At 41.5% G+C, this 71,870-nt stretch overlaps 2 protein-coding genes and 2 long non-coding RNA genes across 5 annotated transcripts in view; 2 read left to right on the top strand and 2 right to left on the bottom strand.

Moving 5' to 3' along the window:
• Positions 1-12,635: 12,635 nt before the first annotated feature.
• On the bottom strand, positions 12,636-40,894 carry TFAP2B (transcription factor AP-2 beta). Of its 2 annotated transcripts, XM_030489839.1 has the most exons (8): positions 40,528-40,894; positions 38,817-39,275; positions 33,485-33,545; positions 25,846-25,920; positions 25,367-25,586; positions 22,626-22,744; positions 19,999-20,140; positions 12,636-17,916 (listed from the first exon to the last, which is right to left on the bottom strand). In XM_030489839.1, exons 1-8 carry the CDS (start codon positions 40,552-40,554, stop codon positions 17,616-17,618), a joined length of 1,404 nt encoding a protein of 467 aa, XP_030345699.1. In that variant the 5' UTR covers positions 40,555-40,894; the 3' UTR covers positions 12,636-17,615. The 2 variants fall into 2 exon arrangements, with proteins under 2 accessions (XP_030345699.1, XP_030345698.1); XM_030489838.1 differs by lacking the exon at positions 25,846-25,920 and having other exon boundaries at positions 40,528-40,893.
• Positions 20,005-22,205, top strand: LOC115609506. The gene is made up of 3 exons (XR_003991880.1): positions 20,005-21,115; positions 21,194-21,434; positions 21,519-22,205. It is a non-coding gene; the product is annotated as an uncharacterized LOC115609506 (long non-coding RNA).
• On the top strand, positions 35,119-39,858 carry LOC115609507. The gene is made up of 3 exons (XR_003991881.1): positions 35,119-35,171; positions 38,749-38,891; positions 39,758-39,858. It is a non-coding gene; the product is annotated as an uncharacterized LOC115609507 (long non-coding RNA).
• A 20,818-nt stretch (positions 40,895-61,712) lies between the features above and the next one.
• TFAP2D (transcription factor AP-2 delta) overlaps positions 61,713-71,870 on the bottom strand; it is a 73,593-nt gene continuing 63,435 nt past the window's right edge. Inside the window, exon 8 of the mRNA XM_032920017.1 lies at positions 61,713-67,305. Within this exon, the coding sequence (XP_032775908.1) occupies positions 67,086-67,305 (220 nt within the window). The 3' untranslated portion in view covers positions 61,713-67,085. The remainder of the gene's footprint in view (positions 67,306-71,870) is intronic.

Below are 71,870 nucleotides of genomic sequence, written 5' to 3'. Positions count from 1 at the left end.
ATGGACACAGTAATCTCATTAAAGCTTCACCATGGCTTCCAGAAGTTTTAATAAACCAGCTGGTTAATCACAATAATATCCCTCCCCCTTCACTTTATGGAAAGATCCTGCGGTCAGGAAATATAAAACTCTCAACGCGTTGACCACAGCGAGGATTACAGCCTTCTGCAGTGACACTTTTCCAACTGTAGATCTTGTGTGCTGCACAAACCTCAAACAACCTCATAAACAAGTTTGAAGCAGACCTAACGCCATACTTGCCAAGGAGAACATCAAGAGTGATTCTGTTAATGAGGTCTGGCTGGAGCTGAAACACCTCTCCTAAGTGTGTTATTTTTAATCAAGTCATTTCCAGCAGGAAACTTCATAGAATTGTGCAGTGATTCATTCCTTAAAATTTACACGTGAAGGCCTAGTCTTGCGCCTCTGATGTCATTGAAAGCTTTAGCAGTGACGGATGGGTGTTGAATCAGACACCACTTTGTGACTGATTGATTGATCAGACTAGAACCCATGTCCTCATACTTCAGAGGGAAGGCTGGGAGCACGATCCAAGAGCTCACCCCTACAACAGATAAGGAAGTTAACAAGAAATCAGAGAAAGATTCTTGCATTGCATCACCACTCTCTTGAGATGAGCTAACATGCCACCTGCCTGAGGCTCACAAATGGGGTGCTCCTGAGCACCCCGAGGGGTCCTGGTCCAGCAAGCATGCTCTGATCAGACCAGGCTGGGTGAATAACAAGTAGCATCTCTTCCAGTTTATGACCATTTTTATTCAAAGTGTAGCTGAAAGAAAAGCTGCTTTTGCCCAGTAAGAAGGAGATTTAAGGTTAGTATCCTGCTCCTCTTGAAAGATTTCAGGCCCCTGTCACGCCAAAAAATCCCCTGAACCACCAGGCTATTTTAGAAAAAAAAGTCTTTCTCTCTTATGCTGCAATTAAGCCACTGTGAAACAAGAAGTGACAAAACAGAAGGGAGGATGATTTCTCTTTGGATAGCTACTTTGCATCCTAGACCTGCCTCTGTATTAAAATGGTGGCAAGTGTTAAATGTGAATACTGTATTCAAAGATCCTCTGCTGTTAGTCCACATTACGTGTTCCTCCTATCAAAGCTTACAAATGAAAGCAGAACAAAACCTGAGATGATGTCAGAGCAAAGTGGGCTCTAAAAATACTGTGAAAGTATTTTTACTTTCACACTTTACCTATTAGGCCACATAATCTGAATACTCCTAGGTCAAACATGCTACCAAGCTAAACCCACTTACGCAAAGAAGCACAGAACAAGGAAGGAGGAAAGTCTACGGTGCTAATGAGAGTGCTGGGGAAGTGCAGTTCTTTATATCTGAAGACCTCAAACTGCTTCTCAGTAAAAAATAAGTAGCAATGGTCACCTTTTTACCACTTACTTCTGCCTAATTTAGCAACTTTATCAGATGTGGCCTCTTAGTTCAGTAAGTGTATCGCTAAGCATAAAAGGAAACTCATAACATCCCCTTTGAGTCCTCTTGGTCTCTGCCAAGTCCATTGAGAAATGAAGACATATAGAACATGTCCATCCAGCCAATCTAGATACTCATGTCAAGATGGTACAAGCTGGAAGAAGCTCTCTCCATCCATATAGAGGGAACCTTTGCAACTTAAACAGGTGTCTATGTTATAGACAAGTAAAATCTAGTGAGATTAACTTCAATCCCTTAGCAAACAACCAGAATATGGCTTTCTGTCCCCATTTACGTACATAAAACATAAGGGATAAAGCAGCTGTTCTAGCAGAGCTGAGAAAATACTGCATTTTTTCCTCACTCCCATGCCATGTCTCTACTCACTAAGCCACATTGTTTCTCTGAAGGTTTTCTACTCGTGGAAATTTACTATTTCTAGATAATGGTTCCCAAGTAGCTGTTTAATTAAAGCCCCCATGTAACCAATTTTATTCTAGAATTCTGGAATAGCTATTCTGGTAAATTCTGAAGTGTCAAGAAGCCCTAAGGCATATGAAGAGAAGTGTGTGCCTGTCTCAATGAGAAGCTGTTAAAAGGAAGGTGAAAATAATAGGAAACTTTCGTATATTGGTAAATGGCAATGAGAGTGTTGCTGGTAGCATCATTTTAAATCATTCTGGCACACAAACAACTAGAGCTGCCCAACTAGTTTGGAGGGGAAAAGAAGGATTGAATTAATTCAGCTTCTTTTTAGATCCGCACATGGGTTTCAAGGTTACAATTTAGTCAGTATTTGAATTCACATTATAAATAATATCTTTGAGGCATCTTGGTCTCAAGTCTATGAGCTGTTCATTGTACATGTTTGATATATGAAAATCATGCTCAGCTAGTTAGTTTTGATTCAACATACAGTTTATGATGTGTTAGCTCTTTGCATTGATTGGATGAATTTAGTTCTTAGAAACATGTGTTACATGTGAAAAAAATATTTTCAGATACCTCTGTCACAAATATCCTCTCACAGTTATTGGAAATTCTTTCTTTGTACAAACTTTGCTGCAGTGAACTTACAGGCTAAACTATATGTAAAAAAATTAATACACTGGGAGTATGGACATGACAAAAAATATGTATAACATTTTATTTGAGCAAGTAGTCAATGTTTTGTAGACTAGCCAAGCACTGTTCACTATTGGGTTCATTAACTATTTCCACTAATTTTGTAGTCTTTGTTCTTGGTACTGAGCACTTATTCATGCATGTTCAGCTACAGTAAAGTCAATGAGATTGCTTGTGACTTTGAGCACACCAGTGGAAGGGCTGTCCCAGCTAACGCTGCAGTTTAGAAAACCCAGGCTGCATTTTGATTATACCCTCCACTCTTACCTCTCATACCCCTTAGTCCAAAAACACAGGCTTCTTGTTTTCCTACTGCTGCCAGCCTGGATTCCGAGCATCCTCTGGTCACACACCAGCTCAATCACATGCACACTCAGCCACACTCACCTTCAGCTTCAATCATACCCTGTTCTCTCCTCTAACATATACTCACTCAGACACTTTCACATTTGGTTATATACCCAACTCCTGGCACTCACATTCAGTTATGTTCAGAGTGTTACACCCACACTTAATTACAATCACACCCTCACACTCCCTATTCAGTTACACCACCAGGGCTGCCCACCTCCCCCCACACTCAATTATAATCACATGTGATTAAACCTGCAATTCTGCACCTAAGGTATAATCCTTCACTGGCATTCGCATCCACTTATGCTCAACAGCCTTCACCGGGATGCATGTCTGCTCGTCACATTCATGCATGCATGGAAACATCAGATTTCTTCTTTCATTCTGACAGTAGAGTGTTTTTTAGTTTTTCTTTCAATGACACAAAGAGCACCCACTTCTTACCAAGGAACAGAAAGACCTGCTGTTCCTATGGAATGTTGCCTTCCCAGAAAATCACCTTGAATCCTTATTTTATACCTCCTGAAGAATGTGTGCTGCTGTTTATTTTATTTTAGTACCTAGCAGGAATTAAAATCAAACTGCCATTTCGCAAAATGCTGGGTGCTTGAAACAAAAGGCAGTCCCTACCCTAAAGAGATTAAAGCTGTATCTCCCTTCCAGCCAGAGAAAGTGACAGTTTCTACTGGAGGAATATGAAGGTCACCTACAAATACCCTATTGCATCTATGGAAATGTTATGAAAGCAAATTACGCATGTTCTCTAACACATGGCCAACCACTCATCACTGCAGCGACTTGCTGTCCAAGCAGTTAGCAGTCATCTGAGGCAATCTGTGTAGTCTCTTCTGTACGACCTAGTGGACATCTTTTGCAGTTTGGTAATGGGATGTGCAGGTGAAATCCTTCTCCTAAAGTCAGCAAAAAGGTTGTTTCAGTGACCATGGACTTTGCCCTTAGACCCATTCAGGTCTTCCTGATGGTAAAACCGATCTCATTAGCCTGTGAAGCCCACACAAATGCTAAGAAGTCTGGGCTGCTGTAGGACTGTTTTCACCGGGTGCATTCAACTCCAGGAACACCAACCATAGCCATGAATATTAATAAAAGATCAAAAAGAAAGGAGGATAGAAAAAAGATTTTGTATAGACACTTTAGAGGCATAAACAGGGCAAGCATCATCTGTACCAACCCATCTGCACCCACATGCACAGACATCTTATTATTTTTTCCAGTATTTAAAATCCACAGTCAGTCTGAACCAGACTTCAGAGGAAGCTCTGATAATCTGAAGTAATTTCTAAAGCAGGTTTTGATTTAGAAAGATAAGGCAAAGCTCTGACTAAGAAGCCAAATTTCCAGTTGTATATTCCTGACAGAGATTTGGACTTGGTTTTTATTAATCAAAACATAAAATCATAAAATCCCAATGAAATTCACACCAGTTCTAGAAGGTTAGGGGTGAGAGGGAGGAAAGGAAGAAGAAAAAATAATAAAACAAAATAAATAATAAAATAAATTAAAAAATAGTAAATAGTTAGCAAATGGATAAATTATATAATAAAAATAATAAAAAAAAAATTACAAAACCAGCCAAACCTAAAAAAACCCTGCAGGATGAGACAGAGTCTATGGATAAGTGCCTGCCACCACAATAGGATACACATGGCCTGTTCAAACATGCCTTTGCAGGGAGCCAGGCCACAAATAAAAGAAGACATGTGGTGTGGGGCTGAATTGGCCACTTTTTTATTAAATAAACAATTGATCCAAACAAAGTAACTCTAAATCACTTAGGAGGTCTTTGTCAATCCTGACCAGAACTAATACATGAGGATAACCTGCACTTGGTCTTATAATTATCATTCCCTGCACAGCTACCACGCATCAGAAATCCCACTTCTCTGTGTCTTGAGAAGGCAGGAGGGAAGATGAGAGAGAAAATATAGACACAAACAGGAGGAACAATCTCTTTTCATCATCCAAGAGTCTTAGGCAGTGTCTAAGTCTGAACAGATACAAGCAACAGAGGGGACCAGTCCCGTTGTGGCATCTTCTCTCCATGTGTTGTGCTGAGTGTTGCATGCAGGGAGGAAATCAGGAGGTCTTTCACCACAGCAGTTGCCATAATGAACAAAGATCAAAAGGGCAACACAGAAAGAATATTTTGACCAAAAGTCTTGCAAAACTCTCCTATTCAAAGACAGTAAGATTAGGGCCAGGCTGCTGTGAATAATTCAGGTTCACTCATTCGATCATTGTGGCTGCAGTTACGTTTCTCCACTGTTCTTGGATGACTTTTGTAAGTTGGAGACCTTGTTCAGACCCCATATTTTAACCACCTTAGAGAAGAAAACCTTTTTTTTTTTAAAAAAGACAGGCTGAACATGACCACTCCATCGGACAGTCTTTTGTATCCTACAAAAATCAAAGAATTTGGGAGAACAGAATTTGATCCTGACATAACTGAGATAACACATGTGAGTTTCTGTCATATGTAAGGGAATGATTAGGGCCAAAAAAGCAAAGATCTATGTTCAGAAAAGCATGACAATGATGACAATAAGGATTACTATTATATCATTTTCTACTAACATGGAAAAATGTGAATGGTGTCACTTGTATAGGAGGTGTATTCTTTTCAGCTGGTGGGTGATCAGTCGGTGTCTTGAGATGAAGGTGGTGTCAAAATACAAAAAATGCCTTCAGCATAGTAGTTTTCTGGAGCCTTGATCCTAATGGACCAGTCCCAGCCCTGAGGGTCCTTCAGGATCTCAGGAGAGTTCCTGCTGCACCATTTGCATCCCAGTGCTCAGTTAACCTTCTCTTGGCAGTGTTTTCGTGGATTTACACCCAAAAAGATCCAGATCTGATGTCTGAGGAGGCTTATTTCCTATGGAGTAAAGGAAGGAAGAAAAAGCAAGCAGCACAAACTGTATCATTATTAAAACTGAAATAATAATCAGGATAAAGCAGAAAGAAACTTTGCAGTAAAAAGATTCCACTTAAGATTTTGGGTTTATACCTCTTTAATGGATTGTGGGAAAATAGTAAGAATGCCAACAATAGACACAGGAACAAGAAAAATGTGGGATCCCAATGCCTGTGCCCACAGTGAGAATAAAAAATGCAAAGCCTGGGCCACCTTGCCTTTAATTTCCTAACTGCTGTTTTGTAAGGCTGTGTCATGCTTCCCAGTTCAAACACGCTTTGGCTTTTTATTATTCATGGGCCTTTTTCTCAGTCAGTGGTGCTGAATAATAAAACAGCCCAGGATCAAATGGGCCAATTCTCCACGCCTGACACCAACTGCTACTGTTCGCTGGGCTCTGCCAAGCGTTGCCTCTGATAATGAGTGGGATTTGGTTAAACAGTAAATTAATGAATAATGAAATATCCAGGTTGATCAGTTAGAGAGCACGCTTGCTTTGCCCCCGGCCAAAAGCTCGGGGCAGAAATTACTCTCAAATGGCACTTGCCTATGTGTTGGGCTGGATCACTATTTTACAGCCTATTGCCTGGCAGGATGTTGGGAAGGGGAGGTCGGGAAGCAAAGCAGGCAGGGCAATGCCCTCACTCCCCACACACCCTCCTCTCGGAGAGGGGAAGGGGCCGGTTTGGGGCCGTGCAGACCGCTCCGGGACGGGGAGAGGGTGGCAGAGCTGAAGGGGCTGGGTATGAGGCTGCGGGGAGGATGAGCACCCTCCCAGGTCTTACTCTGTCCTCTCCCTCTCCTCTCCCAGCTTGAGCAGGGCATTACCTTGACCCTGGGGTTGACCCAGCTGTTCTGCCCTCCGGTATCAGCTGTCTATTCTCGCCTAGTCCGAGCAAGGGTCTGAGAGGGGGCCATCTCTCCTGGCAGGGGTTGTAGCCCAGGCTGCAAAAAGACTCTCCCGGAGCCGTGTGTCGGGTGGTTTTGGCAAATAAAGGAGCCTGTGAAAGGCTGCCTGCCCGGGATGGGGCAACGGCACATCAAGACAGATGGAGAAAGCAATGCAGCAAGCAGAAAATAGTCCTGTAGCCTTCATGTGCTGCACCGGGAGAGATAAGTAGCTGTAAAATACTTCCCGCGGGTCAGTAACACAGGTACGCGTATGTATACACGTATACACATGCACGATTTATGCAGCCAGAGGAGGGGGGAAAAGCCCTGCTTGGCTTTTCCCAGCCGTCCTCCAGAACTGCAAATTCTCAGCCCAGGGTGAGGTTTAGGAGTGGGGGGTATTGCACTGGTGAGAAACCCTCTATAATTATCGCCTTTTGTCCAGAAGGGAAGCTCTTTGTAACCAACTTGTGGGTCATGGGGGTTTTTTGGTGGTTTGGTTTGTTGGGTTTTTGTTTGTTTGTTTGTTTGTTTGTTGGGGTTAATTATTATTTATTTATGATTATTATTTCCAACTTTCCAAGCAAGCCCCGACTTCCCAAGTCGGAATAAGAGAGGGGAGGAGTGGGTGTAAAATAATAATAACTTATATTTTTTTAAAGGTCGGGGCTCAGTTACTTTCGCTCGTCTCATGTCACTCCTAAGTTAACGTTTAAAGAAACCTTTGAAGCGTGAGGCGGAAGAAGGAGGTCCCTGCTCCATCCCGACCTCCCCCGGCAGCTGCTGGGCGCAGGGAAAACCTCCAGCAAGGTCCCAGCCCAGCAAGACTGGAGGGCTTTTAACCATAATCTCCTTCACTTTCTCAGCCTTCTTCACTCACCTCTCTGCAGAATGTTTTGTGAGTGTGAGGATGAACAGCGGCTCTCCGGGGCAGGGTAAAAGTTTACTCGTCGAGCAAAATCATCTCCCCCATTCACCGCCGCATGTTCGTATTAAATCCAGAACTTTTCGTTTTAAAATATTTCACCTCGTTCCTTCCTGCTTGAGTTATACCAATTTTAAATAGATTTTTAAAATTCAGCCCATTTCCGTGAAAAGCATTTCTCCGAAAAATTGAGATTTTTTGTAACCCTGCCCGTTGTTACCAGTTATTGTACTGTGATTTTTCTATACAGAGGTGGAAACAGACTCCCTTTTTCCCATCCAGAACAGGGTCTGGTCTGTACTGAAATAAAGCAGACTATATGGGAGACTGGGTCTTTCTCTCTCCCCGACCGCTGCTCACAGTTTTAGGGAAGCGCTGCAGGCAGCTTTTTCTTAAACCACCGGCAGTTCTGTAGGAGCCAAGACTGCCAGGTGATGCTCCGTGCACCAAACTAAACTATTGTTCGCTCTGGTTTCATGAGGCAAAAGATCTACCCCTGGTACCTTGGTGGATTTTTACAAGGAGGAGAAATGTCCACACGCATTTCATTCACCTTCGTGTTTTAAGCGAGGGAAAAAAAAAAAAAAACAAACTATAATTGCTATTGTACCCAATGCTCTTTGTAAATCTCAACACGCACCGGTTTATCACCTGGAAAGAATAAAACGTTTTCTGCTTTAAAGGAAATGTTTCTCTCGACCTGAGGACAGCATCCTCGTCGCATATTCTCAAAAGATGACGCCGATTCCGCTCACACCACTTTTTATTTAAAAGTATTAATAATGTACGGCACCACATTGCCTTTGCTTTAAAAAAGCCTTGCCAAGTGTTAAACCCTCCCTTTTTCCCCCCCTGTCTTTTTTTTCTTTTTTTTTTTTTTTTTTTTTTTTTTTGTTGGTGGGGGTGGTGTGTGTTCCTTTGCCCCCTCCGGGACAGACTTGGGCAGAGGTGGAGTAACAGGATTACTGTCTCTGCAAATTCGGGTGAGAAATACGCAAACACACACACACATCCCCCTTTCATTTAGTGTTGTTTGGGCGAAGCTCCAAAGTAATTGCAGTGATTTCGTAATTGCGTGAGATTTTACTTTTTTTTTTTCCGACTTCATAGTAAGGAGAGAGACGCTCTTAACTTCTAAATCTCCAGAGATTTCCTTCTTATTTCACTCCCTCCCCGCTCAAGGAGCGTTGACAGGCAGACGGGCGACTTGCTGGAAGGGAAATCGGTGCAGCTCTTCCCTCGCTGCCCCGGACCGGTCCTTTGCACCGGCTGGAGTCTATTGCAAGGGTTTAATTCCGAAGAAAAAAATGAGGAGCATTTATTTTCCCCCTTAACTCCTAAAAGTCAGTAGTGGTGCGTGAATGGGACTGACTCTGCACGACGAAGCGGAGCTACACACATGTTGTGACATGGAATGTAACACAACGTCCTGGTACAGCTGTGCACACACAGACACACGTCCAGCTACAGGGGAAAATGTGTGTGAATGCCTGTTTACGAGAGAGACAGAGCAAACAAAGGAATTCAGAGATGAATATGTTGGTACTGGGGATTATTTAAGACATTTGAATATTTCCATCATAGGGACACCAGATGTTATTTATGAGGTCTCATATAAATGTGGGCCATAGCATGCAGGTGGGGAGGGAATAGGGGGGTGGGGATAAAAAGAAAAGGCAAGAAAGGAAAGAATGGAGTTCACCCCAAAGGGATGAAAGCCAAAAATGATGTTTATGACTCTATAAATCAAGGTGAAGTTTTATAATGCAAACTTGAACTATCTAGAGTTTAAAAAAGAGAATGAGACAAGGCAGGAGAGAAAGTCCCTACTGGTCGTGACTGGAAGAGCAGATTCTAACATCGGACCAGTGGGGAGGGTAAGTTCGGATGAGCTGGTGACCGCTGCTATTCGTTTATATTTAACCTTAGCTGGGGGAGAAGCTAGGAGAGAAGGACCAGGAGAGAGAAGAGAGAAAAGAAGGAAGAAGAGAGGAAGGAAGAGAGACAGGAAGGAAGGAAGGAAGGAAGGAAGGAAGGAAGGAAGGAAGGAAGGAAGGAAGGAAGGAAGGAAGGAAGGAAGGAAGGAAGGAAGGAAGGAAGGAAGGAAGGAAGGAAGGAAGGAAGGAAGGAGAGAGGAAGAAAGGAAGGAAGGAAGAGAGGAAGAAAGGAAAGAAGAGAGGAAGGAAGAGAGGAAGAAAGGAAGGAAGAGAGGAAGAGAGGAAGGCAGGCAGGAAGGAAGCCAGGGAGGCGGAAAGGCAGGGAGGAAAGGAGGAAGGAAGGGAGGAAGAGAGGGAGGAACACCTTGGAGCAATGATGTGCAGGAGCGTTTCTTCTCCCCAGACACTCGGTTCCAGCCGCACTGGGTGGGGGCCGGGGAGGGGGAGGGCGCGGGGGAGAAGGGCAGGGCGCTCCAGCAGCCTTTCGGGCAGCTACCTGCTCTCTATTCTAAATATACATGCATACGTCCTTTGAATGTGCAACCCTGACACTGTCGCCTGGAGCCTGGGAAACTCGGGGGGAGCCCTTCCTCCTCTCGTCGGGTCCCGTTTTACAGGGAGCCCTCGAGTTCCACCAGCGGGTGCTTCTGCTGAGTTATACAAGAGCTTTCCCTGGTGTTTGGTTTGTTGGGAGTATTTTTTTAATCCCCTTTATACGCAAGTGTTGCACAGTTCTCGGACAACTGAGAAACTTTCTGACCTCGTCCCCCCCCCAAACCCTCACAGAGTCCCCTGGGAACTGCGAGAGCTGTTTTGGAAGGTTTCATGCAAAACACATGTTCTACTAAAAATCCTAGAGTCAGTGCGATTAAAACCGAAGGAAACAAAACAAACTAAAACAGCCTGGCATGCAGCCTGCCTTTTGGAAATCCGCTCCAGTGACACTGGTGCTCTCAGCGCTCCCTGCCCACAGGCATCCTGAACCCCACACCCGCCCGCGGCTTTGGGGTCCCCACACAGCGCCCTGCAAAGCTCCGGTACAAAAGAGGCAAGGGGAAGCGGCGGGAGAATGGGGGCTGGGGGGTGTGTGGAATTCCCTTTTCTCCTTTGCTCGAAGCTCCGCTGCTCCCCCACCTCGGTTTCCCCCTGCTCGGACCCCAGGCGCTGCGGGCCCCCCATCCCCCTCTCCCGCTCCCCGCTCCCTCCATCCCGGACCCCCCAAACTTGCTCCAGGCGTTTTTGCCATCACACCACAAAGAAAAAGTAGGTCACGGCTGAGTCCAAGCCTGGCTAAAGCCGAGACAGCCGAGCCACTAACCGTCCCCATAAACCAGACTTTGGGGTAGTCATTTGCAGTGTTTTGGTTTGGTTTTTATTATCATTATTATTATGATTTATTTTGGACACCTTGGGCGATCAGCTGAGTCGGCTCCCGTAGTCCAAGCTGGAAGGAGAGGGAGAAGGGAGGTAGTTTGGGAGATGGAGGAGAGGATGGATTTTTTTTTTTTTTGCTATGCCCCCATCCCCTCCGAGAGAAATATTAAGTTGTAAAAACGATTCATCGCCTGTTACCGGTCCTGCATCTTTCCCCCTGCCCTCTTAAACCACCGCTCTCCCTAAAAACCGAGAGATAAAACCCGACCCAGACAAGTCTTCAGAGCAGGTATTTCACTCAAATAGTTCACGGCAGTAAAAGCGATTCTTTAAACCGGTATCCACCCCCAGGGCTCCCAGTTTGAGCACCACACGTGGGTGTTCGTTTTCAGGGTGACTGCCGAGGGTTAAATTGACAGTCCTTTCCAGCCTCTGATTTGCAGGTAAATACCTACTTATACAAATTATAAGGAAAATATTGTCTATAATAATATATAATATGATGTATATTATATATTATGTATATTATATAGTAAATCTTATGTATAATCTATTATCTATTATACATAGTAATATGTAGCATATTAGACATATAAAATATATATAAGAACACTGACAAAATAAATCCTGAGGTCCTCATCTGCCCCCCTCTTTCTACATCCAACCGCAGGATAAACCCCGAGTCTCTGTGGAATGGCTCCAGTTCAGCCCCGGGGATCCGGCTCCCGAAGAAGCAGCTCTTCTTCAGGACCATCCATTACAAACCGAAATAAAATCGATTTGGGAATGGAGGGGAATGGCGGGGGGGAGCTGGAAGAAGGTGTTTTGGGTTGAATATTTCCTTTTGCTAATTTCTGATGCTGCAACTATAGAACTAAGGTAGAAAATAATCCTGTATTGTGAATACGAACATCACTCCCAATCCATATATAAGAGTATATATGTAAGAGTATATATATGTACACACTCGCATCCACATATACATAAGTGAAAAGTACAGTAACACAGCAAGGGGAGGAAGAAGAAGAAGAGAGTTTCCTCATATTGAAGTCTTACAGAAAATTTTGTTTTAATGGCTAATACTTTGAAAAGAAAAAGATTTAGTCCTAATTCAGCTGGTAAAAGCAAAATGAAACAGAAGTTCACATTAACATGACGTGAGGTTTATTATAGGTCTGCTTAGAATGAAGAGGTAAGAGTGGTAAAAATATGGACACTTTTGAGTCAGACAGAAATAAAATACCCACATTTCTGAGAAGCAATATTTATTGTCTTTTTTTTTTTTTTTTAGTGTAGAGACATGTCCTGAATTTCCCCAAAGCCTAGATTGGGAAAATAAAGACTTCTTGGTGTTATAAGTAAATCCGTCTGCAGAATCGAAGCAGCACCAACATTCAAAAAAACTGAAGAGGAAAATACAACAAAACACAACAATCTCTTTTTTTTTTTTTATTCTTATTCTTATTATTTATGTAAATCAGGTCATCACTGGACAAGAAACCAATTTCTACCCATTACCATAACAGCTTGTCTATAAAGAACAGAAAAGATTCAGATAGGATACTATCTAGTCAAGCGGGATTTTTTTTTTTTGTTTGTTTTGTTTTTTTCTTTTTTGTTTGTTTTTTTAAGTACTTATTTTACTTTTTCTTTTTAAATTCCCCCACCCATTCACAGAGGTATAGATTCACAGATAAATAACCCAAAAACTACTTGCTCGCCATATTTACACATTCCCGTTAAATTAAGCATAAATAAATATATACAAACTCAATACTGAATGCCTCTCCACATTTCTTCTCAGGAAGAGTCAATAAACTGATATTTCTCACTGCATGGTCAGATTTTTCAAGAAGCGGAGGTGAAAGGGATCATTTGGGGCATAAAAGGAGAATTTTCTTTTTTTTTTTTCATCTTTCCAGTTGCTCATTCACTTTTTCAGAGCTTTGCATCTATTTGGGGTTTTTTTGCTTTATTTCTTGCCAGCACACAAAGTTTCATCTCTCTCAAAATGTTCAGGCATTTGCCAGTGTGTTTGGGGATATTTGCTTTTACTTTTTCCCTTTGTATAAGAAAATATACTATTTGTAAAAAGCCTACAGCCTCTCACACAGAGGGAAGCTGGAGGGGAGCAGGAGTTTGGTTGGATTAATCTGGCAACGCTTATGGCAGCTGAAATGAGCACCAAATTCTCCAAGAAATGTATTAAAACAGAGCCAAACAGGTCTGTGTGATAAACTGGTCAGAAAGGGATGAGCAGGGGAAGGCAATAAGCCCTTTGCGCACAGCTAAGGGTCTTAAAACCATCCTTCCCCCTCTCCCTCCCAACCCCAAATGAATATTTGGGGATTTTTGGGAGAGGTTGGTCTGGGGTGCAAAGGGACTTAAAACAGCTTCTCACAGAGAATTTCTATTAGGTGGGACAAGACACGACCCGATTCTAAAGAAATTATCGGGTTGTAAAAGGATTCCTATAAAATTGGCTTCTTGTTTCCTTCACATCTTGTGTGAATACTAACCAGAGGAATAAAATAAAAAAGCCAGGGAGCATACGAAAACAAACACCTTTCCAACAGAAAATAGAGAATTGTTATTAAAAAAAAAAACAACCTAAGAATAAAATAAAATTTACAGTAACCCACCTGTTTGTTTTGAAAACAAACTTTTCACGGTCTCTCCTCAAACTTTTCCCTTGAGTTAAAAAGCAAAGCTGCCGTGTTAATCCTCCTGTTTATTGACTTATGATCCCAAGGAAACCAAATCTTTTAATAACTCAATTACCAGATAAACGTCTGAGGTGCCCAGCCTGACAAGTAGCCAGGCTGGGAAAGTGGAGAGGAGCAGGAAAATGCTTTACGGTTGAAGGCTGAGTTTCACTGGGGGGGGGACCTCAGTTCTCAGCACTGGTAGGAGCCACTGAGCAATGGGCAACTCCCTCTGGGACCAGCACTGGGCTACAGGAAAGAACAGAGATGGATATACTCCTACACCATGTTTTCTTCCTGTTTGCATTTAAATCAGAAACCTTGTGGTTTTTGTCTCCATACTCTGAGGGACAAGTCAGGGGTATCCCACTGAAACCAATGGGGATTTTACATTTGGCTTTATTTCACCCGAGTGAAGCACAGCCTGGCATTTGGAATGGTGGTAGAAGGCAAAAAGGGCAGATCCAAAGTTAACAGGGGTCAACTGAAACTCTTCCCTCAACCTTCTCAAGGTTTAGGTCCTACTCCGGGTGACCAAACCTGTGCCTAGGGGAGATTTCAGCAGCCTGATCAGGCCCTCACGCATGCATGTTCAGGTCTTTCCCCAAGAAGTTGCAAGTGGGACCCTCTCCTCGTTAACCCAAAGTGGTGGTGGGATACTGTCTTCTGCAGTTAAAAGGAGCATCCCCAACATCCCTACAACAGACAATGAAAGACCATTCCCAACCTCACCGCCAAAGCCTTCAGCTGGAAGCTCTGGGGTGAGAGGGAGCAGGTCCCCATGTTCCTGCATGTACAGTTGGGGAGGCAGAAGGCTGAGAGCTAACCTGAGGTCTCCTCACCCCCAGATGCCCCACTGGGGTGGGTGAGGCTGCAGGGCTGGACCCATGTGCTCCCCACAAAGGCTTTTTGCAGAGGGCAGGCAAAGCAACATTCAACACTTTGTGCTCTGTTTCAGAACGTTCCCGTTGGGTAGAGAAGGGAGATGTGCTTCATTTCTCCCCAGATACACACACGTACACATATCCTTTTCCTTTCCAGCACATCCCAACTGAGGCATGCCCTGCACTGCAGCTAGGATTGTCCTTCCCCAGGGCCCTGCTGAAATTGGGTGTGATTGGCAAGGGGTCGGCTTTGGAGGACCAGAGGCTGCCTGGGAGCAGCTTTTCAATATTGGGGTCCCCAGCCTACCGGTGTGGGATCCATGAGATCTACGTCACTCGGGGATCTACACTTTCTCCAGTGGCATCCGCAGGGACATGACAGCTACAAAACCCACTGCCATGGACCTGCTAGGGTTGAAAACTACCTCAAACTCATCCCAGCAGCCCATGGAGAAGGCTGCCTGCCTCAGTTTTCCCTTATTCTCACGTGAGATTCCCCACAGCACTCTGCCCCAGAAAAACAAAAGGTACATAAATGAGGAGCAGCTCCAGAGGGGTTAGTGCTCCTGAGGGCCAGAGGATTCCTGGTTTCTACTGCCACACATGTGTCCAAGTCACAGGCAGAGAACAAGAGCCAAGAGACCTTCAGCTTGCTGCATGAAGATTTGAAAAGCAGAGCAGGCCTTCAACTGCAGCCATTTCTCAGGTAGCTGAGGATACTGACAGTGTCAGTCAACAGGCTCATTTGCTTTTTCTGTTTTAAGAAAATATTGTTTGGGGATGTTGAGAGTATTGCTGAATTATTTGTCGCCCACCATCCACTTTGGAAGGTACCTAGAAAGTAAAACAAGGCTAAGGCTTCTCTTTTGTTTCTCTGTCCCCCTTGTTTTGAGTTTAGGTGTGCCTGCTTGGGCTGGTGGGATCGATTCCTGCAGCTCTAACAGGGATCATGGGGGGAGGCCTGACCCCACTGGAATTTTGCCAGCAACTCCAGGAAATTTACCCCCACCCAGTAACTGCTCTGACATAAGCAAAAAGATGTGTTTGTGCACGAACCCTACCCCACTGAGAAACACATATGCAATTACCCAATACAGCAGAATCCAAACAGAAATTCAGATCCTTACACTTCAGCATCATTTTTACCATAGGAGACAAAGAAAGAAATGTATGTTAAAAAAAAAAAGGGAAATCAGTCAGACCCCCCCAATCATATGCATAAGACATCCTGTCAGACACCAAACCACTGAGAAAAACATTGTCAGTAAGAAGCTTTTTCCCCCTACCACACCAACTTGTTCTAAAGCAAGAGTCACAAGACTTTTTTTTTTAAAAGCTTTCTAAGAGAAACAGATTTTTTCAGACTGAGCTCAGAAATCAGGATATTCCCTGGCAAGCCCTCCCCTCTCCCATCACAAGGAGCCAGCCCACATGGCAACCCTTTCCACCCTGGGTGCAAAACCCTAGTGCCAAGCAAGCACGGTAACATTTGACACAGCTCTTATTCTCTTTGTGATATTACACCTCGATTTCAACTTATATTTTTATCTCATTCAAATTATTCCCTTTGAGCTTCTTTAAAGAAGTGCACCTACAGAATTCGGAAACAACTGGCTTTGATTTGAAAAAGAAAAAAAAAAAAGAAAAGTATCAGAATATCAGAATTGTGGATTTTTTTTCTCTGTACCTGATATATTGTGTAGGGATCTCTAGTCCTCTTTGAAGAAGCTCATAAGCCAAGCGGGCAAAGCTTTAGGAAACAGAAGAAAATAAAATAGTGCATACTCCTGAGAAAGAATTACATACTCATATCACTCATCTTTTGTTGTTGTTAACAGTTCTTTAAAAATGGGGGGAAGATATCTCTCACACACAGTACTCAAGGAAATTAAGGACTGAAACATTGACATAGTTAGGAATATAAAACTCCCTAGAGAAAAAGATATCTCAGAAAATTAAGAAATCATATAGAGCTGACCTTAATTTCAAATTCTGCAACCCATTATAGACAAAGCATTTTACCATCATAGACAAGTACTAAATTACAAAGGTATGTTTGCATGCATGAATATGTGTGGCTATACACACATATTATATATATGTATATATCCATATATATACATATATATACAAACATACACAGGATACACACACACCCCTACCGAGTTATGTGTGTGCATATGCCCATACACACCTGTAAACACTGGCAATCTAAACAGAGAGTCTGTCTAGACCAGGAAAAAGAAAAAAGTTCTTAAAAAGTAGAGTTAGATAATTCAACTAAGCTACAACGACTTGAAATGTCCCATCTAATGACATCTAACATTAAGATGCTGCCATGAATGCAGCTCGAACTGGCTGGGGTGGATGGCTCGTGAAAGGTCTGTGCACTTGCCTCCCTTCCTTTCCTAGTCTAGACAGAACCAGGGCGCTGAGATGAGATGGGAAGAGTTGGGGTGAACGAGACAATGGGTTTTCTCAGAAAGGAATGCTCTGGAAGAACATGTTAGCTAGGATGGAGACAGGATGTCATTCAGAAAAACTAAACAAAAAGATTAAAGAATAAAATAAAAGTAATAGCAAGACAGACCGTGCAGCTTAAGAAATCAAAGCACTGACACCAAAAATGTTTCTCCAATTTCTTCCAATAAGTTATTCATTTCTTTCTTTTATTATTATTAATTATTATTATACTCCCCTCCCCCCAAATCATTATTTAAAAACTGTGAAAGAATAGAAGTGGGGAAAAAATCCTGGTGGTTGTCTTCACATGTTCCTGGCAAGAGACTCTGAACCACTGGTCTTGTGCCATTGTGCTCCTTTGATCTTAAATTAATGTCTTTAATTATTATTATTATTTTTTATTATTATTATTATTTTGTCCTACCTAATAGAATTCTTCCAAAGCCCAATCCAGTATTTTTAAAGCTAAAATTAAGACGGTTTTGTTTTAAAAGATTATCTCTCTCTTTTCTCCTTTTATTTATTTAACTTTTTTCTTCTCCTTTCTTTCTTTTTTTTTTTTTTCCTCTCCCTTTCTCTCATTTTCTGTGTTTCTCTTCCTTGTCTCCAGTTTTACTACCTGGTCCTTCGCCAGATGTGTGCCTGTTAGCAGTGTTGTTGTTCAAGAACATCTTGTCCATGCCTTTGAGAGCTTCAGTCAGGTAGTTTTGAAGGGCCGTGAGGGCAGCGCAGATAGCGGGGGCCCCAAAGCCATGAGTGATGAGGCTGAAGTGAGTCAAGCAGCTCTGAATGCCCGGTTCCAAAATAGGGGTGGGCCGGCTGTTTCCAATGGGCGTCCTGTCCTGGGCCAAGAGATCTGTAAATTCTTTACAAAGTTGCCTACACAGAAAAGAGAAAAGCAAAGAGGAGAAAAGAGAAAAAGTGGTGGTTAGGCTCATCCCACACTTCTCCAAGACAACCAAGGTTGAAGGAAGGAGCAGGTTCAGGCCAAAGCTGGTGCCAAGACCCAGGGTAGGTCATTTTTGCCACCTTCCTTTCCCCCAGGAGTGCTCAGGGACCAGAAGCGGTAAGCCAGCATCTCCCTGCTCAGGATGATGTTCTTCAGGAGAAAGGTTTCTGCAACTGCAGGACAACACCAGGTCTGGATATAGAAATCTCTCTGACAGCCACAAGAGCGCTTCTGAAGCACTGTGGTGCTTCAAGGATGCTTCTGAAGCACTTTGCTTGGTGGCTGTAGAAATATCCAGCATGAAAAAGAGCTGTGCCATGGGTTTGCCAATTGCCCTTCTTCCTGGAGGCCGGGCCCTGTCTCAAAGCATCTCCTACCAATGCTGTTCCAGGAGGAAAGCACAACCACACACTGAGAGCTACATACCACAGGGACATGGTGCAGGAAAGGGCTAAAATGGAGTGACTTCTGAGCCTGCTTAGGCTGGGCCACCTTTTCAAGAGAGATCAGGACTCTAGGGTTTGGTGCTGGTTTATTCATTGCACGAGGAGCAAAGCAAACACTTCAGGTTTTATATCTGGGGGGTGACACCCCAATTAACACATCAGAATTGACATCTGGCTCTCATTTGTTTGCCTGCCCCTTTGAAAAATCAGATTTGATTTTTCTAATGAATTCCCACCTACACACTTTCTTTTGCATTGCTCTGGTCCAAAATGCCTTCACGTCAACAGGTGCCCAGGCAATGCAGAAACCCTGGGGCCTGGTGGAGTTCCCAAAGGAATAATTTCTTTGAGACAGGTGTCTACCCAGGGACTGGGTAAAAAAGGGCCAGAATTTAAAAAAAAGTAAAAAATTGAAAAACCATAAAAAAGAGAGAAAGAAAAGAAAACAGAAACCCTTAAAAAATGCATTCTGCTCTCATCCTCTGAAATTCTCCAAAATTCCCAGTGGGTTAAAGGTTTCAGAGGGTGGAGAAAGATAAAGGTCTGCTTCTATGTGTATTATCCATTAAGAAAGTGCAAGAGAGGAAATTTTGAATTTGGAGAACAAACAGTAATGAGTCCAACATTTTACATCTTCAAAGAGCAAAGCAGGGTCTGCGAGCAATTAAAGTTCTGGGACATTAATATCTTCTGACCCTGCGGAAAAGGGCAATCAAATTCCAATCACGTCTGAAAAACATCTGGACAAATTTGAGCAAATGATTTTTCAACTCTCCATATATTTCTTTAAATTACACTGTCATCGGAGGCAAGCCACGTCCCAGAGCATAAAATAAATGAGAGCTGTTTAGGCTGGGGTGGAGTTTTTTTCTTTTTCTTTCCTTTTTTACCCCCTTTTTTTGCTGGGTAGACAAAGATGTGTGGAGACACACAACACCAGCCGCTAAGGACTCAAGCAAACTACGAAGCCCTCAGTGAGTAGCCTGGGAGGCACAGCCAAGTGTAAATCATCACATAGAGCACAGCCATCAAGAAATTCCCAAGGGAGGGACATGGAACGGGGGGATTAAACCAAGGATCAGCAGCAGTACATAGTGGGGGTTCCTTTTTTTTCCTCTCTTTTTTTTTTTTTTTAATTATTATTTTTTATTAAACCCTATGGAAAAGACTTTGCAATTTGGTAGCAGACAAACAGGTGTGTGTGAGCAGCAGGAGGGACAGACACACTATGGAAACAAAATAGAAATTTTCAGCCCCCTTTCCATAAAGATCTTTTAACTGGGGGTGGTTTGGGAATAGTGCGCAGGAGCAGCGGATAGTCACCTACATAGTCTATAGAGTGTGTTGGCAGAAACCCCACTGTGAAGGGACGCAGGGGCTCTAGGGTCTACCCTGCCCACAGGGCCATGCAAGCATCCTTACTCCCTGTAATTTAGGTTCTGGAAATTATTTAGGGTCTGTAAAATCTGCCTCTTTTCAACACGATCTCTGAAGAAGGGGTTAAGGAGGAAGGGAGGATTTGGTGAGGAGGCGGGGCAGAAAGTGGATAGTTAACTTCGCACTCACTTTGTAGCAAGCAGCATGTTTTTCCTGGAGTGGAGGTCGGTGGGGTCCGTGTGCTGTCTGTTCAAGTACTCAGAAACAGCTTTGGCTGGGAACTCCGTTTCGCAGATGTACCCAAAATCCCGGGCTAAATGAACGGCCTCACCTGGAGGGAAGGAGGGGAGCATTAGCTCAGGTACCGGTGGCATCGGCCTCCTGCCCACCACTTCCCGGGGAGGGACCGGCCCTTCAAACGGAGCCTGGAAAACTTCTAACACCCCTTGTGCTTTGGGGACGGACTCCAGGTACGTGTTTTCCCACCACAAGCCCTGTGCTGGGGCCCATCAAGTCGATGGGCCAGGTATTTCAGCTGATGAGGTTTGTCTTTGCTACAATGCACTTATGATGGTGTGTACCCATGCGGCGGTTGTGCAGAACTGTGGGAAAAGCACACACACACCCCTACACACACACGCGCGCGCACTTTCAAATTAACTGGGACAAAAACAAAATAGAGAGAGAAATCTAGTTAAATCCCGAAAGACAGAAAGACCCAAACTTCTCTTAAGAGTAGAGAAACCATTCCTGTTTCAACATAGCAGATCATCCTCGAAATTTTTACAGATATGGACATAGTGTTAGCATTGATGTAAATTCATTGCAGAACATTATATACGCACTTGTTTAAACGCACACACAGAGCGCTTGCATCATCATCGCAATCATCGCCACATCTCTAAAACGATGGAGATAACTGCATTTCGCCAGAAGGAAACTATTAATCTGCTTTCTTAACTGACCGTCCCACAACAGGAATTCTGCCTGGTCGAAAGACAGCAAGTAATGGCCACATTTTTCTGTGAAAAATAATAATTGCTCTAGTTCTAATTCTGTCACTTTTCCTGCCTGTGTGTTTTCGGGTTTCTTGCCTCCAGAGTTTCGCATCATCCAACTTCTACTGATGTACTTCGTGCCACAAGAAGAAGACAGTAGCTGCAGAAAGGAGGCGGGAGGGGGGGGGGAACCTCAGACTTCAGGAGGATTCCACCAGATTACAGCTCAACCCCTCTAGAATAACCATTAAACTCTCTAACGCACCGCCTGAGGTACCGTGGGGGAAGATTTCCAACACGCAAACCAGGTATGTCTACTAACTCCAGGACCACCTTATTTTTAACTATCGGGAATTGCTTCCCAACGTCACTTTCTGCTTCCCGAGGCTTCTCGCTCATCACCGACCCGTTGACGATGGGCTGGGCACCCCGACAGCCACTACCAGCCCCCCTCTCCCGCCGGGGCCGCCCGGACAGCCGAGCCGTGACCCCGGCCGAGACGGTTCTGCTCTCGGGGATACAACAGCAGCAACGCCAGAGCCTGGCTGGTGGCAGAAAAGAAAATAAATCTCCCTCAGGCTCAACTTCTCCCAAAAGGAGGGAGCTCTCCAGAGAAACTGTTGATTTGTAAGGAAATTAGGGGAGAGGCGGGTTATGCTCACCTTAATACACACTTAACATAATTTTTCGCATCACTCTACAACCGCACAGGCTTCTGAACCTCAAGCCGGCTTCGGGAAGGGACTGATTTTGCTGTGAGCAGGATGCACCGGTCTCCACACAGGCAGGGAGAAGAGTGAAGTTGCGCTAATCCCGGTTGTCATGCCAGAGATACTTCACCTCTCCTACAGCGCGGCCCTATATCCTACTCTGAGCTTTGCACAACCTAATATGGGAGCTCCTTTCTACCAGCCCCCGACTTTTTGCGAGCCCTCTCTGCGTAAGAAAACGTCTTATCGCTCACGAAACTCTATCAAAAGAGTCGAAAAGTTACTATTTAGCGCAAATATTTATGCATGCTTATATGCAACAGAGATAAGTGGATTATTTAAACGCTTCTCGGTGTGTATGTGTAATGCAAATACATGTAATTCATGATTGCATCCATACTATTCCGGTTATGTTTTTTGGAGAAGGTCCAACTTCTGTTAGCATAAATACGGACATATCCTAAACATATGAGTGTCTCTAAATTTTACTTTTCAATACCGTAGCAATAAATCAAAGAAACACGCAGACCTCCAAAACGACATTCGCTGATTTAAGATGAGGTGCAACTTCACCTCCCCTCGCTCCTTCCTCAGGAACAGCTTCTCTCTTTGCTCAGTTCTAGCCACCTTAAGGTAAACAGCACTCCGCAACTCTGAAATTCCTCTTATTTCTTTTAAAATAAATAAATTCTGCACTATTTTCCTCATTGAGCGTCCTGTAGTGGCCATAAATAAGCTCGGAAGGAGCGAGTTAGCGGGAGGATGGAGTAGATGTGGAGTTGGAGAGCACAGGCTGGAAATTAATAGCAGTGAGGGATGGGACTGCCCTGCAGCATCACATATATACACACATACACACACACAGAGCCTCATTCTTGCCACCAAGAGGGACCAATGCCCCTCCAGCCAGTGAGTTAATTTTGGGGAACGGGATCCTTATACGTGTTCATCCTAACCCGCCCTGAATTTCACCTCTGCAAGGTTTTCCCATCTGATCCCAAAGTGGTTTGGGTCTGGGTTTTTGTTTTTTTTTTTTTTGTTAGTAAAATGTCAGACACGAGTTCAGAATAGGCAGGGGGGGTGAAGGCAGCTGCGACCCCCGGCTTACCTTCCACCAGGGACGTGAGTAAAGTGACATTTGCGGCCTTACGCCTGCCGGCTGGTAAATTCAAACCGATTTTTTCTAGCCTTTCTCGCAAAGATCTCCCCCCGTTTTTCGATTTGGCTCTAGAATTGCAAAGAAATTAACATCGTGATTAACCCCGCGGTGTTCCTGGAAGAAACGTTTAGTGTGTGCGGTCATTGGAGCCTGGGAGGGTTTTCACTCGACCTGGGCTGTGCTGATTCCTGCTAGGGTTTGCTGAGATTTCCTTCATTTCTCCTAGGGGTGGGAGTGGGGATGAACTCACTTTTCCCCTATTTTATCAAGGGAAATCAAATAATGCCAGATAGCAATAATTAATGTACAGCGTTCTGATCTAGAGAGGGAGTGGGTTCCTACTGTATGATACTAGCTGGTATTAATTAGGAGTGAGGAGATGGGCAGAAATGTAAGAGGAGAATTAAATCCTTATTTCAGGAAAAAGCCGGGATGGGAAGAAGAACGAGGAGGGGGAATATCTGGAAGGCTCAAAAGGAGAATGTGTGTGCCTGTGGATAAAATACAAAAGGAGGAAAATATTTATTAACCCATTTTTGCGCGCGTGTGTGTGTGAATGTGCTTGTGTGAGTGTGTTGTGGTGCGGAAAGGCGATGCTAAGAGGAATAGCTCACCTGAAGGCACAGTGCGTTATACAGAGGGAACTGATTGCCTGGAGGAAGATTTGAATGTCTGTCGGAGGTTACTGATAAGGACAATAAAAGGATGAGTGAGCTATAGGTGGGAAATACAGAGCTATTGTTAGGACGCCTATACATATGTAAACCCCCAGGGATGAAATCTTGCCACTGAGAAATCAGGAAGACTTTTGGCACCTAAGATCAGAATCTCTCCCAAACATCTCTTAGCTCTTAAAATTATTTAAGAGTTAGTACTCTCTCTTAGCGAAACGACAGAGAAGCCAGGCTGGCTTCCCACTATTTTGTATCAAAGTAAATAGGGCTAGATGGCAGAATTACAAGAGAGCAGCTTTCTATATTTCACCTCTTCTGAAACAAAAGCTTGTCTAGAATTTAGATTCAAGATAGGAACTGAAGTCAGCAGCAGCCAATGACGATGGCTTGGGCCAATTCCAGAAATCCATTGAAGTTCAATAATGATGTTTCTTTACCTTGCTAATTATATTTGCTACAGTGTATCTCTCAGATGTTCTCCCTGCTCCATTTGCAGTTGTACTGAATGAGCAGGCAGGTTGGCATCTGTAAGTAAAATTCTCTGCTGCTCTCACTGGCAAAGATCACAGCTGAACAATTATTACAGATATTCACGTGGAACAACATTTATTTTAGGAGACCCTAATTCTCACGTGTATTTTTGGGTGACTGACAGCATGTGGCAGGACTTTCCCCCACATCTCCAGACGTCATCACAGATTTTTTTTGCGAGGGGGGTGGGGGGTGGGGGCGAGAGTGAGAAGGGGGAAATCCAAACACAACTTTTTTAAAACACCTTACAGTCAACATTGCCCAATTGCTGCTACAGGATTCAGCAACAGTACTTCCTTCTCTAAGATTAGCAATTTTTAAACATAATCTGAAATTTATTCAGGGTCAATTTACATGCATTTGTTCCTGTCTCGAAGTAGTGTTTTATTTTCCAATCTGGCATATACCTCACACTTAGAAAATGAAGTCCTATCCCATCTCTCAGCTTTCTACTGGCTTGAGTGAACTGGTACCTCATGCCATATCATGACTTCTTCCTTGTTCTGACTGGAGGTAGAGCCTTGCCTACCTTTCTTCCAGACAAGTAATTCTGACAATTCACTGTCTTTCAGACACTGCCAAGAAGACTAAGGCCTTTCTTCCTGGTAGTTTTTCCAGCTGATGATCTCAGAGCTTAAATTGTTGTTGTTGGTTCCAAAATGGACAATCTCTGGTACCTAAATGTACAATCTTCCACTTGCTATGGTGGAATGGTAACCAAGCCTCCAGGTCATCCCTTGGTCCTCATTTTCCTCAGCACTGATAACATCAGCTATTTTGAAGTCTTCAGCAAAACCCACCAGGACCTTAGTGGGCGATTTGCATAAATGTTAAATAGCAAAGGCCTCAAGATCAACTGTGACTAATTCCTCCAGCAAATTTCTCTAGATGAAGCACTAAGTTTCTGACTTTCAAACCTACCTGTTTCTGGCTTTCTTTAGTCAGCTACTTACACACCTTACAGGTTGCCTATTAATCCCCTGCCAATTTAAATAATGTCTTGTGTAACACCATGTTAATTGCTTTATCGTTATTGTCATGTAAAGTTAGCCTCATGGATTGGTCTAGGAAATCCCTAGAAATACATCAGGTCCTGAAATACATCTGGTTCATCCTGCAATGTCTAACTGCAACATAGCCATCATCACATTTTATTTTGACAGTTTTGTAAGAGAGAAGTGTGAGAAGAAGGAAAGGTAGAAAGTGTGTGCATATACAGGAGTAAAAATCTTCTTGTCTCGCTTCCTTCATTTTGGGATTCTTTGATAGAAACTGAACTAGGCCACATCTTTCTCTAGCCTCCATATGTTCATCTCAATGTCTGATTACAGCATATTTTCACCTAATCCTGAATGTGACACACACAAGCTATGACGATAAGATCAATATGTATTTGCAATCATCTTTACTGTTGACCAAATATTTCTGGTGCATACATGAATGCCCACCCATGGGCATGTTCACGCACATGCTCCAGCCTCTTACCTTCTAAGTACTCCTCCTAGGAGGGATGCATTCAGACACTCTGGAGGAGAAAGTCGTCTTTGAACTTCTCCCACAGTTACTTTGTACTTTGAAGTTGAACTAAGCAAGGACAAGCGGCCAGGTACAGAGCAAAACACCTCTCCGGTATTGACTGAAATTCCGCCCAGGAAGCCATCTTTGTTCATCATCAAAGAAGTAACAGATTTTGGAGGAACCGGAACTGGAGAAAGAAAAGGGGAAGAGGGGAGAGAGAAACCATCATGTCACGAAGGAGTATTGGATAAGTCTCTCTGACATGCACAGAACAGCAAAATGAAAGGGAATTTTGAATCTCTGGCTACCTCCAGCAACCTAAAGGGTGCTGCTCCCCCAACCTCTAGGAAATTGCTCCATGAATGATGGATGGAGAGAAGGGTGGTACAGTACAGCCTCTATGTAGGGTTTGATCATTGGGAAATAAAATACATATTGGCAAGCACCTGGCAACTTTCGGGTTTGAGCCTGTGTCTCACCCAGAGCCCCCCGATGCCTTTTGTACAACGGACAGCGCCTTTCTGGAGGGGAAAAAAAAAGGAGAATTTACTTTTTTTTGCTAATGTTTCCATTACTGCTAAGCTGAGCCAGGAATAAATTCACTACATGAAGGGAGTTGCTGTCTTAAATAAGTATCAAGGCTGGAGGATACAGAAACCAGAAGACAGCTCTGTTATTGCTTTGTGTTTTTATTAACTCTGGTTTATGAAATAAAATGAGTCTTTTCCTTCAGAAAAATGAACACCAGAAAAAAAGAAAAAAAAAAAATCTGGTCTAACCATGGCGTTCTCCTCCTTGATCATATTGTGCTGTCCGTGAAGTAGTAGGAACTCTCCTGCCCCTAAATAAAACTGATCTAGTTATTGTAACACGTATTTAGGTAGTTATGGGTAACTATGGGTATATGTAACACATATAAAAGCAGTTATGAGAAAAAAAACCAAACAAAACAAAACAGAACAATAAAGCAAAACTAAGCAAAATTAAAACATGCTATTCTGTCCACTATAAAAAGGAAATATTTCTTTTCTCTGAGAAACTAGTGAGGTTATTTTAAGAGTTACCAAGGGGATTATAACAAACAAATTCCTACACTAGCAACCATACACACTCAGAAATAAATAACAACAGCAAAACCTGGCTAAACTAGAAATAAGAGCATTTCCCCCATTACTTGAATTTTGTTTACGAATGAACTGAAATAGCTCCCTCATAATTGTGGGTAAGTGTGATGATTTACAGCAGGTGCTCTAACCAATCAGCCAATCGCTTTAATTTATAGGGAGTCTCGCTGCATTTTCCCCAGTTGTTTCATTTCTGCGAGTAATTGATAACAAACCGTACTTAAGGTATGTTTTATGCAGGAGTTAATAAGAGCTGACAGCTGCTACTGCTGCTTCCTCTTGGAATTGCGGCAACACTTCTTTCCCTATAGAAAATATACTCCAAAATTAGGGGAGTTGCTGGTGGTAGAGTCCTGACAGTCCAGCGGGCATCTTTCAGAGGAGAAAACTAATTGATTGCACACCCTCGTCGAGCAGATACTGCTCCACAGTCTCCCATTTCCACTCAATCAATTACAAAACCAATTCGGCAAATAATAGGGTTCTATTATGCACATATGCCAGCTATTTAGGTAGTTATAATACATGTCAGTTAAGCCATAAAAACCCTGTTTATTTGCAACATAGCTGGAGAATCAAACCATTAGGGTTGAGCGGATATTTAAGTTGTCTGGAGCTGCTAAACAATAAGATCGGGTATCCTAATATATTACCAAGTGCTAACTACTGGGCAATTGCCAATTTTATAACTTCAATGCATGGAATAGACACAACCGTGTTTCACTGTTTTTATTACAGATCATTTCCTATTGCCAGACCAGACCCACACAATAAAAGCTCTATAACAGCTAAAAACCAAAAGGCATGTCGATTTTAGACATACATATTGCTTTGTATGCCTTGTATATAGTCTCCAGTATAAACAAATTATTTTGAGTGGCTTTACTTCAGGGAATCAGAAAGTGAGATGGATTCCTATTTCTCTATTATTTTTAGTTGGGCATTTTATGCAGCTCATAAAGGCGGTTTCAAGTAGTTTGAGAACGGCACAGAAACAGTTATAAAAGAGTTAGAGGCCCACTCCTGCTTTCGTTGCTATTAATGGCGGGGGGAAAGACTGCTGTTGATTCCATAGGAAAAGACTCTTTTGGAGTATCAGAGGTAGTCCTGGTAGACAAAAATCTCTCCCTTCCTTCTCCCCGCCACCCCCCATTATACATAGACATGTCGCTTATTTCATGCATGATGTTCTGTAATGTTGGTCGAGTGAAGCATCAAGAAAAAGTAACAAATAAATAAATAAATGAAAATGAAAATAACAACAACAACATCCACAACAAGTAAAGCAGTGCCACCGGACAGATTTTCATGATTTGCATTTTCCTCTTGGACCAACACATGGGCTCAGTGGTTCCAGTATGCCTTTACAGTGGCTATATTTAGTCACCAGTTTATCAGGTCTCTGTCCAGTGAACTGAAAAATTAAACAAGAGGCAGCAATTCCACGAACATTTGATCTTAGTCCAAACTTACTAAAGAGTGAGGGACCTGTGCAATGCTGAAATGTGCCTCACTGCCCTCTTGCTCTGCCCTTTTAGAGCACTCATTACATTAGTTAACCTTTGAAATATGGATTTTCACGTGCTCAGGTTTTTGTTGGGCTTGGGTTTTTGTTTTTTTTTTCCCCTTGCAAATTGCTTTTGGGAAGAATGCTGCTTTGGCTCCCTCCCCCGCTATGCTGAGCTCCTCAGCTTTTCTCCCTACCCCTACCTCCTCCAAAAGGATGGTATGAACATACCCATCACTTGGTCTCTAATAACTCTAAATTTTTAGAAGCTTACCAGGCGGTGTAAGCATATCTATTGCAATTTCATAGCTTCAGAGAGATGTATTCTATCTACACTCTATATCTTCTGTAAATTACCTAATGCTGCCTCAAAAGAAGTGTTTGCCATGGAATGAATTGTCTCTATCTATATCGTATCTATATGTTTATCATGGCTATAGCTTTTGCAATAAAGCCCAGACATTACCAGGGATGAAAAAACGTGGAGGTTTCAGAGGGTGAAGAGATATACGTGTCCGTGTGGGCAGCTGCAAGTACCAAATCCCTGAATGTATGTAAATAAAGTGTAATGCAGAATATGTTTGCAGCCCATGTCAACTTTCCCCTTTGGTTAGGGATTGCCAGAACTGAAATAATCAGAATAACACACACAAGTGCACACAGCATCCCCAGCACTTCTACCTTAACTTTATGCCGTTTGGTTCTTGTTATCCCCAGCAGAAACCATTCGATTTTCTTTCCCTCCCAAACTCCATTTGCTGTGTGTATGTGAGCACTCACAAATACATAATTCCTCTTTCCAAAATTTCTGCCTCCTCTTTTTCTTTCTCTCTATTTTTCCCTCCTCCTTCTTTTCTATCCCTTTCTCCCTTTTTTTCTCTTTTTCTCCTCCTGCGGTTACTTCCAGCCTCTTTGTCATTTCTCCCCCTTCCATTTCTCTTCAGCTTATCAATAAACCGGGAGAGCAACAGTAGCCGCTTGATTTGTTAGTAATTATAAGCACACTGCTCCTGCGAACGGGATCTCTAGATGAGTGAGATCGCTTTAAAACGACAGCAGGAAATGGTGAGGAAATGGAGCATGGCGAAACTCAGCGTGAAGCTTTCAGTTCTTTACATGTTTACAATTTTCTGTGCATACATTAAGTCTTAGGGGTTGCGGTTTTTCTTTTTTTTTGTTTTGGTCGGGTTTTTTTTTGGGGTTTTTTTTTTTTTTTTTTTTGATGGTGGGTCTCTGTTGGATTGCTTTCCACAAGAACATGAAAACGGGCACCGGTGCAGATGCAGAAGTGGAAATGGAAATAAAAGGGCATCTGAGCAGCACTAAAAATAAACAAATAAATAGAAAAAAGCCACAAATAAATAGAATAAATAAAATTATGCCCTGAAAATAGCTGAGTAAGAAGACTCTACGCCATGGATATCGCTGCAATAACCTCGGTCAATAAAACAATCAATCCGAATAAATATTTCTTATATTTCTTACTAACAAACGTCACAACCAAACTTACTGCTATTCAGCTATCAAACTATCTTTTTTTTTTTTTTTTTTTTTTTTTCCAGATCTGCCCACTGGGCAAATTAAAATCAGTAAAAAGTTCTTCGTCCATTATAACAACAGGACTTTGTTGTAACTCGATTTGGTCTGACTTAGTAGCCAAACCAAGAAAGTCCGGAGACAGAATCTTACCCACCGCCACCGAAAGACCCTGTTGTTATTTTAATTTTAATGAACAAATGGAGAAAGTGCGTATTCCTGTCCCCTTCCCTCTGGCCCCTTTAGTCTCTTCCATTCCCCCATCCCCTCTCCTCCGCAGCAGTCCTTTTCCCCTGAAAAAAGGGACTAAATTCCCTCGAAATTGTTTTGCATTCAATTAAAGAGGATCATAAGGTTCAGTGGGTAATCCAGGAATAAGCACGAAACTGGCAGCGAAGCAACATCTCTCATTCTGAGGTCTAGCACCTGCAAAGCTGAGGCCAGAGCAGTTTTCAGTTAATTATTTATCCGGATGCTCAAGAAGAGGTGGGGAGGAATCTCATGCCGTATTATTAGGTTGTTTGGGGTTTTTAAGGTTAAGACACCTCCTTTCATGTGTTTCTTTTAAATAGTACGAACAGAGCGTGTTTGCAAGGAGATAGCGAATGAAGGTGTCAGGGTTAAGTGGCCTTTCGTGCTAAATCAGGTGTGAGTGTGGGGGCGATTGGCAGAAACCGCTGAAAGTAAATAAATACATCAGAATAATTTTAAGGTCACTGGCTGTGCCCCAGAGTCACAAAAAATTAACTCAGGACTCTGGCCACGCGCGATTTTTCAGGAGGAGAACTTCCTTGGCCAGAGCTGGTGCCAAGGACATCCCAGATGAGCAGGTGACAAGGAGACCCGAGCTTTAATTCCTGACACACAGAAAACTTCCCTGCATTTCAGCAGGGATCGAGGGAAAGGCCTCAAAACGTGTAGCCAGTGAGCTCTTAAAGCCGAGTTAAATCTGATATTAATGCTCTTGGTGATTATTATCATCTCGATGGTTTATCTGGCTCCCTCCCGCCCACTTTCACCACCCAAATCTTAATGGAAGTAGGAGTTAACGATGATTTTTTAACGTCTCGTTGAATTTTTTAGACTGTTAATGTACCGCATCCTTCTCATTATTAGTTTATTGATTGTTCATTGACCAGCCCCCTTCAAATCGTGTTAACCACCCTCTGCCAGTTTAGATTAGGAGAATTTAAAAAGCACCTTTCATTGCTCCACCACCACCACCACAGCAGAGTTCAGGCTTGGTAGCTTAATGCTCGCTCTAATGGGGCAGCTAAGAGCCGAGGGGCCACGGTCCCTGCCTATTGCATTAATAGCTCAAAGGGGGCTAATACAGAAAATTAGCCTTAAACGAGCTCTGGAGATCTCCAAATGAAACAGCCATTTATCACGCTGGCTACCTTCACTCCACCCGTTTGCTCTCTCTACTGGGAACAACTCATTTCCTCTTAACTAAATTACTTCAGAAATGTCAAGTAAGCTCAGATACCAAACATAACAAGAGGCTGGGTGTATGTAATCTATTGTGCGGGATCGATACGGGGGATAAATCGATAGCCGCGTATGAATCCCTATATAATTTCTTTAATATTTTGACAATCCTTTTGCATGGATAGGTAGTTCCTTCTGCAGGCTTCCAAGACTACGAAGAAACAGACACTTACAGCCTGGATAATATAATTAAGTTCAGATTTCAAGTCCACATTATGCTTTTTTTCAACTACATTGTAATTAAAGCGTTTAAGGTTGTAGTGAAATAGTCCCACTCTAACCCTTGTCTGGCAAATATGTATCACGGGGAATGCTCCACAGCCCCAAATTCAGTCTCTACCTATCTGTCCATTTGCCTGCAATAACAACTTAGAGAGTTTCAATAAGTTATTCTTGCTTCGAAGGACATCATCACAGCAACAAACTGCAAGAACAAGGCGAAATCGATACTGGACCCTGTCTGTGTGGCTCCTTCTCTCGTCCTGATTAAATATTGTCTGCCACAAACGTGACCTCCTATTTATTACCCATTTCTCCTCCTCTATACCCAGGAAACACCTTGTGCAAAAAGCAACTGAGCTCCTTTATGCTGAGAAGTTTCTTAGGGCTCAGCATTACTTCTGAGGAAGAAAATACTGCTAGAGGGACTTTAAAACAGATCTCAGGATCTCTTCTTAGTAACATTTCCAAAATGCGTATCTATCCTGTTCACCATAGATAAAAGCTCAGGGTATCTCTTCTTATGGCTGCACATAGGTCATGTGATCCCACCCATATGGGATTATGCGGCAGCTGCTCGACCAGGGGCTCTTGCAATGCCCATACACATTAAGCACCCCTATATCTACACCTAATACATGTAATTACTAATATTCATATTTTAGTGCTACTCGCTATCTAACTGTACTGCCCAGCATGTGCATTCAATCTCTGCTGTCCCTGAAGGAAGTAGAGACACAGACGGGGGGTGGGGTGGTTTAAAAAAAAAAAAAAGTATTTGGCCAGGGTGATCAACAGAAAAGTGTTCTGAGGAAAAGAGATTGCGAAAGGAAAATGCAACTAGGGAGTAACGCTAGGAAAGAGTCTCTCGACCACAAATCAAGCACCAATTAATCAAATACACCCAAGAGGAAACATCGGGTATGAGGTGTTAAGCGGGGGTGGGGAGGAGAGGAGGAGAGGCGAGAGGGAGAGAAAAATACAAGCAGAAGCCATCAGGTTACAGACTATGAGCACAAAACTGACTGAACTTTCAAACTGTACTAGACCAGGAGAAACAACTTTTCGCTATATATATCCAAAACAAAAGGTGAGTAATTTTCTATTTCTCAAAACCACCTTCGGTTTTTCAACCGATGGTCCTAAATACTGCTGCCAAATGGTCTTCAAGTTTTCACCTGTCCTCCCTCAAATAACCAGACCTTGATCATGTGTGTGTGCAAGAGGATTTAAATTAAAAAACAATAAATACACGGAAGGACCTCATGCTGCCTTGAATAGATTTTAAATAAACACCCTCCCTGTTATTTTGCTTTACATTTGAGAATGTAGAATGAGTCCCTATTTAAGTATTTGTGCGCATTTGACAAATAAGAGATTAAGCGCTGCTAATAGTAAGCATAAGGGACAGCATTTCTAAGCCTCATCTCTGGTACTTAAAATTGAATCTAGAAATAGAAACTCCTTAGATAATTAAAGATAGCTTTCCCTACATTTGCAGCATGTGATCTGTTTAATGTCTATCAGCATAACACAACACTAATCGACAAGCATCTTCGAGTGACTGTCAGAGAAATGTAAAAAAATTAAGCAGCTGCAATACGCCCGAAATGAGTTATTGTAATTACATTTAATTAGTTTAATTAGTTAATTATTTTGCTTACAGCTGTACAAGAGACTGCAAACATTTGTTAATATCACATTCCCTTTAACAGTATGGGGTGATTCTGCAGTTACACTAAATCATGCGCGCATATGTAGGGAGATTTACAAAATGGGCATGGGGAAGGGGGAATTCTTGGAAGAAGGGGGGAAGGACGTAGAGGCTGTCTTTCCATAAGTATTTCTTTTTCTCCCCTTCACGTTTGATTGGCCTGGGAAAACATTTCAGCCCCAAAGGGAATCAGACCCCTTCTCCCGCTAAAAGCCAAGGGCCCCCCTTGGAAACTGCATTTGAGCATGGGGTGCTCCACTAGAGGCATTTGGGTAATTAAACCCTTTGAAGGAGGGGGAAGGTGGGGAATATAAACTTTTCCTTTCGCAGATCTTCCCTTTCTCTTTCACTCTATCTGCCGATCCAACCAACTATACACCTTGCTGCCATCTATCCCTGCTTCCCGGACAAATTACTTGTCCCAAAGTAAAAAAATATCATGAAGATTTTGCTACACAGTACAAGTTCGTCTAGCTTGTTGGAATAAACCATACCTTTTTTAATGACAGACTGGTCCAATAAGTTCATACCGCTGTTATTGGCATCTTCAACTGACTGTGGATATAAAAACATCACTATTCAAATTGACTGGATATTAAAGAATCACGTACATAAATCATGTCATTCCAAACTGGAGTTTCTGTTATTTCCATTTATATTAATTCACTGGGGGAGGAGGGATTTCTTAATCATTGTTATTATTGTTATTATTATTCCTCCAAATCGACAAGGAAATGAAATTCTTACAAATTATATAGTATAATATAGTATATATTATTATAATAATAATAAAACCCCGGTGTGAAGCATATAGGGTGCAATACTGGTTTTGTTATTTTATAAAACATAGATATCACATAGACTTCTTTGTACTCGGTAAAGCTTTATATTTCTTTCTTTGAAAATCTGGCAATTTGGCAACATCTGCAAGATCTATCGCATGACACAAATGAACACGATTAAGGACAACTTAAAATCTCCCTCCCGTTTCCTCCCTTCTCCCCCCCCCCCCTCCCATTTTCTGTGTGTGTGTGGATTGTTTCGTTTGTTTAACCTTGCTACATCTTAATAATTCAAGGGCCATTTACTTTTTATATACAATAGTTTACATTATGGACTTTTAATTAAAGCCGGAGCGTCCCCCCCCCCCCTATTGTCCGGGGCAAAAGCAGAAGATTTCCAGCTCCTGAATTAATGGGTAGGGGGGAGCAAGAATATACATTATCAAAAGAAGGACTATGAAATTGATTGCCTAGAAAGAAAGTCTCCAGATCTCCTTTCCAAGCCTTCCCTTTCCCTCACGCACGGCCCCCCCCCCCTTTCCCCTTTCTTTCCAGCCCGTTTAGGAGCACACCTGTTATTACGGCATTAACTTCCTTAGCAGGGAAGAGAACAAAGACGGGCCCAGAGGACAGAGTAAATGTTGGGATTCATTTCTCAGCACCAACGTGGGATATACAAAAAAAACCAACACCAAAACAAAAACCCGACAACAAATACACAATCCAAAATTACTGCTGGATCTGCAGTCGGTACAGAAAAAAAATCTCCTAAAGAGAAGAGGTGTCATCAGAGCGATTTATTACAGGATTACGGCAGGTTCCGTTATAGGGTAAATTCTGGGTATTAGAGAAAGGGAGGACCTGTGGGTTTCTTGGATTTATTACTTTATTTTTCACATTACTATTTAGGGTTTGGGGGCTTTTTTTCCGGGTTATTGCATATTTGGGGAGTTATCACATTTTTTTCACTGGTAAAGAAAAGATCTTCACAGCAAAGTTATTATTTTCTTCTCTATTATTTTAACTTTATCTTTGCTACCACAAGAGGCTGAGATTATCCGAATCCAGCCTTATCTCCGGCTCTCTCTGATCAGCAGATATTTAAGATGGAATATGATTTAGGAGAAAATTACATCTCCCCAAAAATGTGATGGAACAATATTTTTTATGAGATTTTTCCTTTCATTTTCCTTGCATACACTCTGAAACGGGCGCGCACACACAGAGCGGTTCCTTCTGTTGTGTGTTCGTGCATGGCTGTGTCTCTCTCTCATAATCAATAGGCTACATACCTAAAGGGCACAAAATAAAATTACAGTCTTCCTTCCTTTCCCTGAGCAGCTCCCAAAGAGGGATGATGAGCAAATCCTGCATCACGGTGCACGGCACAGAATTGGAGGTAAATATGAAACGCCGTCTTTCCTTTCTTTTTTTATTTTTACTTTTTTATTTTTTAACTCCTTATCTCATCTTATCTCTGGAGTAGATGGTTGTGCCCACGCTTTATGCCTGTGCGTGCACTCCGCTCGCTCCATCAGCAACGTGGGTTAGTTGTTGTAGTTAATGAGAACACTCCTGTCTGATTTTCTATCTAATTGCGCCCTCCTGCTGGGTTTTTGTACAGGATATTCGCTCAGCATGCTGGCAGTTAATAGTCACAGAGAGGATCGTAAAGATTTAATTAGGACTGCATGCGGAAACGTGGAAAAACAACTCAGACTTTTAATTACTAGACTTCTTTAGTTAAAAGTGATACCAGAGGTTACTTTATAAGAGTCTTCAGTCTTTTGGCGCAACTTAACTCTCCGTGTCTCCAGCTAGCACGTAGAAACAGGGACGGCAGTGTGAGGGAGGAGGAAGAGGAGTGGAGGTGTGTGTGCGGGGAGGGGAAAGGTTATGAGTTTTCAGATAGACTTAGAAAATCTCGGAAGGAAGATTCCCCTCCCTCCCCTCCTCCAATAATCTGATAGCACGGAGCTTCCTCGATGCCATATATATCCACCTTTTTCAACAGCTATGAATGTATCTGAGAAAAAAAAAATCTTCCTGTTTCCCTTTAAAGAACCTCAATTTCCCCTGCATATTTTCTTTATTGTATCTTTTACCAGGATAACCCTTCCTCTGCCTAGCCGGTGTTTGTGTGAATATCTGGGGTTGCAATGTTTGGGGTTTGTTTGTTTGTTTTCAGAGTCCTTGTTAGATGATGCAAATTTGTTTTCAATGACTAGGTCTTGGCTTCTCCGCTCCCTATGCGAGGGCTGTAAATCGCAGATTGAAAATGCCCCTCGGAAGGGGCAGAAATAACATTACAATACGTCCTGTTTACAATAACAGGGCGCTATCGTGTTACAATCACTTAATTCCAGCCCTGGACGATGGCTTACACATGGCCTGGGTTTGGAGTTAGTAAAATAACCACTGTTTCTTTCTGTCACGCACTGCCTCTGTCTCATGCTCCCTTGTTAGCCCAGCCCATTCCCATGGCACGTATTTGATCAGACATGTATAAGCTAAAGCAAAAAGACACATCTTTATCCAACTATATACCTAGGTATCAGTTCAACTTTTTGGACTACTAAAAAAAATAAAAAAAAAATCAAACCCAAACAAACAACCACAAAACCAAACAAAACACCTTTTTGAGACCCTTCCTGGAAATCCTCTCTAGTGTTCGTGGAAAAAAGTAGATATCGCCTAACTAGGAATCCCTGTAGATTCCTATTTAGAATCCCTAGAACAGATTTCCTGATTCTACAATAAATCTATACTAAAAATCAGGTTGGAAAACTGTCCAAGTTAATCTCTCAGTAGAAGGGAGGACAAGAATAGAAAATGCTGAACAGTAGGAGCGAGTACTGGGATGCTTTCTCTCCTGCCTGTGCTAACTTGCAGTTGGACACTTCTTCCTTCACGTGTTTCTCCTTGGGACACTCTCCTCTCCCTCTTCCCCTTCTCCCCCGGCCTGAGCCCAAACTTTTAGAATTAAAGGGCCTGTTTCAATTCCAGCGGCCTCAGCATCCCAAAACAAGAACCCCATCCCTGATGGCCCACCGCCACTTCTGCCCTGCCCCAGTCCCATCCCTATACCCGTCCCATCCCTATTCCAGACTGATCCCAGCCTGGTCGCCGGCCCGGGCGGGCGGGCGGGCGCCGGGGAAGCACTTTCCACGAGTGCTGGGCCCTGCCTGCAGAAGTGGTGTTTTACTAGAAAAGGGAAGGAGAGCTGTTTTATTTGAGCTGAGTAGGACCTTTTCTTCTCTCTTTCTTTCTGTCTCTCTGTGCCTCTCCCACTCCCTTCCCCTCCCTCCCCGCTTTATCTTTCTCTCTTGCTTTCCCTCTTCCTCTCTTCCGCCCCCCACCCCTTTTGTCTCTTTTCCCTTTTCTCTCTGTCCCTTTCTTGCTTTTTTTGGGTCTCTCCCCACCTTTCCCCCTTTCTGTCCCTCTCCCCCTTGCTTCTTTCTGTCTTTCTCTCCCTCTTCTCTTTTTTCCCCTCCTTTCCCTGTCTTCTTTCTCTCTCCATCGTTTCTTCGTTTTTTGTCTCTCTCCTTTTGTTTCTTCTACCTTTTATATTTTTCTTCTCTCTTTTTTATCTCTTCCCCCTCCCCTCTTCTCTCTCTTTCTCACAAGAGCCCAGCAATCACCAGCTTTTCTTTGGGGAAAGTGTAAATACCAAAGCACAAACAACACTTAACGCCTGCCGAGAGAAAGATAGACATGTTCACAGAGGTAAAGCTCGACTTGACCCACAAGGCGGTTTGGCTGAGCCGAGGTTGGGAGCCGAGCCCTAGGGAGGGGGGAATGCCCTCTGCTCTCAAAACCCGCTTGGAAACCCGCAGAAACCAGCCACCCGACGAGCTCGGAGGCAGAAGCAAAGCAAAAATCTTTCTATTTCTAAAGCACTTTGCCCCAGCAAATGGCAGAGATTTTCCCCTGAAGTCTTAAAACCGAGCTCAAGCCAAGGCAACCAGCCACCCGTCTGCCGCTCTCCCTGTCATGTTCAGCAGGATCCTTTTCACTGCTGCTTTTACCTTGTCAGACTCCTCTTTTCTCCTTTCTTTTGCCCTTTCTTTTCCCCTTTCTATAACTTTGAAGCTCGTATCTCATCCAATGTTTGTTTATCCCAAGTGCATATATACATATACATATATAATACGTAAATTTGGGGAGGAGGGAAGGGAAGAATGGAGGGGAACCCCCAAATCGCTACTAGCAAAGCATAACGCATGAGCTGGCCCCTGAGGCTCCAGTCTCCGGCTCGGAGACCCCCTCCTGGGCCATCCTCTACTCCAGCAAGGTGCAAACCCTTCCCCCCGTCCCCCAGCACCGAAGCTGTTAAGGGCCTTTCTGGGTTTGTTTGGGGTTGGGGTTTTTTTTAGGTAATTACACATGATGATGAGCTTCGCGTGGGACGGAAGAAGGCTGAGAAATACTGTGCTTTGAGCCCGGTGAAACTCCTTTGTTACCCAAAAGAGGGAATCAAACTATTTAAAATCAATGCTACCTTACCAATCATGCTTAAAAAAATAAGAGGAGGGGGGTGGGGGAGTGTGGGTTCCTGAACACCGGTTATTGCTTTTGGTTTGGGTTTTGTTTATATTTTCCCTCCCGGATGAAAAATGTAGTAATTGGACAGTTTCATCAACATCCCTGAACTGCAGGCAATTGGTTGGGTTGGTTAAGGGAGGGGGTAAACTGAGATTGCATGGAAAATAACTGGAATTTGAAAAGCCAGGCTTCAACTTTGCCAGTTTTTGAAACACGTGGAGTATTTAGAGTATGTCTGCCTTCCCCTGCACTCTGCAGGGTAGGGTTTGGTTTGCGTGATAGCGATGAAATAAATTATCTTTAAAAAATAATTAAAAAAAAAAAAAAAAAGAAAGTGAAGGACGGGGAGTAGCAAGATTATAATCCCAATGCGGAAAAAGGATGGTAACCTGCACCGATATAGCTGTAAACCCCTCTCTGATGATTTCTAGCCGAGGGATGTGTGCTCTAGCCTGGGAGGCATCTGCATGGCCCAGGAGAAAGCAACGCGGAACCTTACCTGGACCTCCTCCATCCCCGGGTGCCCGATGCCGTGCAGGGCAAGGCTGTCCCCCATCCCGGAGTCAAGGCCATGGTGAGCTGAGTGGAGCAGGACATCTGGCCTCCTCACGGAGTGGTAGTCCCGCCTGGGGTCCAGGCCCGAGAGCTGGGGCAGGGCGGCCCGAGGCTGCGGCAGCAGTGACCCGGTCTCCGATCCCACCTCTTGCCTCTGCCTCTGGCCCCAGGGATGTTGCTGGGGTTGATGCAGAGGGTTTAGGGAGTAGGGGTCATTGACATGGGAGTAAGGGTCCTGGCTTTGGTGGTAAGGAAGAGGCTGGTAGGGGGGTGGGAAGTAAGGCGGCTGGAAATCCGAGGATGGGGTGTGAGAGAGTGGAGGAGCGCTGGAGTAGGGTCCCTGGGAGACGGATCCCAGCTGGGACAGCCTGGAACTGTGGCTGGGCACTCCATCATGCCGGTCCTAAGAGCAGAATGAAATAAAAACAACAAAAAAGAGAGGACCTTTAAAAAATAATCATTAAAAAAAAAGTAAAAGGAGCACAATCCCATCCCAAAATAGAATGAATTATAAATACAACCAGTTGTAAACCAGGTTTCAGGTATGTCCCTTCCTTCCCCTGCCGCGGATTAGGAATGTGCCAGCATTTCCTACCCAGATCGTGTCTGTTCCCAGTAACTATCAAGGAGGGGGAAGGGGGATGTGTCTGAGGGAGAAATGCTAAATATCGTAATTAAAAATGTAGAACGAGTGCTCCATATGGATGTATGATCCGTGACTTCAGTCCAGTAATATGATTCCCCCTCCAGCATCTCCTCAAATAAAACCCAAATTTTAAAAAGAAATTAGAAAGATTGAGAAACCCAAACCACCCGTCCTTCCAAACAGCCCACCCCTTGTCCTGCCTAAAGTTTCTAAACATCTGTTTATCCCCTCTGCTGAAGTCCTGAAACTCAAAATCACCAACCCATCTTCGCTTGGAAAAGACCAAAAAGAAAGTTGCACTTCTCGGAGGACCCCGAGGGAAAGTTGCGTGAAAAAAACACTTGGGGAAAAAAAATAAAAATAAATAAATAAATAAAAAAAAATCACTGGGGCTCTTTGTATAAAGAGATCCCACTTCTTAAAAAAAAAAAAAAAAAAAAAAAAAAGTAAAAATGAAACATCGGTATTAACAAATCCAGTCGCTGTGATTTCTGATTTCTGCAGCTACTTCCAGTGTCTTTTGTCTCCTTTCCCAATATTATATTCCGGAGAATGGGGTGGGTGTCAATTGCAATGAAAAGTCTTCGGGGTGCGGGGGGGGTTAAGGGGGGGGAGCGTGTGGAGGCTTCGGAGAAAAACTGGGAGAGGAGTTTTGTTCAACTCCATCGTGCTGAAGCTGCGAGGCTAAAAGTAAACAAGAAAAATATCTATTCCACAAAGTGTAGCTCAAACCCCCACAAGCAATGGCACACATGGTTTAGGGAAAAAAAAAAAAAAAAAGAAGGAAGAAAAAAGTTGTGTTTTTTTCCCCTGCTCTCCCCCCCAGACTCCCTTTGCTCAAATCGAGAACACACAATGCAAAAAGGGAGAAGCAGCTGCTAGCCTCCTCCAATTATTGTGCTAAATTACCAAGCCAAAGGCGTTTAAAAAGAGAGAGAGAGGGAGAGAGACAACAGATCGAGAGAGAGAGAGAACATGCAATTCTAGTACAACATGGATCCAAACTCACCATGGCGGAATAGGTGTGGACTAACATCTGGAAATAAAAAAAGTCTTGTAATAGCTAAAAAGAAAATAATGGTGATAGTGCTAATAATTGGAGGGGAAAAAAAATATCAAGGAGATCTGCAAAGGGCCGTGTTGGACACAGGAGAACAGCTTGAGATATTTCGAAGTCTATCCATCAAAAAAAAAAAAAAAAAAAAAACACCGAGAAAAGAAAAAAAAAAAAAGGACTAATGCCCCCCAAACCGAGCCTGGAAACCTCTATCTACATATATGATTTACCCCTCCCTCTCTGGGGTTTCCCCCCCCCTTTTTTTTTTCCCTTTGAGCTCCCAAATACAATCCTCTTCAACCCAAGGCTAGGCTCAGACTGCTCCGCTACCCCTTCCTCCCTTTCCTTCTCTACACCGCCTCATAATAATTGATATTCATGACTATTAATATTACACGACTACTTTAAAGGGAGAATGCAGGACCAAATGGAGCGTGAAGCTGGCAGCCAGCTCGAGAGCTCCCCTACTATTGTAAATGACGTTCATTCAGTGGAGAATTACTAGATGTAATCAGACGAGGGGGGCTGGCAGAAGCAGAGGTCGGGGAGAGGGAGAGGGGGAAAAAGTTTAGCAAGGAAGAGGCATAACTTCAATGAACTCGAGCAGAGGAAGATGCGGAAAGTAGGAACTGCTGGGCTGGAGCGGGGAAGAGAGAGGAAACAATGCTAGAGGCGAAGAAAAAGAAGAAAACTCCCATATTTTCTTTTTTTTCTTTTCTTTTTTTTTTTGTTTTTACATTTAATTATACACTCCTAATACGAGGAATTGATTGCCTTCGGTGCTTTTGTTCTTGTAAGTTTGGGGTTTTGATTTATTTTATTTTTTTTTTTAAACAAATAACGAGGAAAAACAGGCTTTCCTAAACCTCCACTTTCCTTGTTTTTTTAAATAGAAGAAGAAATGTACAGTCTCTGTAACATATGTCTATTTTCAGCGAAGATAAAGCCCTTCTGGTGCATGTTACAGGTCGTATTTATTCGCAATAGTCAAATAAATACTTGAATCTGCACTAAGTTGGGCTCCACTTTTTTCTCAATCTTGTTCCTCCCTTCCCGATACGAAAAAATAAATAAAAATATATGTACTTATACGTCCAGATTTTCACCCAAATATAAAACGTATGCAGTGATTTTTAAAGGATGATATATTTATAGTTGTGAGGCAAAGCCAGAGGCGATATAAAACCTTTTTGATGTTGCAGGAACCCGTTCAACTGGACTGTCTGCCATTTCTGTTAAAGTTCAACTTACGTTCCTTCCTAAATAGACTCACACTTCCCAGAGCAGCCCCCCCGCGCGCGCGCACACACACACACACATACACTTCTGTTTTAAGAACAGATTCAGTTTAAGTGGCTGAGACGCCCCTATGGTCGTGTTGTTAATTATAAATTGGAAAGAAGAGAGAGAAAAAATTAGTAGGAAAGAAGAGAGAGAAACAATTTTTTCTTTAAAAAAGACGGACCTAGAGCGCTTCAGCTCTAAAAAAAAAAAAAAAAAAAAATCAATAACAATAACAATATTTTGTCTTTATTTTTTAATGCTAGACGTTACAAAATGTCTTAAGGTGCACCCCAAGTCCGGGTATACCCTGCCCGCAGCCATATCCCACCCAACCGCTCTCCAACTCAGCTTCTCTCCTACGGCAGTCTAGCAAGACGAGTGTCCGTAAAACGCACAGCGGCTTCAAAATCCCCTTCCAAAGGAGGGTGGGAAATTAAACCCCGGCGAAGCTGGGGAGGGGAGATGTTTTGTCGCCTGGTGCTGCGGGCAGAGACAATGGCCGGGCTGTGCCTGGAGATGGGGAGGGAAAAGCTGCGAGGGCTCAGCGGGCTGTGATCGCCGGCGGGACGGACACACGGACACACACACATACAAGGACACAAACACACACGCCGGGCTGAGCTCATTCCGCATATGCTGGGGTTTGCCAGTTGATAACTAGCCTGACGGCAGCTTTTGGGAGTGCAAACGTCTCTCCGGTGCGGCCGGCGGCCGCTCTCCCGCTCCCTTCAGTACCGTCCTCCCTGCCTGGCTGCTGCAGCGGGAGCCGTGCCCTCCCTCTGCCTCCTTCTCCGCTTTGCCCGGGAGTTTCCCCGCAGTAAGTGCGAACGCGCTCCCGGATGGGAGAGCTGCTGCGGCGCGACGGGCTGGGGCCGGCGGGGCCCCGACGGCGCTGCCCCGGGCGCGCTCCCGGCAGGTCCCCGGCACCCTGCCCGATTCCCGGCCCCTGCGCTGCCCCATCCCTGCCTCCTGCCCGGTCCTTGGTTCCTGCCCGTCCCCTGCACGGTACCCAGACTGGCATCTGGCCCCTGCCCTGTCCTCGGCTCCTGCCTGGTCCACGGTTCCTGCCCGGTCCAAGGTTCCTGCCCGATGCCCAGACTGGTATCCGGCTCCGGCCCTGCCCTGTCCCCGGCCCCCGCCGGGTACCGAACCGCTGCCCAGTCCGGAGCCCGGTAACCGGCTCCTGCTCTGCCCTGTCCCGGCAACTGCCTGTCCCCTGTCCCTGCCCTGCCCCTGCCCGGTAGCGGGTCCCTGGCCGGTATCTGGCCTCTGCCCTGTCCCCGGTCCCTGCCCGGCCGCCTCCCCACGGAGCAGTCCCCGCGCGGGAGCTGGCGGGTTGCGCTCTTCTGAAAATCTGCCCCCCCGTGATCGCCGTGCAAATGCTTCCGCCAGATTAAAAACAAAATTAAAAATAAGAATCAAAAAAGGTTAAAATAGAATTTTGCAGAGCGCCTTCCCTTACACGTCTTTTTCCCCGCTTAGGAGCAAATCTAGCCCGCTGGTTAACTTACAACAAATGCATTCACGGAGCCCGTTTGGGAAAGATCCGGCTCAGGAAACTGTGCAAAATTAAGAAAGGTTTTGCGGTGTTTGTGCTGTGATTTAGCCCCTCACTCCCTTTGCTCTGCTGTTTGGCCTCGAAAATAGCGAAGAGGTCTGACTAAAGCACACAACTTTTTATGTCCGCGGACTATGCAGAGCTGCCTTTGAATGTATCATTTCGGGTGTGCGTACTCACAGACGTGCAAGAATGTATGTGCCGCTTAATTAATGCGAGTATACGTATCCATGCACATCTTAGCTATTGGTATATAGGTATAAAAAGTCGTAAAAACCGCATCCGACTGTGAAAAGAAGAAAAAGAAAAAAAAAAATCATAACTCAAGTTTAGCCTAGCTTGGAATTGCAAAATAAAAAATAAAAGAAAGAAAGGAAAGAAAGAAATGTATCCAGTCCCTGAACACCAGATTGTGCTTCTCTTCTATTTTCAGCTTTTTTTTCCTAGACGTTTGTCCATATTTAATCAAATTATATTTAATTGGAGGTCTAAACAACCAAACTCTTGCCTTTAAGTTGCCTCATTCCAAACCCCAGATCATTTCTTTGATGTTTTAAATCGCATCAAACAGCTTTTCCATGGAAAAAAAAAAAAAAAAAGTTTAAGACTTGGCATGCTGAATACAAATATGCAAATAAATAAGCATTTAAGCATTTACTCTTGGTTTCCCGTCTCTATACTTGTGTGTGTTGGTGTATGCGTCTCTATTTCTGCCTGTATGTATATGTAGAGCTATATATGTATTATATAGTCATGCCTGTATCTATATGCTAGATATATATTTAAATATACATATACTCTCTTACTCATATGCGTATTATATACTCACCTCATAGATATCTTCATACTTGACATTTTCAACCAGTTTCCAGAGCATGATGGCAGGCTGTTCTCTAGGAGGTGAGTGCATTCATGTGAAGAGCAGATGTCTGGATTCTCAGTACTTCTCTGTCTGTAATGATCCATCTATAATTGGAAATGGGGGACAGACACCAAATCCGACGTTCCTCTTCCATCGCAACTTATATCTGTTGTCTGAAACAATAGGCTGCAGAAGTCTAGCTCAATCGGATAGTAAAAAACATTATCTCTTACATCGTTACATATATCTACAGACATATATGTGACTAGATATATACATATACACACATATAGAGACTTAGACTTCTATTCAGGCATATAAAGATATATACATATACGCAGTTGCACATATGCAGACATACATTTACACACACACACACACATATATCACAGAAAATATTACTTTTTTCATGTACAGACATACATAATTTGACCCATTTATATATGTAAATTCTACATATTCCTGCGTATGTAGGCACATGTATGCTACATGTTACATACGTATGTGTACATACAAACCTGATCAATTTATATAAAAGGGTATATAAATGCATGTTTATGTATATATTTACACATTTGCCCATACATATGTGGATGTACAATGATCAAATATACATATTATATAGTGCATATATCAGCTATTTTAGTATATGGATGAGTAGATAGATAGATAGAATGCAGAAAATAAGGAATATTTTTTCAAACCCATTTATATTAAAATGAAGAATAAGTTGCCTCTGCACTAGGCGATTCATCATTTACAACGAGATATTATGCTTTTCACCACATGCAAAATGTTTTTATTTACATGTCCAGAAATTATCCTCCCGTATGCAGTAAAACACCAAAGCAGCATTTCATCAAGCACATTCAAGCACATCTAAAAGGAGTAAGTTTATCAATGATTTCAATTTGAAAGCCTTACACTTCAGACTTGGACTGTATATTTTATAACTTGGAAACACCTTCTCTTGAAAAAAAAAAAGAAGGAAAAATGAGGAGTTTAGCAAGCCCTTCTCGCTACACGTTTGAATAGCGATTAGCTACTTTCTGAACATGATTAAAAACAGAGTTGGATGGATTTGTGCGGTTCCCGGGTAGCCCTCGGTTTGGAAGGGGAGAGGAGGAGTTGGACCATTTTTAACCTTTCCCCCCCGCCCCCCCCTCAGGCAAACCTTCCTTCTTATTGTTCTTTTTTTTTTCTTTTTTCTTTTTTCTTTTTTTTTTTTTTTTTTTTTTTTTTAACACGTTGTACAGCAAAGAGGCGACCTATTCTGCAGGCGAGCAGAGCCCATCTCTGCCTTTGAAAGGAAATAATTGAGCTTTGCAATGGGATGGTGCACCGGTGTGTGTGTGTGTGAGGTGGGGATGTGGGGTGTGGGTGGAGAGGGGAAGAGAGACACAGGCAGATAGACAGAGAGAAAGAAGGTGTTTCTAAATTCAAGGTCCTGACTCTGGAAATTTCAAGCTCTGTCTATAAGGCTCCTACACATCTTTGTTATCCTGCACGGGATCCTATGGGAAAGTGCATAGTGCCTTTTGTACTTTCAAAGGTCCTACAAGTAAAGACACTTAGATATATATGTAACTTCGAAAACGAAGAGAGCTTCATCAGGAGACACTTCTGGCGGTCTTTGGTTGGCTGGTGGGATGGGTGGGCTTTTCTTTTTCTGTTCACTTTAGCCTTAAATTAAAGCAGAAAGTACAAATTCATCCCTTTTTCCCTCAGCCTCTACAGCACCCTCATCCCCATTTCAAAGGGTACCTCTTCTTCTAAAAAACTGACCCTCAAAAGGCGAGAGCCAAATATCAGCCAGGCATTAGAACAAGAGCTGGACACTGGTCCTGCTGGAAGTCGTTAAAGCAGAGGCGTGCTTTTTTCACAGCATAGCCACCGCTGCCTGAAGGAAGAGGAGAAGGAGAAAAGGGTACATCTTTGAGTGGGTTGGACAGATAATTTCAACCAAATCCTGAAAAAGGAGAAAAGATGTATGCTGTTTGCATGCAGATGTGTGGAGACACCCACACAGCCACCCCCCTCCCATCCCTCATGCACCCCTAGATCAGTTAGAAAAACACCAGGGACAGTTTGCCATCACTTTGGTTAAAGTCTTAGAGTCATGGCCTGGAAGGCTGGCACAGGGCAGCATTGATGTGCTTCGTGAGAGCTAATGCTTTACAATTTCGTGGCACCCTGAATTAAATATGTTCTACGTGCTGGGGGGAGGGGAGAGAAGGGAAGGAAAAAGAAGAAACCAAAATAGACTTGCCGACCCCTGGCTCTTAGCTAACAGAATGATATGGACAGTAAATTCTTACTTTCAAATCCCACTATTATTACATTCCTCTCGCAAAACATGACAAATGTGTCTCAAGCGATCACTTACAGAATTTAACTGAACAAAGGTTCTTCGCATTTTCTGTGCTCCTTCTGCACCCCCACCCCCGCAGCTTCCTTAAACCCAATTTCAAACGGGAAGGTTTGCACCTATTTATACCCGAAACGCACAAGAAACTCTGGATGCAAAATGCGAGACTACTCAGAACTGACCGTTGGACTGTTGCAAGCTATACTTTCGAAAAATTAAAAAAAAAAAAAAAAAAAAAAAGGAGAAATCCAGCCTTTTTCCGACAGTTTTGGGGCTTGCTTTTACAATCTCTTTCAACCAAAGACAGGGGTTTTCCAGCGGGGAGCTGGGCAGCGGCACCGCAGCCTCAGCCTCGCAGAAAGGGAATATTTTATACTTTTTATTTATTTGGGTTCTTTTAAGGATACTTCTCAATACAGCCCTGCGTATGCTGAAGGAAACCCACCTCCCCCCGCGCCCCGGCGATGCGGGCGCTGCTCCCCGGACGCGGGGCGCCGAGCGGCGTTGAGCGGGGCAGCGGCGCCCTCTCATGGGGCTCCATCCCCGCAGCAGCTCCCTTCCCGAAGCTCCTGCCTCCCCGCCGCCCATTTATACCTGTATCTGGGAGTTACAAACAGCCAAACGTTTCCTCTACTAGAAATGATGTTGATACCAGTGTTTCCTCCGTTAGGATACAGCTGAAGGTTCTTATGTACACTATTTTTTTCTTAACAGTGTTTGAACCTTATAATTAGAATCCATCTTTTATCCCACACTTTTAAATGCAACATGTAGCCGAGGTCAGCTATCCAAATAATCTCAACAAAATGTCTGTTAACAGTCCTGGGAGGGAGAGGAGCTGCAACATCGTGGTGACCACTTTGGTCAGAGATCAATTAAAAAAAAAAAAAAATTAATTCAACAAGTTATGATCATCTCGTTTCATATGATTGCAGGAATTTTTAAATTTTTATTTTATTTTAAAGTTTGCCTGCACCTAGTCAAGATCCTGATTCAGAAATGGACTTTAAGTCCTGCTTTACCTTGTAAATCCAGCCTAGGTCTCTATAACGAAGCATACACCCCTCTGTACCCAGCACATCCCTATTGTTGGCTGGAGTTTAAAATCAATCCGTTTATCTCAGCGCCCTCTGCTGCTGGGTCTCATGTAAAGGCAGGTTCCTTACAGTTCTAACTGAAAATCCAGGCTTTTTGGACATATTTAGTACCAGTTCTTGCAAAGTAGTTCTTTTTTTTCCTGACACTTTTCTTCCGTATGTTCTCATATGTATTTAAAAGTTCAGCGTTTTTTATTAAACAGCTTCGCAGTTTAATTCACAGAGGGAAAAACCCCCATGTAACATTGCAGGTATCTCAAAATGCAGCTTAAAATTTACTACCTGCTTATTCATGGATTTACAAAAATTATCACTTTGGTGTGCATTTTATACCTTTTCTTTGTGAACAATACCAAGACTCATCTCTTAAAACAATCTAATTTCCTTTTTATCATTTGCTGGTAAATTTATTTTCCCTATTACATCTGCAGACATAACCAGGGTTTTTATAGAATCACAGAGAGGTTTGGGCTGGAAGAGACCTTAAAGATCATCTAGCTCCAACCCCTGACATGGGCAGGGACACCTTCCACTAGACCAGGTTGCTCAAAGCCCCGTCCAACCTGGCCTGGAACACTGTCAGGGATGGGGCAGCTACAGCTTCTCCGGGCAACCTGTCCCAGTGTTTCACCTGTTTTACATTTAATAACCCTGTGGAGAAGACTCTGGGCCTTTCCCATCACTGATCACCTGCCTGGGACACCCTTCACTACATCCCCTTTCAGGCTGTTCCCAAAGCCAGGATCAAGGCAAAGGAGTCACCCCTGGGTATCAGAACCCACCTCCTGCTGCCCTGGGGCTGTCAACCTCCTTGAACCCCTGCTTGCAGCCAGGGAGGACAGGGCAGAGACAGTAAGTCAATCTGAAATGTCTTCCCTGAAAAGGTCTCCAAAACATCCTAATAACAATGCATAGGTGCAGGCAGGCTAAAAAGGGTTGGTATGACCATTTCAACCAACCACCAGTACTACCCACCTGTAAAAAGAAGGGACAGAGATATCTTTCTGATATTTCTAGCTAAAGGAGTCTTCCCTGTGATTGCCAACCATTTATACATGAAGAAGAGAGTAAAAAAGCTCTGCGTCAGAGAAACCTAGTAATGAATGATGAACCCAAGAGTCACAAAACAAATCCCACCAGCTGGCTGGATGTCTCTGTCTCTCTCCTGTTTTTAAAAGCATGTTTATAATGATGTTTGGCAAACTCCAGGAATGCTTTAGATGACTTTTGCTAGGAGGACCCAAATTCTATTAGTAAGAAAGACATTTAGTCTGTTTTCTGGAGGGTGTTTCTGCTGCCTTGCAGAAAACCTTGGGTTTTCTGTCTGTTTTTCTCCTTTGCATCTGGGTCTCTTGGGATAGTGAGGAATTGCAAGAGATGAATGAAGGAAAGGAGTTCAGGACAATCAGACATGACCCTATGAAAACCCTAGTCCTTACCACAAGGGCACACTGAAGATATCCTTGGTAAATATTTCCAGCCGAGAGAGAGGACACTCTGCTGTTTTTGGCAGCAACTATAAAATCATCAAATGGCTGGAAAACTGTGGAGAGGAGGAAACTTAAAAGAAGAGAATAGGTGGGTAAAGAAGAAATTTTAAAACAACATCTCAGAACTTGGTATTTTTTTTTAGGATGAGAGTATTCTCAAATATGATGAAGCAGAGAGGTACAAATTAAACAGCATGATACAAGACATTGAAGTTTGTTTTGAGCTAGTAATAACAATTAATAACTCCTAGCCAGTAAAGCCACACTAATACAGTCTGAAAGATAGTCATGTTGAGGAGAACCTTATTTCCTATTTGGAAAAAAAATTAATTTTTTTGATTTTATAGAATCACAGAATATTTTGGGCTGGAAAAGAGCTATTAGGTCTACCCTAGGCTTGCTTTTCTCTAGGCTAAACAACCTCAGTTCCTCCAGCCACTCTTCATAAGACTTGTGCTCCAGGCCCTTCACCAGCTTTGTTGCCCTTCTCTGGGCACACTCCAGCATCTCAATGTCTTTCTTGTAGTGAGGGGCCAAAACTGAACACACTGATTTGTCTAGTCATGATAAAAAGTGAGCTCAGATGTCACTCATCTATCTGTGGTGCTCACTTGGCCACAGTCTTTGACAGCAGTAATCCCAGTTTATGCAGACCAGGATAAGGTTGGCTTTCTGGGCTGTGACTGCATATTGCCAGCTCATGTCCAGTTTTTCCTGATCTAGTTCTCCTGGGCCAAGACTCACACAGCCTGTAGACTGTTTGGAAAAGCGAGCCCTTCCAAGTGTTGTTTGTATTACTATACTGACAAGAACTCTGGTACCCAAGTTCAATTAGGTACCCTACTCATGTCTTGGTGTTTTATCCCCATGTACTACCTGGTTTTGTTCTTGCTTTTAGTTTCACAAGAAACCTGGGTACATGATGTCAGCAAGGACCTGGACCTTGAGGCAGTGTGATGGGAGGCCTCAACAAACGCATCCTCTTTTAAGAACTGTTCTACACACTCCAAATTCTCTGGAGCAGGAATGACAATCAGGTCTCCCAGGTTAAAAATGAGGAGTGTTTCAGGCTTTTTTTCTTTCATCACCATCTCTTAATCTTTATTTTGAGCTCATGTAGGTGCTCAAGTTAAGACCAGGGTAGTGAAGTTCAAACAGGTGTTTGGATACCTAAGGCAGAGAGCACAAAGCCTTGTTCATGTCTTACTGTCCCTTCATACCAGCCTGGATTGCTCCATGTTGCTGCCTTGTTTTAGGATCCAAAACTCCCTTTGCTCTTTGAACAGAAATGCTGAGTGCCAACTTCATGTCTTTCCATGATTGACAGGAAAAGAAGAAGTTAGGTGATGCAATGTTAAACCAAAGACTTTGTGCACTATTTGCCACTGGAAGATTTGTCCTTCGTAACGCAGAGGGGAGTCTGGGGACTCCCAGGAGCTGCTGTCACAGCTGCAGGGTTGTCCTTCCTCTCCACACCCACTTTTTGAAAGTGAATTAATTCTTTCTAAAACAGCTTCCTCCTAGAAGCCAAACAAAACAGAAAAGTTACAAAACTTGTTTCCTTAAAATTCTTAAGGTAAATATATAAGGATATCTTTTAGTTTCCTCAGCTGCGATACTGAGACTTACATTTGGAATTGGCTTGTTCATCTGAATAAAGCATACACTTTTTATTTCTTTACTGTTCCCACTCCCAAACAAAAACTCCTGTACTTAGAGAGTCACATAAACAAGGACAGGCAAACTGCAGCTGTTAAAGGGAGGTCTCAGTTTTATTCAATGTTTAGTATGATACAGGTTTAGGAGATTCCAATTTTATTAATTTAATGTAATTTAGTTATTTTTATATGGATACTAACTGTTTGTATGTGATTTGGCTGAAAACCAAAGTTTAAGTTAGCTTTATACACAGAAATACTCTCTTCACTTTTTAGGATGTAGCCTGTAGAGTGAATTATCTATACCCAAGACAGGGTATTTAAACTTCATGTGAGGAGAAAGTTAATCAGTTTTAAGGAAAGAGAAACAAAATTTAGACCTGGCCTGTTACCTGATTTGAGAATATATTTTTTTCCTCCAGCATCACCCTCCCTTCCTTTTCTTTTTAATTTCTCCACTCTCTTAACTTGCTTTCTGGCAGTAGGCATCCAGATAATATGACTATAGGCTATGCTTTAGGGAGTTAAAAAAAACAGAGATAGCAATGTCAGCAAACTCTATCTGTAGGGGAAATGTATTTCAGGCTCCCAAAATTGCTCTTAATATAGCCCTTCCCTTTTCTTCCCTTTCTTTCCCTTCCCTTCCAAATACTATTCCCCAGAGACAGATCAGATATGACCACCCTGGTTTAGAGACTTTAATAATACGGATACAAGATATTCTGTGCCAGTTAGACTCATGGCATGTAGTTCAGATGTAGTCTAAAAAATTAAACACAAATTTGTTTGAATTAGGTTAACTGCATCCTCACTGTCTTTCATGCAATATTCATTCTACTTATAGAATATGATATTAATGTTAGTATAAGCATGCAATTTAGAGTTGTAATCGTAAGGTAATTGCATATCATTGCTTTCATTATTATAAATGCACAAGCACAACAAAAGTTAATGTTTCCTCCCTAAAAAGCATAGGAATGAGCAAGTGTAAATGAATCATTTTACATCTCAGAAATTAAAAATTTCATTCTCCAGTATCAAAATGAGAAAGTCGAAAGTTCAAATGTTATCCTTTCTCCCACTCCTACTTTTGAAATGAACATCTGATGATTTGATTTGGCTACCAGAAGAGAAGCTATCTTGCAAAAGTTTTCTCACCTGCACTTTGATAATCAGATTTGTTTATGGAGTTTCAGAACACCTTCTTAAAAATGTAATAGTGCTCCTTAAAAAAAGGCCTTACAGAATCACTATTCCATCTTGCCAACTCTGGTCTTTACTGAAGTTCATCATGGTCATTTTTTACTCCAACTAGATACTTAAAAATTTCAGTCCACTTTTGGTTCAGCGGCATTAGACTGGGTTTTATCACATGTTGAAGTCACAAGAGCAATCTCACAGCTTGTTTCAATTTTTTATTTATTTTTTTTTTCCCCGTAAGTTTTATCTCTGATAGCTTTTGTTGTTTCTAAGTTTATGATGCATCTATAAGACTTCAGCAAAAACATAAAGCAGAACTATCTTTTAAAACATGGGATGTAAAAGGAGGGATCTCAATCAGTATAGCAGAGGTGACTGGAATTCAGGAAAGTGGTTCCCTCTCCCGGCCCTATTTGTATTGCTCTTGTGTGCACGACCTTGGTGCAGGCCTTCTTCTTTACTGAAGCTCCACTCTGGCTTGCTTTACTCCCTTTTAATCATCAGTCTTTATCATACAATTGATTAAAAGAAACCTGATAACATCCCAAAGGCGTGAATGTCAGGAAGATGCTTGGCTGACAAAAAATAAAAGGGATGAATGTTGCAACAGCAAGAACAGCGTTCAGCAAAGTTCCTCATTGTGTCAAAAATCCCTTATGCCATGTAGGATCTCCTGTGCAAATGAAGGGTGAAGCCTATTTGGTCAGCTTCTGTCATTCCTTAGGGGTTTCCATGTGTTCATCCTCTGAATATGGAATTAGTATGAAGTAAAGTAGCCAATCTATCTTGTGTAGGTCATGAAAATAGTCACAGATAGACTAGGAAGTGGGGGACAGCTTCATAGAAACAAAAGCTGCAATTGCTCAGTTAATCTGTCTCCTGCAAAACACAGGCCAGAAAATATCAGTGAATTAGCTGTTGAATGAGCTTCAGCATACCTTGTAGAATAATTAATAATAATAATAGTGTCTTGGATTTATTTTTTAAGGCCATGGATGTAAAATCTTTGCTTAGCTTAAAGAATTGTTTCTTTCTTAATCACTATCTCTGATAAAGATACAAATCAGTTCTCCACTTTGGGTTTTGTTGAACTTGAATCTTAAAACAGTAATATGTTTCCGTTGGGTATATCTGGTAACCCTTTCCAGTTCTCTGTATCATCTTGTTATTAAGACGAATAAGTTAAGCTTGTTGTGTCTTTCATTTTTTAGTAGATCCTCTTATACTTCATAGAAACACAGAATCACAGAATGGTTAAAATTTGAAGGGACCTCTGGAGGTCATCTGGTCCATTCCTCTGCTCAAGCAGGGCCACCTAGAGCTGGTTGCCCAGGATCATGTCCAGATGACTTCTAAATATCTCCAAGGATGGAGAATCCATCACCTCTTTGGGTAACCTGTGCTGGTGTTTAGTCACCTTCACAGAAAAAATTGCTTCCTGATATTCAGAGGAACCTATATGCACCAACACATCTGTTTCAGTGTGTGTCCATGGCATCTGGTCTTGGCACTGGGCACCACTGAAAAAAGCCTGTCTTTCTCCTCTTTGCATAGTCCCTTCAGGTGTTTATATACATTGATAAGATCCCCTCCTGAGCCCTCTCTTCTCCAGCCAAAACTGTCACAAATATCTCAGCCTTCCAGACTCTCACTTGTCTCGGCGGTCCTTCATTGAACTCTCAGCAGTATGTCCACATCCCTCTTGCACTAAGGAACCCAGAACTGGAAGCAATACTTCAGGTGTGGCCTCACCAGTGCAGAGTAGAGGGGACCTGCTTCCAACAATCACCTCCCACCTGCTTCCAACAATCTTTCTAATGCAGCCTGAGATACCATTTTACCACCTTTGTGAAGGTGGGAAGGACACATTGTTGGCTGATGTCCAACTTGGTGTCCACCAGGACCCCTAAGTCATTTTCTACAAAGCTTCAGACAATGCTTAGGCATGATATCAGTGATGGATGCCACATCACTTTATTCAGTTTGCCAGCAGCTTTCTTGAAAGGGACATAATATCAGAAAGGAACGTAATATTCTACCTGCCATTGCATCATACCTCTGACAGATGCAACATGAACTTTATGAGTACATTATATCCTTTGGTTTGTTTAGGCATAAGACACTCTTGCCCTTCTGCCCTCAAGTTCAAGCTTATACTTAGCGGATTGTCACCTATGACCAACAATTCCATTTCAGAGTCACTGCTCTGCAGAACAGACTCCACCATCTCATAGGGAAAAGATGTGCGTTTGTTCCTTAGATATACAAACTCATTTTCCCTCTGTTAATAACTCGTTTGCTGATATCTAGCTTGTTGAACAATCCAGATCATGGTACATTTTCCCCCTTCATTAATTTTCCTGCAATTTTTTAGTCACTTACCAACATTATCATTGGTGATGTTATATACTGCCAATGATGACAATATAAACTAATGTCAGGGCAGAAACTGAAACCTGAAAAAAAATCTATTAGGAATTTACATGCTTAGTCATTATTCTCTCTTCTTCACCTATTTCAGGTTTAAATGGATAACTTTAGATCCATTTAATGCACTTAGCATTTTGTCTATTTGTTATAATTGTAATCAACAACCCTGTGGTTGCAAGTTAAATGTCCTTTAGAAGTCAATTAGATTTTTAATCTTATTAAAAGGAAGAAAAAACAAGTTCATTTGTTAGCATCTATTTTCTGTAAACCCATATTGATTAGTATTAATTATATTATCTTCCTTTAATTTTTTTATTAATTGAGTCCTCAATCAGATAATTCATTAGTGGAAACAGAACTGATGCCAGATTGTTAAGCACCTAATTAGGTGGATTTTTCTGTTCACATTTTTAAAATTTTAGCAACAAATCAGCTTCTATGCTTCACCAAGTTATAAAAAAGGAAATATTTATGTTGGAGACAACTGATAATTTCTTTGAAAACTCCTCATATTGTCATATTGTCATATTTGAAGATATTGAGCAACCACCGATTAAGTTATTCCTTTGTTCTTATTCAGAGTGCTTGTTATCTTCTTCTGAGGCATTAGTAATAGCTGCTGTGAGAGACAAGTGACTGAACCTGCTGGTCTGGTTTGATGCCATTCTTACATTGACCTGATACATACTATCATAATCTTCATCCTTGAACTCACATGTATAGAGCAAAATCTGGATACAATTTTAAATTAAAATCTCATGGAACAAACAGGATTTTAGCTTTTCCTTGTTCTTGAAGTTTTGTGAACCTAGAAGGCAAATGAAAGCAATGGCTGTCCATTATTTCAAATGGAGTGTTGACTACAAACGTGTTAGATGCAAGAAAAAAATGATCACCTGAAAAAGACTGTGAAACATCTCCTTTCCTTGCGTCACCTTGTACTCTCAACATGGGTGTGAAATCAGAACAACTACTTATACTGATCTTACACATTCCATGCAGAGCAGAAACTGAAATAAATAAAAAGTCATGAAAACTCTGTGGATAACACACATCTAAAATGTACAAGTGATACAAATTGAAATTTGTAGATCAGTAATTATACGTGGACTCTTATGAAACATGGTATTTCTCCTAGAAAGCAGGCTGAATTTTGCTCAGCTGTGTAGTGACATTAGAGTGTGGGTGTAGGACAGGTTCTTGGTGGGACAGGACATGTTTGTGAATGGTTACTTGGGTTTCAGGGGCTGAAGATAATTCAGTTTTGTTGTCATTTTCATTTTTGAGAATGGGAATTTTGAGGAGTCATAAAAGAATAGTAAAACAGTAAACAGCTTGAGTACTGCCCTGCAATCTCCACCAATCTCCACCAATCTCTCATACTCTTATGCTAGAAAAGCTCCTGGCAAAATTTTGGCTAGAACTAAATAGCATTCCCCCAAGCACAGGGGAAAAAAGGGGTAGCACATATTAAAGCCCTTTCCAATTATGCAGTCTGGATGCAAGCATCACTTCTGAAGGGAGAAAGTCATGCTGTATCATTCTGCAAACTTCACACTTGTGAAGAATACAAGAAATACAGTAGAATGAAGGGCAAAACTATTGCTAATAAAGAGTTGTCTGGAATTAATCTTGTTCCTTCTGAAGTCCATGGGGATTTTGTTACTGACTTGAGTAAAGGCTGAATAGGGTTATTAAGATAGCCCCAAGGTACTGAGTGCAAGAAATCAAGGATGTAGTATGATACTAGAAAATAAAAGGAATTATCTCTCTTTTGGGGTATTCCGCAACTAGGTAAAATCAAGAAACTTGGACGTTCCCTTTGAACTGGCATTTAGAGGAGATAAAAGAAAGCCCATTGTTCCCCACTGTAAATAATACACACACTTTATATAATTATCTTTAAATATGATCCAGTAAATCAGAGTTTTGCTTTTCATCCAAAGAACTATTAGCAACTAAAATTAGAAGAAATCTTTAGCATTTAGGAATATAAACACATTGGCTGTAGACTTCTATTCTTCTTCTTCCTCTTCTTCTTCCTCTTCTTCTTCTTCTTCAGATTAGTTTGTTAACCAGATCATCTTGCCTGACAATCACCCTCATCACTTGAATAATATATTTGTTTGGTTTGTCTGTGAGGTGGGACTCTTTTACTTTGATCTTGGGGTCATTCAGCAGCTACAGTAATGTTCAAATGAATATTTTGGAGCCTGGATATGTCCACCCTGTTGAGGTTTCCTTTGATCTTGAGAAGAATCCCTGAAATATGGGGCTGACAGATGTGACACAGGACCTACAGGAGATCCACATAATAATTCTTTAACATTTATTTTAACATTATAAAATAAAAACAGGTATGAGTAGTTTATTTCAAAAGTTAATAAGTCATTGGTTTATTCTGGCTTTGGCTTCATATTTGGCACTCTTACTGTATGGTCTTGGTTGATAGTTGCAGTGGCAGGTTTGTCTGGTCTAAGTTATGTACAGATATTTTATGGAAAGATTTTAATGATCTTCCTCAGGGCTGGCTGTCTTTACTGCACTTTGACAAAGTTTGAGATTATGTATCTGTTAGAAGTGACTGATAGGAACATTTTATCTAATGCCACGTCTAGCTAAGCAGGTTAATAACAGTCAAGAACCTGGAGCAGAGGCTGTAGTACCACCTAGCTAACTGCAATTGGAACCAATGTCCAGTCTGTTGGATGAACTGAACCTGTAAAACTGGAGGACAGTATGGACTACAGAAAACGCTGCTACAACTCTTTCTTCAAGGACACCAATTCAATTTTGAGCTGAATGAATGCTGTTTAAAAGTTTCTCTCATTTAATTTTAACTGAAGGTGAGCTTACTCGGGTTTGGGTTTTGTTTGTTGTTTTTGTTGCCATTGTTGGTTTTTTTGTTTTGTTTTTTTTCTAAGTAAAAGGTAGGTATTTTGTCAAGCTAAGCTTCCTCTATAGTCAACAGAGATGCTCTAAACAACCAGTCTGAGTAGATACCTAACTTCTGTGTCTAAAATTAGAGACCTGTGCAAAGCTGTGCTTTTCTTTAGGGGTGCAGTGAAAGGCAGATTAAAGGAAGTTAAAAACTAATGCTGTGGTAACAAAGAAAGGTAGGCAAAGGTCAGTCATACCTCTCTCTTAATTCTGCTCCAAAATGACAAGACTGGATCCACAGAGGATCCACAGAACCTTCGTCTGCTATCATGGTATACTTGGCTCTTTAAGCAGGCATGAAAGATTTTTTTGTTTACTCAAAATGCTTGGTGCTACCACAAGCATTCTGTTCTTCTTACACAGTTTTTAAAAGTGGTTTTATTACACAACATTTCTATTTTTAGTTTTAATTGATAGGAGTAAAAGGAGAGAAACTTCATCCTAATCCCTTTCAATCTGAATCAAAGTCATTATTTTGCTTTTCAAGCTGTTTTCCAGACCTTTCCCTAGTTCATTGTGCAACATTTTTTTTTTTTTCCCAGGCAAAAAAAGAGTTGATTGGTTGTTTTTTATTTTCACATCACAGGCAATTTCCAAGGGGAAGTTTTCCCACTTACTTCCCAGATCCAAATTTGACAAATAAGGAGACAATATCTTGGCATACTTCCAGCAGTTTATTCACAGAGCATCCAATTCCACTAATATGCTCTCTACTGACCATTCCTAATTTTCTGTGTAGTTTTATTATTGGCTTCACACTCTCTATTCATTGGCAAAGGCTCAGTGCTTTGATAACTCCTTAATTTAGCTGGCCATAATGATGGCCCAGAGTGGTTCATTAATATTTGTGTTAAATGCATTAATTAATAATAAAAAAACCCAAACCCACATGTGAAAACTAGATAGCTCAAAGCAATAACAGTAATGGGACTGATCTTCTCGCCATTACATGTCCAGTCTAGGGCTTTAGATGCAGAAGTTGAGTTTCTTAAGGCAATGAAGCTGTTGGTGTATGTGCCACCAGTACACTGGTTTGTATTAGCACAGGTACCAAGATGTAACCAGATGCAAGGCAGCTGCTCTTTTCAGAGTTTCACGCATTTATGGACTAGATTATCTAAGGAATCCGAGTGAGGCTGGGAAATGTGACATATGTCCTCTCTGCAAAAGTGCATACAGACTAGACAGGATACCTTTTTTATCTCAAAAGCTGTTAGGTCTTCCTGTGTGTGCTCAGCTGAACTGAGCATAAAGGATTCACAGAATTACAGACTAGCTGAGGTTGGAAAGAGCATCTCAAGATCATTTAGCACACGTGCCCTGCTCAAAGCAGGGTCATCTTGATCATGTTGCTCAGGACCATGTCTTGTTAGCCTCTGAGTATCTTCAAGATTGAAGACTCCACAACCTCTCTGAGCAGCCTATTCCAGAGTCTAAATAAATTCAGAGTACAAAAAGTTTTTCTTATGTTTTGAGTTGCTTGGCTTTGTATTCAAATTTGTGCTCATCATCTCTTGTACTGTCACTGGACAGAGTATGGTTCTGTCTGGTTTATTACCCCCATCAGGTACTTCCACACATTGCTAAGATGGATCCACAGGGACCTGTGGGAAGCCCATTCACTTTCTGACTGGCAGATGGACACCAAGCAGAATGCTATTGTGCTGCTGAAATGGCAGCAGATGCTGATGTGTGGGCCACTGAATCAGAATGGTGCTACTGTGCACGTAGATTGTACATGTAGACTGTACTGCATATGTATGCTTGCTGAAAGATGTTTAGCATTATTTCAGGTTTCCTACGGTATCCAAGATACACACAAAGGATTGACTAATATAGTGAAAATATAGTGAAGCTGTGAGACCTTGATCCTTCTGGAGAAGCAGTGGGAAGCCAGGCAGGATAGACAGGGCTGTGTAAAATGTTGCTTGATGCTTGGGTGACTGAACCATGCCTTTAGTGTGTCTGTTGATATAAAATGACAGCAAACTATGCCTTAATTGTCTTTGTGTGGGTCTGCCTAGTGTGCTAGATCCTGAATGAGAAGAACTCTGTCCCATGCTGTGGTATAATCGTAGTAATTCTTTCTCCAAAAGCTTGACATTTTGAGTTGTCTTAGACTGCATTTATATACCACTAGTCCAAATATCTTTCCATTAAAAAAATCCAACATAAACTTTGCCCAGAGCATAATGTCCTTTCCATTAATGATTGAAGTATCCATTGATTACTTGTTTATGTTTTTTCTATGGGTAAGTGAACCTAAATAGCAGTTAAGAGATTAGACATTTTGTTAGACTTCGCTTTTGATTCCTGCCTAGAAACTAAACTGTATTTTCCAGAAAAATATAAGTAAACACCCAGCCTTTCTAAAATAAGTGGGAGTTCTGTTGCTGAATACATGGATAAATATTACTATATATTTTTCATCTATTCTGCTAGCTCTGGGAGTTCAGGACACTCAACATTTTACATATTTGGTCCCTTTTCTTCCTGGTCACTTACTTTGAACAGAAATTTGCCCAAGCCCTCTGTATGCATTTTGCATATAAAATCTGATAGAGATGGATTCTTTTTCTTATTACTTTTTCCTTTTCGTTTTCATGTATGTTGCAGTGTCTACAAACTAGAGGCTACTTGTTCTCACTGACATGTATTTTGTCACTGCACGTCTGCAAATCTCAGAGGGTTTGTCTTCTTTTTGTTTGTCTTCTTTTGTTTTAGTGGAGTGAGTGGGAAATTTACACATCAAAGTGATTGTATTTAAAATACTGATTAATTTGTCACAGTTGTGTTTTCTCTGACTTTGGAGAAGATCACATACAGAACTGATCAGAGGAATTCACTATAGCATCTGAGAAGTTGTATTTCCCAGAAGATTAGAGGTGTAATATTAATTATTCCCTAACAATTGTTCATTTGTTAGGGAACAGAGATGGTGGTTGAATAAACCAAGTTTAAACATGTAGGAACTATTTCCCAAAGCATTTCCTTTTTCACCTGAAATCCTTCTGAAATTTCTGCCATTGCAGCTTTGCCCTTGGTCTGTCATTGTCTAGAATTACTCATAAAGTCATTTCTGCAAGCACTGAAACAGCACAGAAAGGTAGTCATGAGGTTCCCAAAACAGTTTTGAAACTGAGTATGTCTAGAAAATTGCTTTAAAAAAAAAACCCACATCTTTTTGAAGTTTTTTTCAGGAAAACTTTTCAGACCCATTTGTCTTGGAAAATTTGGCTAAACATCTAAGCTAGAGTTGCTACAAGTCATACCTGAAAGAGAATATTATTTACATCCAAGGAGTTTCTCTTTGACTCTCATTTCTGCTTGGGAAGAATCAAACCTTGTGCCACAACACTGGGAATAATATCCAGAGTGGAGTATTGGCAATTAACCCAGACCCTTGGCTGACGTAGGACTTAGAAATGAACTGCTGTAAGTTTTCAGGTAGAAGATTAAAGAATCAGTTTGAGGTTGTGGAGATGTGGATTTGATTGCTGGCATTGTCACAGCCTTTCTATGCTATCGTGGGCAAGGTACTTCTGAAGGCATACATCTTGACTTGGCCTGGTAATCTAAATATTAAATATCCAGAATTAGTAAATTTTCTAGGTTGTGTTCATTGCCAATGGATAGTGACTAGGATTCCTTCCAAGGGCATGTAACGATAGGACAAGGAGGAATGGTTTTAAACTGAAAAAGGGTAGATTTATATTAGACATTCGGAAGAAATTCTTTACTATGGTGGTGGTGAGATACTGGAACAGGTTGTCCAGTGAAGCTGTGGTTGTCCCATTCCTGGAAATTTAAGGCGAGGTTGGATGGGGCTTTGAGCAACCTGGTCTAGTGGAAGGTGTTCCTGTCTGTGGCAGGGGCATTGGAACCAGCTGATCTTTAGGTTCCCTTCCAACCCAGACCTTTCTGTGATTCTATGATTCCAGTTTTCCCCTATGGTTAATTGAGAAAGACTATTGATGTAAATCACCTCAAGTAGCTTGGATCCCTGTTATAGGACAGTACAAATTGCCTTGCATTATACCTTCCTCTTGATACAACAAACATTAAATCTGGTTAACAAACTCTAGATGAGATAATTATTTAACATAACTACAGTCAGGTGGTTATCTTTAATCTCTGTATATGGATGGAAGTTGTAGGCCCTGTAATGTCATAGATCCAGTTCCTAGTCAGGTTTGATTGTCTGTTTATCCAGAGAAGGAAATTATTTTCAAGTGACAGACAAATTAGGGTTAAATCAACATAGATTTTATTGCCGTGAAATGTTTGATCAAATGCGGTCATTATCTTCATAGACTCATGTAAAACAGGTAGCTTGTATAGGAAATGAAATAGAAATATAAAAGATTATGTTTTTCACCACTGAATTATAAACTAAGTTAAATTAAGTGAAAGGAAAAAAAAACCAATCCAAACCAAAATCCCAAACCAGCAAGTAGAACATTGTTTTTTGGTGACCAAGTGTGCACTCACATTTAAATACAATCACAACAGCTGCTGTACAGAACAGAATCAATTGTACAAAATAAAGAAAATTAAAGAATAACAATAAAAAAAGATCAGATCTCTCCAAATGACCTTCACCTGGTAAAGGAAAATTACTTTATCTTCCTCCCCCATTTCCAACACAGCTGTTCTGAAGTCCTGTTGAACCTGTAATGAGGACAGAGGCAGAGGATATTTTTATAAATGCAATTCCTGTATAATTATGTTTATTGATTCTTCCTTGTGTTGCAGGCTTGTGTCTTCTATTAATGCTGGGGTTTTATTTGTCCTTAAAAATAAAGAATTAGAGCAGCAGAACTCTCTCTCCAAAGGATAAATGAAAGTCAAATGACCTTGCAATTCATCATCAGCCCTTTTGGATACCTAAGACATCTAAGACCAAAACTGCTTGTTGGTATTAGGAAACAAAACAAACAAACAAACAAAAAAGCAGTTAGAGAAATTGGCTCTTCGAACTATAAAGCAGCCCTTCTTGAGCCTTGCCACAAAATTGTGAGCCGTTGCTGTGCCATTGAGTAACATTCAAAGGAAGAGATGAGCGGGGGAAATATTTACACAGAAGTCCAGGATATGGAAGGACTATACATTGTGCCTGCTTATAGCAGATTTTTTTGTTCTTAGAAAAAGTTAAAGAGACGCTTCAAAGAGCAGATTCCTTGTTAATTTGGAGAGCTGAAGTCTTTTCCCAATGAATGTTGAAGTTTATCTTTAAAAAAGAAGTTAATTAAAGGTCCAAATTCACCCCTTGTGCCAGTTCTCCAAGGCAACAGAATGACACCTAGAAAGAGTTAGGGTTTAAGATCGTGGCATGGAGGACAAAATTCTTGACAGTCTTCAGTAGTAGGGGGCAGGGTCATCACTGCTTGTCTGTGGTTCACTCCCCTTTACAGGCCATATGAACACTGTCTAGTTATCATTATCTGCATAAAACTTTCCCTTTACTACACACCTCTGACATGATGATACTAATAGAGAACTATGTGAACAGAGATTCAAATCTCAGAGCAGAGGTTGGAGATAAGAATGTCACTCCTAGTTCTGCCAGAGATTTGCCTTCTAAACTTAGACCACATATGAGCTACTTGAACTCACACTAACACCTTGCTCTAGAAGGACAAGTATGTGGTTTGTCAGTATGTTTACTTCATAAGTAATTTGCTAATAGATCCAGGTGTTAATAGCTGGTCTTTGTGACTCACATGTGGTAGTGCTTAGTATAAGAAACAAGTTTAGAGACCTACTTAAAGTGTTGTGAGGTTCGTGGTGGGAAAGCTGTAGCGCATACAAAGCTGAGTGATGGGCTGAAGAACAGCAGGATCCAAATGCTCAGACCGCAATGAATCTATTTTCAGGGTTTCAAAAATCATGACGATTCATTGCTGCACATTCAGTGTCCAAAAGTTTGGACACTTTTCTGTACTCCTTTGATGGTTTTGACCTGAATGGAACAAACAATTCCATGATCTTTCAAAGGAAGAACTTTTTCTTTTTTTTTTTTTTTTGTTTTCTTTTACCTCAGATTAATTTCAAAGTCAAAAAAGTACAAATATACTTGAACTTGCTACCAGTGAGATACCAGTGCCACCAGTGAGCACTTCAAACCATGCCCTTCCTTCAGACTGATTTAATTCATGTTTTAAGATGGTAACATTTACAAAGAAACAAAGACTAAGAATATAAAAAAAAGACACAACGTGGGGATATTGTGCAGGTATAACTGGATTAAGCTGAGATTTTAACAGCAACATCAGTGAATTCATTGCTTAAAATCACACTGAAAGTTCTGATTCCAAAAATCAAAGGCATTTGACACCAAACTGCAGTAATAATTATTTTTTCTTTCAATAAAATTGTCAGGAACAATTAACAATGAAATACAGAGAGCCTGTGAATGTCAGCAAACTTGCAGCTACTTTTTTAAAAGAATTTTGCTTTTAAAGTGTGCTAATATACTAAAGGAAAAACCAGAAAGTTTGGGATGTAAATGCAGGTAGCCTCTTCATGGTAAGAATAAACAGCAGTTTAATCAGGTTGAATCAGATCTCTATTGAATCTTACAAAAGAATATGTAGGGGTCATTAAGTCAAACCCTGGAAGCTCTGGGGTTTCAAGAGTACTCAGGTTTATCAATATTACTAAATCAAGGGGTAATTCAGGTCAAAAATATTTTGTTGCTTCCAGAGCAGAGGCTCATAGTGATTATGTAACAAAAAAAGATGCAAGTCTTTAAATAAATTATTGTTGGAATCTTTTACCATATCCTGAATAGGTAAATATTTCAAATATAGTTGTATACATATTATTTCCAATATCAGACATTTGAATTTGATTGTAATAAAATGCTGCTTTCTCAACATTTTCACAGAATAATTTTCCCAACCAGACATTCCCCCTTCTCCAGAAGATTGATATTTTAGTGAAGAAAATCTAAACAGATTTAAAAAACTTTTTTCTTTTCTTTGTCCCCTCAACCAAAATCTAATTTAAATTTATCTACATTTTGAAGCAAAGGACCATGATTAAATTGCTTTACACTACGTTTTGATGTGGCAAATCTGAGTATCTGACAGTAAAACTTCTAATTTTCCCCTCTCTCCTTTTCTCTCTCTCAGTTTGGTCAATGGAAAAAGCAGAATGAATTTCCTTTTCACTTTTAATCATGGTCACCTACTTTCACACTGAAGTATTTCATGTTCTAGAGCAGTCCCACAATGTTTCTGTCAAAGACATCTCTGAGGATCATTCATTTGATTTTAGTACTTCTCCAGAGGTGCTGGAGTGAAAAATTCATTCTGTAAAATTTAATTTGTTAGGCACTTAGCTGATCTTAGAGTGTTAAGGAGGTGGAGTCGCATGGAGATACACCTGTTTCCTTCAATGCATAGAAGGTGCCTAAATACCACTAAAGTAGGTATCTCAGTTACATACCTAATGTAAGCAAGGACAATTCTAGGCAAAATCATGGGATATCTTTTTTTTTTTTTTTTTTAATGCAAGCAAACAGGGACTCAATATTTCCTATTGTGTTTTCTCACCATGATGGCAATGTCCTCTCAAGAGGAAAAGCATCATGCCATAAGTGCTGTTTCCTTCCATACATTTGGAAGGTGAGGCTGATTTTGTTAATTCACTTTGACCCTCTACATCATGGCTGTAAATGCCCTCAGATATTTGTCATAGTCCCTAGGTTATTCTAAAGCTGGTCATTCAAGATGTAATGCATGTTAACTGACCCTAGAAAGCTACGATGTAGACGTGAATGAGCGCTTTTATCCTTGGCTTCCTTTATACATAGTTGAGAAAAGTACATACTTTTAGGGCATGATTCATCATTGCTTTGAGGTGAGATAAACTGCATACTGTAAGGGCCTTTTTCTCTCTGCTGATTGTAGGGAGAGGAGGATGATTAATCTAGTTGCAGTCATGTACAATGCAAAATGACACTGTTACATTCTAGCTATTATCTGTGAAGAATAACAGGCACTTCCAGATGATCCCTTCTACCTATCCTAGATACTTGGTGTGCCAGTCAAGGGGCCACCCATGGATATCTAGTGTTATCTTCTGGGATCCTCCAGTTCCTCCTCAGGTGAGTCCAGTTCTCCTCTAGGTTTCGTGTTGTATTGGTCAAAACTCTGTGACTGTCTTAGATACTCTAAAATATCTCAACGGGTTCTGAACATTTACATGTGGACAACTGTAGTATTTCCTACCACACAGAGATGAACTGTCCCTTGGAAGAAAAGGTCTGGTTCTGCTGATCTTAAAAAGAGTTTAGATGGCCAGTATAGCCCCACCCTGTAATACCAATCCTGCCTAACTTTCTCAATAAAGTGATGTCAGAGGAACAAGAAAAGGAATGGAATAAAATTCTTGTTGAAGAAGTTAGAATGTGGCTGGAAAAAGCCTCTTGAGCTCAATCTATGTCTCCAATGTTTTCTGTGTGAGGACGAGTGGTAAAAAGTAGTATTTCAAAAGTACATTAGCAAGGTTATTACTACGTAGCTGCTGTGGACTAAGCCAATCTGTCTTATTTGTCATTTTGGTTTTGTTTTATTTTGTTTTCTTTTAGGAAATGAGTGGATTCTGTTAGACCTCTGCATCTCAGCTGTATTTCTAAAGACAATAAAGCTGCAGAAATAAGCTGAAGAAAAGAAAGCATTATAAAATCAAGGCAACAGAAAAGATGGCTCTAATTGCCTGGATAGAACCTGTTAAATAGAGACCCAGGTATGGCAGACTGCCGTGTTATAGGGCCAGGGGCTGAGAAGACAGAGGACAGAAGCCCATGCTGTCATTTAATCTGAAGTTCGCAGAGGCATGAGGGCTTTTATTGAAGCTATCAAGGTTGTTTTTTTCTTTCACTTTTGTCTGCCATGCTCTTTTCAAAAGAGACACCATGTTTGCTGCTTGAGGACAGATTCCGAGCAGGTTCTGGCCTCATTCCAGTGCAGCTTTATTGTACATTCCCACGTGGGGATGAGTAGCCCCCAACACCAAACAGTTCATTTGTCCCATGACCCAAGAATTCCTCTTTTGCCAGGTTTCCATATTGTTTTCCCAATGGTGAGTAGATCAGGCAATTCCGATGGATCAGAGGAAGCCCTTCTTTCAATCTATCCAGCATGCAAGCAAAGTCAGGATACTGGAACTGCATGTCCCACAACCAAAGCACTGGCCCTAACTCTGCTGCTGGAGAAGAAAGTGCTTCAAATTTCATGTGCCACCTCAGCCAAGTCCAGAAGTGCTTATAAAAAACAGTGTTAGTGTATCATCATTCAGAACAATCAAATACTACGTGCACAAAAAAGTAGTTTAGAGCAACATAAATTTTTAAAAAGTGACAATTTCATCACACAATTACTGTACAATGATGTTCTTAAGATTGAATACTTTCCTCTCTCACTCTCTCTCTTTCTCTCTGTTTTAATCTTTCTCTTTTTTATTTTCTTTTAATTTATTTGATTTTTCTTTCTTTTTTTTTTTTTTTCCCTTTTTTTGGATTTGGTCCACTGGAGATAAATTGCCCTCAATGATATATATATTTAAAAAAAATATCAGCAGCAAGACTCTCTCGAAATAGATTCTGTTTGATGTAGCTAGTCTGTCTTTTCTGTTTTGCCCTCTTTCACAGCAGCCTCTGAAGTTTTCCGCAGGGGGGCTTTCTCCGAGTTGGCGTGTCCTTGGCCGGATTCCACCGCTCCTCCGTTTTTGTGCGATGTGTGCTTTTCCAAGTAGTTCAGCATTTCACTGAGAACAGTTTGGAAAGTGCTTAGGGCAGCACATATTGCAGGAGTTCCAAAACCATGAGTGATCAAACTACAAATGGGAAGGAGACAGAAAAAGAAAAAGAAATACACAGACACACATAAATATAAATGCACTCACATACATCGAAGAGTTTATAGTACACTCATTTTGCTACAGTGAAATTCAAGATTTTCTCCCTAAACTATTTATTACCTATGGGAGAAACAGAAAAGAAAAGAGTAGAGCTGAAGAGCAGACTACATACAGCTTCAAAGGTTGGGTTTTGCAGGAGTCTCAGTTGCAAACACAGTGGGACAGAACCTTGGCTGATGCAGATTGACAGTGTTGTTGACTTCAGAGAGGCCAAGAGAGGATCTGTGCCCTAGGCTCTCCAGCAGTGCTACTTTTCTAGTCCCAGAAGGTTTGGCTCTCCCCTTGTCAAACAAACAAAACCGGTTCTGTGTGGTTTATTCACTCTTCTACATCAGACTCTTGAACAAGACCTGGTTACTCTACATGGATGCATGACTGGATCTATAATAGGAAATTAAGCAAGGCCAGCTGACAGTTTGGCCATATCTGTGTTGCTAAACCCTCTGAGTGTCCAACACAGTAAAATCTGAACTGCCGACCGGGAATAGTCCCTGGCCAATGCTGATGCTAAACAATGTCTAGGAGATTTTTCACATAGGTCTAGTTCAGCCAGGTTAAATTCATGGATCATCCTAACCAATTATTAGTAAAAATAACCAAGTTCCAACAATGTTTTTTTCAAGAGAACACTGATTTTTTTTCTTGCTTTTCTGCACTGCAAAGTAGCTGAATTTTAGTGATGCTCCTCATTTAACAGCTGCAGAAATGATGTATTAATGCAGTTGCCAGGCATACCTATAGTGGGTTAGTCTGTTCCTAGTTTAGAGGACCATTTCAGTGCACACATATGTATCTACAGCCACTTGAAATGTTTTGGGCATCCAGTTGGCTTTCACCTGTAGATCCAGAATTGTGTAAGTTTCCCATGGGTCCCATCTCTTAGGTACTATCTTTGTGAAGATGTCTCAACTACCTTAGGATAACAGAAACGGCACCAGAGACCGGTTCAGGCAATTGACTTCAGCCCTACATGCCTAAATATTATGTGTACAGTATAAGATATTCATGTAAAGTCCAGGGAAACTCAAGCTGTACTAGACATCTTAGAGCAAACAAGTTACTCTCATTGTTAGAATGACTCATTTTGCTACGTGGTAAGTGAAAAAAAAAAACCCCTACCCAAATCCTCCAGATTTTTAATTTTCATTTAGAAACATAAATGAAAAATTATTTCACAGGATTGAAATGTCATTGCAGTTTTTAAAAGCTGATTTCAGTTATCCCAGTTCCACTTAGGGCAGAAAGAAGAGGAACAGAAGCTGATTTTTGAGTCTGTGGACATTTTTGAGAAATGGATACTTTAAATTGCTTTGGGTAAGGGGAAAATACCCCCACATTACAGTGATTCTGACAAAACAATAACAATTTCCCATCCCATACTAGTTAAGATCTTGGCATTGCAGTAACTCTCTGGGTGTGTTGGGCACCACGTCGGTAAATGTTGGTCTAATGTGGAGACCCACGTGTAGCTCAGAAATCGGAACATTTTCTGCAGTAAGAACCCTTCTCTTCTGCATTTTGGCTTCTCAGTCTCCCAAGCTATTTCAGAAAAAAGTGAAAAAGTAGGGAACAAGGGAAAAAAAGTTATACAGGACACGGACAATTGTCAGGATGCTGGAAGTACCAAAAAAGCCCCAAACCAAAACCAAACAACCCAAAAAAACCCTAGGGAAAAGCTCCAAGATATCTTTTAGGGTAATCTTTCTGTCTGTTGGACATATGGGAACCCTGTTTGCTAGGAAAGCTCATATTGTAGAGAAAACACCAAACATATGGGATGCTTAAATGAGAGTTTAGATTGGAAATATCCATTTCAGATGGGGAGTGTCCCAATCTTTTACAAAAGGTCTCCTGAAGGCTATTAAGAAATAACTCGCTTTTAGAATGTTTATCCATTAGTCTCCGGGCACTTTTCAAAGCTGGAACTTATGTTTACCCCCAGTTAGTAATGAGAGGAAAATGATAATTAAATATTTACAGGGACTAGTTTGCAGGCATCAATTAACAATTCCATATGAATCTTGAAATCTGGACTTGTAGTAATATCTGCATCTTTTAAATTTAGCATTAAAAACATATAAACATACCTCACTTTATTTTTTTTTTAGAAATGCCTGACATACTAGGAAAATAGAAATCATCATCACCGTTGTAAGTCATGTTTTTAATGATAGTAAAAGCAAGAGCAGCATTAGCATACAGACAAGAGGATTTCTAGCCCTTTCAAGTCCTTTTAAGAGTCAGGTGATTTCAAGATTTTGTGTTGAATTTTATTATCATTTCAGGTCTTCATAAGTTCAGAGAAATTAAAATGTGATGGAGCCTACAATAACAGAAAGCAAGAAAAAAGGAATTCAAATGTATCATTACTAGTTATAATATCTCATGGTTTTTATACTGCTTACGTGATCTTCTCGGTCTTGATTTAGGGAACTGAGTATACCAAGATACATATAAAAATATTTATGATCTTGCATGCAAATGAAAATAGTTTATGTATTTTAAAAGTTGGTAATTTCTGCAATAATTCATTTCCAGTAAATGCAAATAGTAAGTTTAACAAAGGATTGAATAGAAAAGAAATCTTCTGGCCTGCTCTCTTTGAACCTTTTGACTCCTGAGCAAAAGGAATAGTACTGTGTTCATTTGATAGCTCAATATAAAGAGCAAAGTGGGAATACTAAACTGAAAACCTACAGAGATTGCCTCAGAAATGATTGGTAGGGCTAAGAACAAGGATAAAAAATTTTAATGCTCTGCAATGCTGAAATAGACTGCAGAAAATACCAGATTGGGACAAAATCTGGTATTAAGGCACATAAGTGTAGGTGCCAGCTTATCGGTGTGTGGATCAACAGTGCCTAACCTCTTATTACCATTCAAGGAGACTTAATATAGTTTCTTACATATAAAGGTCTACAGTGATTTGAGATGTTCTATGACATCTGAAACATCTGCACAAATCTGCTAAATATGATAGGACTTAAGTCCACCTTGCTTCTAGGTGTTTTGATGACAGGAAGGTTACCCTTGTGTATCTCACATGGCACTAGATGCCAATGTTTAGGTGACTGAATTTAGCCCTGGGGGTTTATTCAATACAGTGAGAGAAATCTGGAGAATGATGTAGCACATGAAATGGATGTGTCTCCTTTATGGTGAGCTGTACCATTCTTCTGGCTACACTGAGGGCTCCATCAAGCTGAATAAAAATGTGTGTTTGGTGCTATTTGAGATGCCCTATGGTAACAAGACATCTGTGTTAGGTGAACAGGTAATGCAGAGGGCTTATAGGAGAACAACACCCTTTTAAAACAGCAGTGGACGGATGGCATACCTAGCAGCATCTAAAAAGACCCTGCATGCTACTATTTACTCAGCTATATTTTGTCAAAGATCTTCATTGACTACATGGGAAACTTAGACATCCAGTTTATATTGAAGCACCTAGATATGAATATTTTATCCTGAGCAGAATCTTAAACTTCTGGTCTGAAACTGGTGTTCATAGGAAAAGGATTTTGTGGGGTGAGTTAGGGTTCTATCTCCTTTACAGTTTAGCCTCTTATGTACCACTAATCATCAACTACGGCAAAATATCTTTTTTCAAGGCAGCACTGTATTTCTTAGAGAAAAGCCAACACTTTTTTAGTGAAATGATGCTGCAGAGTCTCATGGCAACTCCGCTTTCAGTTCTTGATGAATATATTTTTCTCCACAGATTGGGGTACTCAGATCCCAATAATTTTCCCATGAAGCTTAATAAATGAAACAATTTTATGGAAAATTTCTGACCAGCCCTGCTTGCCATGCTCCTCTGAGGGTGTATTATATTAGCCTTACTTAGTGTAATGAGCATCAAAACACTGAGAGATATTATCTTCTACTTTGTCTTACATTTTTATCATTAATTCCCATTGCTCTAATTTTGGTGGACTTTCTCTGCAAGTTAAAAAACTTGAAAAAAGTCTAGGCTAAAATCTAAGAAAGTTGAATAATTTCCTCTTGCTCACAAAAGTAAGTTTCAAGTTGGGGAGAAAAATCTGATTTTACATTTAAATCAGACATGACAGACACAAGATTAATGGCAAAGCATTCAAATGTGTTTCCTGAAAGTCAAATTTAGTTGAACGATTATTCAGGCTAACTGAGTTCCCACTGAAATTGGTTCATTTTTGGTATGCTCCACACCTACAAAATGAGTTGCTTTCATTACACTACTTGCATTTGGATTTAAAAGCCTAAAATGAGACATAGTGGTTTCATAATGAAATTTTCTGGGTATTCTCAGCTTTGGAGTGCAACTCCTATAACTAACCTTGTTGTTCTAAAAGGCAAGGCTAAGATTTCTGATTTTGATACTCTGTATGGAAAGCCGCAGAAAGAAGGCAATGAACATCAGGCCAATATATTATAAATCCTTATGCTTAAGGACATCCAGACCTGCCTGCAATTCTGCCTAGCTCTAAGATGCAATTATG

This window comes from Strigops habroptila, chromosome 6 (genome assembly GCF_004027225.2).
Source record: "Strigops habroptila isolate Jane chromosome 6, bStrHab1.2.pri, whole genome shotgun sequence".
NCBI classification, from domain to species: Eukaryota; Metazoa; Chordata; class Aves; order Psittaciformes; family Psittacidae; genus Strigops; species Strigops habroptila.
Note: the sequence above shows the minus strand (reverse complement) of the source record. Positions and strands in the feature narration are given on the sequence as shown.

What these genes read in the sequence shown, in the direction of transcription:
- TFAP2B (XM_030489839.1), bottom strand. Translation starts at nt 40,554, where the DNA reads ATGTTAGTCCACACCTATTCCGCCATG. An exon ending in TCAAACCCGAAAGTTGCCAG is followed by an intron (nt 25,587 to 25,845) that starts GTGCTTGCCAAT and finishes TTCTTTCTCCAG; the next exon opens with TTCCGGTTCCTCCAAAATCT. An exon ending in CTAGGAGGAGTACTTAGAAG is followed by an intron (nt 22,745 to 25,366) that starts GTAAGAGGCTGG and finishes TTGCAATTCTAG; the next exon opens with AGCCAAATCGAAAAACGGGG.